At 42.8% G+C, this 72,089-nt stretch overlaps 1 protein-coding gene across 2 annotated transcripts; it reads right to left on the minus strand.

The window, feature by feature from the left end:
* Window positions 1–349: 349 nt before the first annotated feature.
* nkd1 (NKD inhibitor of WNT signaling pathway 1) lies at window positions 350–29,855 on the minus strand. 2 transcript variants are annotated; one of them, XM_070964456.1, is made up of 10 exons: window positions 29,740–29,855; window positions 29,600–29,632; window positions 29,242–29,381; window positions 10,675–10,732; window positions 6,348–6,451; window positions 6,055–6,150; window positions 3,989–4,127; window positions 3,003–3,084; window positions 2,357–2,484; window positions 350–1,733 (listed from the first exon to the last, which is right to left on the minus strand). In XM_070964456.1, the coding sequence occupies exons 1-10, from the start codon at window positions 29,762–29,764 to the stop codon at window positions 1,198–1,200; spliced, it is 1,341 nt and encodes a 446-aa protein (XP_070820557.1). In that variant the 5' UTR covers window positions 29,765–29,855; the 3' UTR covers window positions 350–1,197. The 2 variants fall into 2 exon arrangements, with proteins under 2 accessions (XP_070820557.1, XP_070820549.1); XM_070964448.1 differs by having other exon boundaries at window positions 3,980–4,127.
* Window positions 29,856–72,089: the final 42,234 nt, after the last annotated feature.

The following is a 72,089-nucleotide window of genomic DNA, read 5'->3' on the forward strand; positions in this document are numbered from 1 at the left end:
ACAGTTATCACATGGTGAGACATTTTCTAGTCAAAATGAGGCTCCTAGTGGTCTTATAAAATGCAGGTGTGAAGGAAAACAAACATAAAAGCTTCAGATAGTGAATACAAAGATATCACATTATCAATAAAGCTTAGAAAATCAATAACAATATATACCTTATGTACAGTAAATGTTAGTTCATAAAAGTAAGGAGCTTTTCGAGACTTTAGTACTGAAGATTTTGCGACGATTTCTTTCAAAAAAGTTTGGAAGTAATTTGAAAATAACCTCTGAATGCTTAGTCAAAGTCAACATTACAACAACAATTAGGATAAAATTAGAGGTAGCAGCAGATTTGGGATCTCTGTTCTTTTTTTGTCTTTTTTTAACTTATCATGCTTCAGCTTCTTCCTTCCTCTTTTTGCTTACGGGGTATTGCGTGCTTGAATCAGAATCTTCTTTTTCATCTTCAAAAACCTGCCAGACAGCTTGCTTTAAATACTCACGCACCCATGAGCGCACTTAAAGTGGTTTTCAACAGACACCAGTGTCGTGACACTCGCACACACACACACACACACACACACACACATGCTTGCTACGCCCACACATTCACATGCTGCTTTACACACACACACACACACACACACACACACACACACACACACACACACACACACACACACTATGCCCTGTTCTCCTATCACCTATATTCCTTCATATATTTTCATCTTTACATCACAGTCTGTCTTCCTCTCATCTCTCTTTTTCCTCAAAAACCTTTTGGCTTAGTGGTCTGGAAAGGTTGTGGTGCTGGTTTGGAGCCATACAGTTCATCAGGTAGAGGATCACAGGGTCAAGGGGGAGAGGTACTTCTGGGTTGTTTATTAAATTGCTCCTATATGCTCCTCTAGTCCCAGCTGTGATCCTCAGTCCTGGCCGCACTGTGGCCCTGAATCATTGTCCTGCTGCGTACCCAAGCTTTTGTATGTCTGACCAAACTCTTTATAACACTGAATATAAACCTCCCAGCACTGGGACACCCCTCCCATGATCCTCCTCTCCCACTCATGTCCTGTGTCCACTACAAAGCCACTGCAGTGCTGCACAACGTAAGGTTCCCCAGCGTTTGACTGCTCATGGCAGTCGGTGTCCGCTGGCCCAGCTGGGTTTTACAGGGCTGCAGTAGTGCTGAGCTGTCTCAGGCAAAGAAATTCACGACTGGTAAAAGTGGTGGTAGTGGTGATGGTGTTCGTGGTGGTGGTGATGTTCATGCCGCTGCACCACTTGTGCCAGGCCGCCGTCGTACAGCAGCACGCTGGGCAGGTCCCTCACATGCTCTTTCTCCATCACTGGTCCTGGAGCTGCCAGAGAGCCTAAGGCCCTGTAGCCTTGAGTCTCCTTGGACCGCTGCTTGTGCTTGCGGTAGGGGGCTGTGGACTGATGAGGGGGGGTCTGGCTGGGTAGCGCCGGGGGAGGAGGGACACCTCGGCTTCTCATCACCCTGCCGTTCATCTGTGCGGGAGGTGTGCGGCTGTGGGTCTTAGGAGAACGGAGGGCGTGTTTCCCTGAGTCTTGGCCTCGTGTACGGGGGGCGGGGTGGAGGCTGTCTGTAGCAACAGTGTCCACAGCAGTCTGCAAGCGACGGTGGTGGGAATGGGAGTGGCCATTTTCTGGTTCATGGGAGCGAGAACGAGTCTGGTTGGACGACCGGGTCTGAGGCTCGGCCTTCGTGGGCTCAGTGGCGGGGGCTGTGAGGGAGATACACACGTGTTTTTATTTTAACTGAGGAAGAAGCATCAACAACAAACTCTGAGAAGCAACAAGAATTCTGTCACACCACTGGTCAATGTCGAAATTCATTACATGGGATCTCAAAACCCTGAAAACAGCAAGAAAAATAACACATTATGTGTAAATTATTGTGCCAGCAGGTCAATAATAAAGATCCACTAATTGGCTCCATGATAAGATTCTGGCAGCTTTGCTTCAGATTCTTTCTTCATGCAAAGAGCCCCAACACAATGTGACATAGAGCAGATCTCTGTTAGCACTTTCCTAACAGGGCCCACATTAAAATAATCACATGTCATCACTGACCATCAGATCAAGGCTGCTGCTTATTAGACCTAATATTTCACTTCACAGCAGCCCGTTCTGTTGATGGGTTTTAGCCTTGAACACTTGATGTATTGTGCTTGCCTGAGCCCAGATGTTTGTACTGGCGAGGAGCTCAGTGGGCTGGTAGTTCCACCTAATGGCTCCAAGCAGGTGCCGCAGTAATGAGGGCCCCTGGATGCAGCTTCAAAGGGCCACGGTCTGTGCTTCCCCCTCCACCTCTCCCCCTCTACACCCCTGGCCCCAGTCCACTCACCGGCTCCGAAGCGGGATGTGTAGTTTTCAATGCCTGCCAGGTCCAAGTAGTGGTTCCTGCGTTCCAGGTTCTCATCCACACAGTGGCGCTGGCAGCCCGGCTGGGTGTGGTGGTCACTGTGGTGGCGCCTGTGGACACGAGCGGCACCTCTCATTAGGTAGCAGTTTGGGCCAGAGAGGTTCAGTATGGTAGTGTTTGGAGAAAGTAAAACAAGTGTTCCTTATGATCAGGCAGTAGCAGAGTAATTGTTAGAGAAGTGAGACTGTGACTGGAAAATCACAGGTTTAAACCTCAACTGGGAGTATATGAGCAGTGCAGTAAGACAGCTGACTCTCTCCTCCACAGTCAACTCCTCCTCAGGACAGCGGAGGTTCATTTGGGCAAAACTAATTAAAGAGTAGAGGCCGACTGCGGCTCCCAAGTGTGAATCCTTCCTCAAACAACCACTGGCCCTGGCCACTTTGAATGAGAAAGTTTTGGGTTCCCTCTTTCATGAAGTGGATGTTCCAGTGCAATCAGAGACACAATGAAAACGTATGATAACAACAATAAGATAAGAATAAACGTCGGTTTTCTTCTTGTCATTGTTGTAAACACCACAAGCTTCAACAATAGAGACTGAGGCATGCAGGGGAGGTGGGCTTACCTGAGGAGTGCTCGAGTCTTCTTGTCTGCACTCTTGGGGTCTTCTATGCACTTGTCACTTTTCTCTCTGGGGTGGGACATATCTGTGCATGTGTGAAAGACGGGAGGCTATTATCAAAGAGAGCTACACAGAGCAGCCACACACACACACACACACACACACACACACACACACACACACACACACACACACACACACACACACGACAACAGTCACACAAGCCTCAGAAGAAAGCAACCTTTGTTTTGGGTTTTACTTTGAAGATCTATAGAAAAGGAAAAACAACAATGCTTTATTTATTCTATTTTCTACTCCCAGCCTCTTATAAGGCACGGAATGAAATAAAAAACATGCAGACTTCAGAAATAGTTTATTAAGGACGCGAGATCTGATGCTGTTTCAAATTAGCATGAAGGCAATCGGCAATACTTTCAAAGCTTGCTCTGTTTGAATCTCTTGACGGATATTTATAGCCGAAACAATAGGACACAAACACGCAGGAATATATACTTTTTGAGCTATTTTTCCTGACTACTTGTTTACCAAGTCGTCAGTGAGAAAAGTTAAGTTGAACGTAGCTATATTTTCCCGGCAGCTCTGAGAAGGCGGAATGAGGAGAGGGGGAGAAGAGGGGAGAAAAAGGGAACTTTGGAGAAAAGAAAAATGGCTGTGGTTATCAAAAGGACTCGGCACATCTCTTAAGGTTTCTTTCAGAGTATTTGAAGGCGCTGAGGGAGGGGGGCCCTCTCTTAGCTCTGTCACTCCCCCCGTCATTAAAAATGAACCCCATTGAGTGGGAGAGATGGAGCGACGCCGAGACTGCAAGGAACAAAGCTCTGACAGGCCTGAAGCAGGCGCCTTTCTGCATGACAACAAACACATCTCTGGGTGAGCTGACAGCAGGCAACTCTAGGGGGGACCCTAAAATGCCCTCTCTTCTCCTCCGCCCCCACCCATGGTGCTAATGCAAGCTATACCTGCCGCACCCTGCGTGCAGCTCCTCCACCGCTGGCTGGAGTCAGGAGCCACCGAGAGCTTGACCCGCAGTGTCTTGCTGCTGCTGGGAGAGTGGTTGACGGAGGCGTCCACGACCTCGTAGATGGTGTGCAGCAGGCTGGTGATATCCTGCAGGACATGAGGGCTGAAGTTGATCTGGCCTGTTTGATACACAGCTGAGATGACAATCATTCGATCGGCAAGTACGAAAAGGTTCTTGCAGATTCTCGGTGATGGTGGTGCAGACACAGATTTTCAGTTTTCAAAAAATCAAGAAAAAAAGGAACAGAGGAGACTATTCTTATCACTTTCCTGTGTGAATTCAACATTCTGCAGCTTTGCGCATTAAAACTCTGTATCATAAACTTCGTGCTAGCTAGGAATTTAAAGAAGTGCAGGGAGAAACGCACTGATGTGAGTTGTTTTAGTTTCAGCTTTCCAAGTGGAGCGATCAGACGTGGTGTAAAGACAAGTTATAAATTCATGAAAAAGAAACGTCTTGGTGGCAACAGCAGAGGCTGACTGTCATGTCAGGCCCCATATGAGTCGTGTTACAGCTGTGTGAGCTCTACAATGTCTCTGTCTAATGCCTCAGTGTCTCTTAAAATTACATCTGCATAGAAAGCAACACCTGCACACACTTTCCATTCAATGCACGTATTACAAGTACAGCATGTATACATAAACTCAAACACACTTCTACATACATAGCAGCTCATGTCCACACATGTGGGAACACGCAAGCATGCAAACAGATATTCCCATGTGACTAAGGATTATTAAAAAGACAGAGAGAATTATAGGAACAAAGAAAAATAAAGCAATTATCAGCATCAATACTTTCAAATTAAAAGTGAATAAGGTAAGTGCTTCATTTGCACATAAAATAATGAAGTCTCTTAATAATGCAGCGGCTGTTTAAAAGCTATATCTTGCACTGGTGAGTGGTTCTGTGCACCCTGCTGAGCTAATGATTCCCCTTGGGCGTTAGCAACTGTGCTCAATTGTTTCATAGCAAACCAGATTCTAATTGTCCATAAAAAATCTCACCTGGTACAGATGTGAATTGAACTGACTCACATAGTGTCTCATTATCTCATTAGTGATTTACTTTAGAAGGCAACACAGCTTCACCATTAGAGCTCCTTTGACAGAACTGCTGAAGATTAAGGCACAAAGCATGATTTTCACTCACTGTAGTATTCTCTCATAACAAAAAAGGACTATTATGAATTCTTGGGGGACTGGTTCCACATACTGGTTTCAGACACACATGCACTGTTAAAAAAAAAAAGGAAATAAAGTAAAAGCTTGCTGTGTCATTTTTGGTTTCCTTCTGTTTTTTATTTGTGTGACGGGATGAAAAAAACGAGTTGGAGAAGAAAGCTTTTCTTTCCCCCTCCAAGCCGCCGCCTGACGTCTCATGAGCCATGGAGCCACAGGCAATGCCAAAAAAACTGCACAGCCAACCACACAGAGGACAGCTCCAGTCTCTTTGCGCTGTTTCAAGTTGTTTTCAAAAAACACGGGCCTTTCTGGATGTTCTCTCAGATCTGTACCAGGCAGACGCAAGCCACAAGGTACCTCGCAGGAGCAGAAACACACAGATGCCACTGGAATTGGTTCTTAGGAGTGAGATTGGGTTAGAGGCTTGTAACGTCTCTCCTCACTTTCCTTTTGGACTGCGGTGAAGCCAGAATAAGGTTTGAAGGGGAAGTTTTTGATTCGTTCCCATTCCCAAAAAAGGAGGGTGTCTCATAGCTGAGAGCTGCTGACCACAACATTTTTGTGACATTTCAAATTTGTGTATTCAAAATGTTTCTTTCATATTGTTTCATTTTTGTAACACAATAAAACTGAGAAAATGTACTTTTTTAAAGGCCTCATATCACACTACAACTCTTAACTTGCTATGGCCTGCAACAAAGCAGACTAACTAAATACCTTTTAAAGGAATTCCTGCTATTGTGTGGTGCTGACGGATGTTTACTGTTCATTCATTCAGCAAAGCTTTATTCCTCCAGATGAATCGCTGCTGGGAGCAGCAGATCATTACCTCTCTGGTGACTTTGCCGTTGTTGTCAAAGTCGTAGAGGGTGAAGGTCCACTCCTGCCTGTTATCCTCCTCCACAGAGACAGCACACTCCAACTCCTGAAACAGTGCAGCGTTGAACTATCAGCATCATTTAGTGTGTGTGTGTGTGTGTGTGTGTGTGTGTGTGTGTGTGTGTGTGTGTGTGTGTGTGTGTGTGTGTGTGTGTGTGTGTGACTGTGTATTTGTGTCCCACCACTGCCCTAGTTTCATCCTGAGGGGAAGTAATAAACGTCCTGTTCGCTGTTGACACTCACTTCAAACTGGAGCTGTTTCTGTGGCCCTGCGGGAGATTGGCTGTCCCTCTCCTGCATCTTCTCCTCCACACAGCAGCTGTCTGTCTTCTCTGGGGGTAAAGCCACTGCAGCGACACACACACACACACACACACACACACACACACACACGCAAAGATAAAAGAGAAAGCCTGAGGATGGAAACGTTGGGTGCAGTCATAACCTGAGGATATGTCGTCGCCTTCAAGTGTTCCTTGTAAGCTCCAACTTCCGAGTTTGGCATCCGCAATTAAGATGTGTCACACATTCAGGAGCTGCTGGTGGGAAATAACACAGCCAAATTCCTCACTGCTTTTGTCTCACTGCCTGTATTCTGAAATTGTACTTTTATATTAATATCAACACATTCATTAGTAATGTCGTATTTTAAAGGCAGTGCAGGCTCTCTTGTGCGAAGCATAAATAATGCATAGGCAGCATCACCAACTTCAAATGTTGCATCCTGCAAATCAGAACAATTTTGTTCTGCTGCTGAAATGCACTGAACCTCTAGGCTGTATTTATACCACATTTGTATCAGATTTGAGAGATGGTGCTCTCATTGAACTTTTGAATGAGTGCCTTATTTTGCAGTGTTTCGCATCAGGTAGCCAGTTCATTACTGCTTCATTCCAGAGAGCAGAAATAATGTTGAGTCAAAGCAGCGACATCCAGAGAGGAACTGGAATCCAAAATGTCAATCCAAGGAAAAAAGAAAAAATACTGAAACTGAGACAGACTGTCATTCTCCAGTGGCAGAAGCTGTTTCATCAGTCACACATATAGTAATAGTTTTTAAGCTCTTAGCTACAGTATATATATCCCACTGGGTTCACACTGAGAAGGGATGTCAAACATAAAACTGAATGACATTAACATGTCTAAAACATGACAGAATATTAGGTGGCATTTGGATATATAAATGGTGGTTCGGAAACAGCAAGCGAACATCAAAAGGCCTATAGGAGACCCCCGAGTCCCCGGCTCAGCGCAGCAGAGCTCATCATTTCATGGAATGACATTCACCGTAAATTACCATTCAGACACACAGCAAAGACAGGCGCTCCAGGGGGAGTACTAATTTGTCATATGCATTTAAACTGAGGACCTGTGCAGAGCCAGATACTGTAGAAGTCACTGATCATTTGACTGTACTACACTTTGAATGCATTCACGCTGGGTGGGACTCCACAAAGGGTAGAGAAAGCAAACAAACAAAAAAAAACATCTTACAAGGATACAGTCCATTCTAGTAATCCAATTAAAACATTTTAGCAGCCTTAAATCATGATTGCATATATTAAAACTGTGTCAGACAGGGGTAAATGAACATTATATGGCCACAGTTAATGCTGGTGCATTTTTGGATTACGCTATATTCTAAGGCAGTCCATCCTGGTGGACAAAAATAACACAACCGTCACTGTCTGGTTCCATGTTTTAGTTTTGGATGTCGGCCCAGATGTAATGCCACCGGATATCTTTCTCTGCTTTGAAATCTAGCATTTGTTTGACACGTGAGGCCGCAGACACACAACATGTGACTGAGAATTGGGAGGTGTACATGTCGGCTCCATTGTGAGCCTCTGTGAGTTACAGTTCACCCCCTCGTTTCATCCTCATATATGTTTATGTGTATTTTCGCAGAAGCTAGTTACAGCCTTCGCCCAGCCGCAGCCCCTGTGCGCTTCATCGCTGGTCAATTAGCTTTGAGCATCAGCCCCTCGTTCATCCAATCACAGTCCCGCAGGCCACGCACACACCCATCAACCCACACAGACCACACCCCTCTCTCTCTACCCTCCCTCTGCTCCTCTCTCCTCCCGCCACACTTTGAAGTCCCATTCTCAAACCTTTTGGAAGAAGATCAGACCGGCTGTAAAACAGAATCACTAATTAATTAAGCCAAGTCAAATCTGAAACACTGTTTGTTTGCTCGCCAACGGAGCAGACACAACAGCCCAATTTCTTTCCTCCTGATCCAAAGCAGATCAAAGCAGACCTGTCTCATCCCTGGGTAGGGGAAAATGCCAGTAATGAAAGGCATCATCCCAGGGAGCTTTTACCAACTTTTTGGAGAGGAGCAGCATTTGGGGTCCCGCTGTTTGATCATCTGAGGTGCTCAAAGGGAACATTGTGTGCGAGGGCAAATCTGTTCCGTAGCAGGCTCAATATGGTGGTGAGATGCTTATCTCGGAGCTAATGAAATGCCGGGAGGAGTAACAGTAATCTGCTATCACCCTCCTCCCCCTCTGACCCTCTCCCCACTCCTCCACCACAGACATAAGCCGGCTCTTTATGAGAGGAGCTGAGCCAGAGGATTGGCTGCACATCAGATCTGAGGGGCAAGACGAGGGCAGCCGAGGCAGGCACCCTCCAAGACAAGCCTGTTCCAGCAGCCCTGCCACAAAACACACACACACACACACACACACACACACACACACACACACACACACACACACACACACACACACACACACACACACGTGTATGCATACATTGGAACGCACACGCAGAAACAAAGGCAGGTCAGGAAAGCTGCCACACACTGTGAGCAATCACACCCAGCTTAGCTAGGCTACTATATAACACGTAACCGTGCCTGCCCACCTCCCTCATACATTGGGGCAGCTCAGTGCTGGGTACTAAGCTGATTCTGGGATGGCCAGGATGGGATGGATTTTGTGGTGATCGGAACTTTTTCTCCTCCTAAAGTACTCATGAGCAAGGCCTTTAATCATCCAGCTTTAGCCTCTTTGGGACCAAGAGGGGTAGACTGTGCTGTCTGTAATATAATCTGAAACAAGGTGCTGATGAACAAGACTCTCTTCAGCAAACTCTTTCCTTGTTAACAAAAGCTTAACAGAGCTTAAGAAAAAGCCCACGTAGGCTATTCTTCATGCATGCTTGCAGTACCAATGTAGTATCCTAAAGACGCTTTCATCATTGAGCCCTTCTTCCCTACTTTGCAGTTTTTGCCGACAAATTCTTTTTTTGCTCAAACCCAGAAGAAAGAAGGATTGCCTGTGTGTCTTATCATCGCTGCTCTCACTGAATTCTCTCTCATTTGTATTTGTTTTTGTCTGACATGTGGACAAGGGGTCTGATCACTGCGCTAAAAACAGTTCATGCAGGGGACATCATGAATCCTCCACAGCTGTCTTCATTTGGGTCTCAGTGCGCCTCAGAAGGTAGAAAATGGCTCGCTAGGTGAACATTCCAAACTGAAATGAAGAACTTTTGAGATAACAAATGTTTTTCATTGGTGGACATGAACACAGGAGCTGCAGATCAAACATTTGACAATTTCTCTGGAAGAGAAAATAATGTCCACCTCTGGCTTATAAAGTCCAAACTCTGACACCATTTTCAAAGGTGTGACATATGCTGGTATGAAACAAGGTTTAAACTCGACTCCACTCAGCTTCTCCTGCACTGCTGAGCAGAGCAGCAAAACCGTGTCCCATTCTCCCTGAGACCACAGTTCACCCAACTTACGTTTCTCCACCCACAAACGTGACACAGTTGCCTCTAGTTGTCAGTGAATGAGTTTGCTTTATAAACCTGAACTTGAAAGATAAAATGATTTGTATTATGTAAACATTCACACGTAATCTATGGGATATTTTATTGACGCAAATTATTTAGGCTTCAACTTTTAATCACTGAGAATGAACAGAGCAGCCTGTTTTAATTAGTAACATCTGTCTTGAAGGGAGGACAACCTCGATCTAGACACAGGCTCAGCCCAGTGACTAAAAATCATATCATATGCAATTTATCAGTCGCGTTTTCGTTTGTCTCTCTTCTTTGTCTGTTACCCAGGGAAGCAGAGATGAAATAAAAATGAATTCTCTGCCACGCTTCCAAATTCTGGGCTGGTTTTGTTCAACTCTTCATTTCTGTCTCCACCTCACGTCCAATTCTGTCTTTAAATGGGAGGGAGAGACTTTTTCCTCCCAGAGCTCTTAATCCAGGATCACATCACATTGGGGAAAAAACACAGAGGAATGGAGGCACTTTGCAGAGCACTGCGGGGGGAGGGGCGGATGAGGGGCGGATGAGAGTCGGAGGAGGTGGAGAGGCAGAAGGGAAGGTAAAGGGGACCTCATCAGCACATTGCTGGGGCTTAGAGAATGGGTGTGGAGCCGAGGGGGAAAGGATGAACAACTGCAAAAAAGAGCCACACAAGTACCTGGAGGGAAACTGCAAAGAGCCTTTTTGCAGGTTTTCATTCAAATCAAAATAAAGGGGAGCAAACTCAGTGAAATGAGCTGCTGATGACGATGAAGAGCAGGGGACATACCTTCCAAACGGTAGTGTTCATCACCGATCCCCTCTGCGCATGTTTCATCCATGGAGTCCTGGTGGAGAGAAAAAGACAGGACAAGACACATATATCACTGTTTCAAGTCATATGACAGAGAAGCATCATATTTTTGTCACATAAAAACAAACATCTTTAACGGTGCAAATCCACAGCATAGCGTTCCAACGCAGAGTGACATGCCCGAATCGAAATTACAGCGTTTATATATCTATATATGCACAAAGTTTGACAACTGTGTGCTGAACTTAAACAGCAGCGGAAAGTTTAAGAGGACGGTAATTGCAGGACTGAGACAAATTGAGCATAAGACTGGCAGTCAGAATTGAAAGTATGAAAGAAGTATCTAAATCGCTGCCGCTGGCCCTGCAGGGAATTTTGAGAAAGAAGGCTGGTAGTAAGGCTATTTCGGTGGCGTGCTATCGTCGCAGCGATACATTCGGCGGCTTGTTTTTTATCCCGGACTGTTTTCACCCGGGCCCCCTCTCCTGGCAGCTCTGTCTGTTAGCGCATACCAAAGAGACTGGAGGGACATGTGATCCTCTGGGCTTCACTATGGAAAAGGCTGGCTCAGGTGTCCGTGTGGCATTACTGTCATCTGGCTGAAAAACCATTACTCACAGGCTGACAAACGCATACACATGCACACGTCTATACACACATAGTCCAACACATACACACACATTCAAAGACCCACCACTGGCCTCATGTCAAAGGTTTCCATTGCACCCAAACTACCACAAAGAACATTTCTGTCAGTCATCAAAAAACAGGATGAATTGCACACAGACTCTGCTGTGACACGTCAACAGCAGTGTTATTGTGGGTGATAATTAATGTTAATAATTAATAATTCGCTTCATGGAATGCCTGCTTGAATATGAGTGTAGTGCTGGTGAGCTCATATCCGTGTGTGTGTGTGTGTGTGTGTGTGTGTGTGTGTGTGTGTGTGTGTGTGTGTGTGTGTGTGTGCGTTTCAGAGGCGAGGCTGTGACAGTGTGAGAGGGGATTTCTGTGTAATCTAGAGAGGTAGAAGGTCAGATGGTGTGATCCTACACTCCTCAGACTAGTGCCGGTCAGGCTGCACAGCTGTGGGTGGCCTCATAGAGAATACAGCAAACTGACTGGTTGCCTGGCTGTCAGACTGATACCCCAAAGCAGGGACCTGGGATACGCCTGTGTTTTTTGCTGGGATGAACGGGTCTACACACATTCCCATCTGGCTTCATGACCCTGGTCCTGAGCTGGTTTAATGTGGTCTGCTCAGCTTTGCTGTGATCAGGAGGTATCAGCTGAGAATTGCAGGATTACATAAGTGTTACTACAGAATGCAGACAAATGACAGCAGAACTATGAACTTGTACAAGCGGCTCAACAATATATAAATAAACGATACATTTCTCAGACTTAAGCTTATATATGATTTACATGAGTGCATTCATTTCTCAGAAGAACACATTTTGCACATCTGCCAGCTAAATTAACCATTCAGGTTGTCAATAAATAGTTCAGACTTGATGTATTATTTCCATTCATTTATGTTAAATGGAGGACAGCTAGTTCTACAAGTGTTTGTTGCGTTCATGGTGCTTGCTATGACCTGAGTCACTCTGTCGATGTGAGTGGGGTAATGGTCTGTGGGAACATCAACGCTGGCCTCTGTGTCCACGTAGCCCCACAAAAAATAACACCACTCCACAATAAACATTCCTTCAATTCCTCTCACACACACATATGTGGATACAGCATCTTTAATGTATTTCTTTTTTTTTTTCTTGTTTTGATGAATGACTCAACATTATTCAGGGGTTAGCCAAGAACATGAGAAAAAGGGGGAAGAGGAATGTGCTAATTGGCTGTTGTCTGTGGTGATGGATTGGAGCTGTATTATTAGTCTGCAAGGGTTACTCTGGGCTTTGCTCTGGTCAGTGTATAAAATATCCCATGGTTTCTTTTACTTTACACACACACACACACACACACACACACACACACACACACACACACACACACACACACACACACATACATTTCCTCCTCTCATGCAAAGTCTGACCACTGAACAGTAATGGATATACAAGGAACCAGAAATGAGAAACAAAAGAAACAACACTTTTCAAAAAGTTCTCACAACCTGATGAAGAAACCTTAAAGTTGCAACGATGTCGGGGATAAAGTCTGTTTCTGTTTCATAAGAACAAATGGTAATATTTGAGCAATGTGGCTTCTACGATGATACAGCTTTGAGCCAAAGCCTGCATCTATTTCCTCAGATAATCGCCTGATCTGACACACTCATCCTCACAATCTGTTTCCATACACGCTCTAAAGAGCAGACTGACTGACTCAGTCACACTACCACCTTCTCTCTCAGCCTTTCTAGTTTCTGGCTTTAGCGGTGATTGATAAAATAGTCCTGCACCAAAAAATAACATGTAGGAGTTCTAAAAATAAGGAGTGTTTGTTTCTGAGTTTCCTGTGTTCCCACCAGCCTGCTGGTCACAAGAATAACGAGGCACATTTCTTTGCCTGGCTCCAGAAAAGAGATGTTTTAATAGCAGAAGTAACAGTTCGGCCTGCACGATTCAGACCCACGGGAAGGAGATTAATCTACCAGTAATTTGAGAAATACACTTACAGGGCTGTGCAGTGCAGTATATATGTCACACATGCTATGAAAACATCCGTCCATGCAATGATGGAAATTACCATGGTATCACTGTGCACTGCAGCTTTGTGTGACCATCTGAAACAGTGCTAAAACATTCATCTGAGATTTGTGCTCCTCATTTGAAGAGTAATATCTGGATGTTTTGTATAGCAAGAGGTGTTATGTCCGTGCAATTTACCAGTACAGGCAAATAAAGAAGATGGTCTGAATGGTGGCCTGTATGCGACATTCATGTCCTTTGCCAGTCACGTCTGCGTAAGTGATGAAGTGCACTACGTGTGGTTGTTTTTAGAGATGGTAACAGAATTTTGTGGCTTCTGCTATAAGCTGTCTATCTCTGTAGCACCAATGCTATGTGCGAAAAAAAAAAAGTTAACATATTGCCCGAACTTAACGATTCTGTCACTGCGAAGCTTTGACAGAATTGGTTTTCTCTTCAGCCACACCTCAAAGTTCACAACGTTTTCTTTTAGGGTTAGGCTCTTTTCTGTAAAGTGCTGCAAATGCACAAAAATTATGCAAAGCATTACTTTACATCAAACGTTGTTTTAAAAAATAGAGATTAAATTTAGGTTTTGAAAAAGCATCAAATATTGTAATCCAATCTTTAATATGGCAAACTGGGGGCGGCACATAAATTACATTTCACAGACATCAAAAGACTGAGTATCTTTGGTAAAGGACAGAAAACAGAGGTACATTCTTACATACTAAAGAAGAAGTAAGAGAAGGGGCACTAACAATAGTAGCAACAGCTGTAGTAACTGCATGTTAAAGTTGGTGTTTGACAAGACAGTCAGTCGGCCCAGTTTGTTAAGTCACAGTGAATTAAGGCTTGAGCTTCCTCCCTTCAGTTTGATTTAAATGAAAGAGCTCAAAGTGGATTTGCCCAAAACTGCAAAGCTGGTCACCCTCCTCTAAAGTGATTTCTCAACTAATGAGTAAAGACGAGGCTCTGCTGATGCAACATTTGCAAACAGTTAGTGAATCTGAAAACTGGGTCTCGCTAACTTCCAGCCCACATGGTATGCATGCTCAATGACCATGATGAATATATGTATGTAAAACGGGAACCACAAAAGAGCCATCAATCTCTTTTGGTCCGGCAATGAGCCAATGATGGCTTCTCTTGAGACCTTTGTTAATTCAAAGGTCAGAGGCCACTGAAGGAGAGCATTTGAGGCCAAACGAGAAGCCACCCCACCCTCCCACCCACCGTAGCTCAACCACAGCTTGAACAACAAAAATGTTAGGTGGTAAGGAGTCAGTATTGGCAGTAATGATCTAGAACCAACACTACATGATTCAAATATGCTGCTTATCAACGCTGCTACATATTGTTGATTGTCTCTGTAGCTTGGGGTCCAAACAGTGTGGTCCCACTTCCCAGACGCTCTGCAGGATTCGCTCAGAGGTGCTGGCTTCGGGGCACAAACAAGCATCTTTCTATTGCAATTGGGAAAAGCTAAAACAATTTTCCAGACATGATGTTAAATGTTCTGTGGAGACCAGAACATAAAGTGCTCTGCTTTTAACAGCAGCCAGGTCCTTCAGAGGTTCTTCTGCACCTTTAGGAGATGGGATTGTATGGCCCCTGTGTGTTTTAAAGTTGTTCAAGCCCCTTCACAGAAAGTGATTTATTACTGGACTTAAACACAGAACACAGTGTGCCTGCCCCATTACGACATCCCAACTGCATCACTCGCCGGCCTGAAGGCCTGTTTGGTTTGGCCATTGGAAGTATTTGGCAAACCTCATCAATAGCACACTTTAAGAATATGAATTTGGAAATAGCAGAGAGAGATTAGCATATGAAAGAATACCATTATTTACTGAACAAACACTATATTAAGTTATTTCTTTGAGACTAGAGACCTCTCTGTTCCCGTCAGTATGATTTCCTGACATCAGCTTTACAGCGAGGAATGCTCATTCAACAGCAGCCTTTTCACTGATTAATGTCAACTATAGCAAACTAATTATCAATTGTCAACAACATATGTTTAGACAGCTGTTAAATTTAGATCAAGGGCAATGTGTGTGATTAACATAGCTTACAGAAGTGACCATGTCTTCCTTCTGGTTTAACTTGGTGTTAAACCAGAAGGAAGATGTGGTGGTCAGTGTAATATACTGTATATATAGGCCAAAGATATGGTGAGTGGGTATAACATGCTAAATAAAATAAATTTCATTCCAGTAACAAAAATTTATTGTAATTCACCAACATGCAGTTTAGATGGAAAAGTGGTAGCCTTGACCCTACATCCTTATGTGGACAGCCTGAGGCCAAATTTTTAAGGAAACTGAATTTGAAAATGCCACATTGCTATCAACACCGACCATTTTCAACTTGGCTCACAAGTTGAATATGACAGCCCTCAGAATCATCATTTTCTTCATCACAGTGAAAAGGTGCATTTCAAGGTCCATATCTTATGATGATGTTTTCGTCTCATTCCTCTGGATAGAGAGCGCGCGAGACCCAGAAAGCAAAAAAGACAGTAAGCACATACTGGCACAGAACCGGCTTGGTGAGTTAAGACAAAGTTGACTCCAGCATCATCCTGACTCTGGCTCTGCAGACACAGATCCACTGGGCCAATTTTTTTTTCTGCTGTGAGTCTGTGTTTGAGAGCAAAGGGGTACATTAAAGTGCAAATAATATGTACTTGTATGTGATTGTGGGAAAGTCCCACAAGGTCTCTTGGTCTCTACGCTGTCTGCCTCCACGACCCACCACACAGGCTGACAATTTATGCGGCCGACGACAGCTCCCCCTGATCGTGCGCCAGGGCTCAGTGGAGGCAGGCCTCTAGAGCAATGGCAGCGCTACTGGCACTCTATCAAACCTGGGAAAAATCTCATTAGGACTGCGGCTGGGTGCCTCCTGCTCTATCCCCCACCCATCACAAGAAAACACCTTCAGGACTGTGACGTTCGTTGCAGCGGTGCCGACTTGAAGTAGAGAGCGACACACATGAAAGGCCATTTAGCCAAGTGGGCGAGACAGGCAGTGACAGAGGCAAGGGAGAATGTGGGAATAGCAGCAGCGCTTCTCCAAGTACATGTCTGCTTCCCCTGAGCCTTTCAAACTGGAGACGGCTGAGGTCGTTGACACTCACATAAAAGCCACCCAGCACTGGAGAGCGTGAAACAGAGCATTACAGAAAGTGAGAGGTAATTATTCTCACTTCACCACAGCTACAGTGTGTCCAATATCTGTACTATAGGCAGATTGATGGGCATAGTAGACTACCGAGAGCATCATAAAATAAAAAGGGACAGTGAAAGACATGTGGTGTCTTGCTGTCCTTGTAGCAGGTATGTTAAGGTACACTTAACTTGTCATCACGTCTCTGTACTTTGCCCCATAAAAGTAGTGCACTTGGCAAGTAAAATGATTTGGAGTGATTCTGTCTAGCCTGGATAGCAGCCATTAGCTAAAGCTGACGAAATGCTAATGGTAAAAACAGCTGTACAGCATGGGAATTTTCAAAAGCTCTGGTGCATACACAGCCCCAATGCTGAAAACCAAGAAGTAAAACAACAAAGAAAAAAACTCTTATTAGCTTTAGAGCTGCAAATTAGCTTATAGGTGTAGTGTTACTCGCTAGAGATCTCAAGAGAGGAAATACCCATCCCCCCTCCACCATCCCAAAGAGTAAACTGAGATCCACCGGAGGCAGTTTCAAAGGACCGAGCAGCGCGACTCTTGCAATCTGGAGCAGCGCCTGTCCTGCTCTGTGTGGTAAGTGTGGCGGTGCTTCTGGGGGGGGGGGGGGGGGGGACGGGACTAAACAGACCACCAGTCTTCATCAGACAGCAGTTTAAGTCCAGTCTTTTGCAGTTGTTTCTGCTGGAGTGCTCCTCACCTTCCAGCAACATTAAACAGCCTCATTCAAAGCTCCACGTAGCAGTAAAACATGACGCCCCGAGATGGAGCCAAGATAGAGAGTGTTGATGTGAGGTAGTGAAGCGCTGCACTGCTTCTGAGTGAGGCTTCAAAGGGGATCAGTTTTCACACATGAAATAAAGATCTCAGATAATCATATAGCGTAGCAAAGCTGATGCGAGATGGAGGGAGGGGAGATGGGGCCAATTTTCATACAACACCTACAGACTGAGAGCCATGGCAAATTAATGTGTCTGCATATCTCTCTAGCCAAACAAGATAAATCTGTTTGGGTTTTCTTTTACAAAGAGACTATCAGGCTCATCATCATAGGACGCACTGAGGTAGTTACTTGAATTTGCTCCAGTAGAACAGATGCGCGAGTCTCCTAGCATGTCAGAGCTTTACCGAACAAATGCATTAAACTGATCTCATGAGCAGTCCTTAGTGCCAAGAGGAAGTCATATCTGCAGCATTTTACAATGCAATTTTATGCGTTTGAAAAGATTCTCAATGCCTTTCCAGAGGTCACAGACTGTAAATCTTTTGATGTTGGGCCCTTCACATGCACCATTACCAAAATGTAACCTAACTGGTGGATGCTTTTAATCAGAAGCAGCTTACAGTGCATTTAGTTTTATTTTTCAGAATGAATATACACAGCTGAACAATATTATTACAAAGTTAACTATGCAGCAACACATTCATAATTTAGGGCTTTTGTCAGATGGGAAAATTGTGCAAATATCATCAAGTGGTTACAACATCCAACTTTAAAACCCCATGGATGCCCCCAAATGACCACTAAAGCTTTCTCTTCTGCATCACAACCACTTTGTCTGAATGGTTTTTCATCAGCTCTGGAGCAATACTCGAGTTAGGTGGACAAGAAGTTGGATAAATATTTTTTTAAGTCCTCTGACGAAAGGGTGCTAATGTGTAATTTAATGCCTTAATGCAGTGAGCATCAAAGACAGGCACCTTCTCTCCAGACACTGCGGCCCCATGTCTGACACCCCTCAGTGTCACTCACTTCTCTTCCTGCACCCCAGGAAGGAAATTATACCCATGGAGTTGGAATCCATCACCAGGCAGGTTGGAAGAAGCTGCTCTTTTTATGTGCGCATGGTCAGCAAGACCAAGACAGGAGGGGTTTGAGCAGGCAGCACACACCAGAGGGCTTACTGTGTTCACTGCAGTTCACAAGACAGGTCATACAGAGATCTCCACACAAACACACAAACACACAAACACACACACAGACCACAGGCACTTCAGTGACGCCCTGCATATGGTGGAGGTGTGGCTCAGTTTTGCTTGTGAACTATATATTAAGTGAAATTATACTGTGTGTCTGTGTAAATGAACTCTCTGACATTGATGGATAAGAGGCTGCAAAGACGTGTCTGAGTGTGCATTTTTGTTCACACTTTGTACGTATGAATTTGTTTTTTTGTTTTATTCTTTTACAGGACCCACAAGGGCCGTGATTGGTTGGCTGTCTTTTGTATGGCGATAGCGCACAGCCACCACTCATCTCTCCACGTTAGATTTACATTGCAAACACTGCTGGTCACATTACCTCACCCACATCAAAGGCTGCCTCCTGAAAGGCTCAGTGGAATATTAGCAGAGATTTACAGCCCTCATCTCTACGCTGCAAGAAACATGCTGATCTGAAGTAATCTCCCTCCCCCTCTCCCTTTTTTGTGTTTTATGTGTGAAGTTGGCCAACACTTTAATGACCCATTTACAAAACTTTTACACCTGCAAAGATAAGCTTTTACAACTCAGCCAGCCCCTCGGGCACTAAACCCTACCTGTTACTCAAGGTAACAACCTTTATTAGCTTTTAAAAAATATATAACCACAGCAATTAACATTTATCACGCTGTTTATCAAAGCCTTATCTCACCGGAGAGGGGGAGAGGGAGAGGATACAAGGTGTCAAGATCAAGAGTCAAACTGTATGATCACCCCTCCAGCAATTTAGAGACACCAATTGCTGAGAGTGCTTTCATTTTCTAGAACCAGCCGCAGTCACGAACGCTCTCTTACTTTTCCCTTAAATTTGTTTGTACAAATTGAAAAAGATAAAAAAAAGACCAACCTCTGATGCACAAAACCTACATGAGTGCAAGAAATTATCAAAAGTTTGGACACCTAAAGATTATTCGGAATTTCCCCTCGTGGGACGAATAAAGGAATATTGAATTGAATTATTATTGTGGCCTCTCAGAAGAAATTAGACCAATACTACTACTACTAATGAGTCACTGCTGACTTGGCAATGCTCACATTCAGTCACAAACTAGGCATTAAAGCAACATGTGAGCGGACAGCATGAGCAAAGCCACTTCTGTTTTTATCCTCAAGTTTCCTTGGGAGTAAGAGACTTAACAGGGGAATCTGAGCTAGAGGTGAATCCTTAACGCACATTCTCCACCAGCCAACGAACTCCACTTTGAGACCTTGCATTCCCAAGAGGAAGCTTTGGTTTGGAAGGGAATGGAGACAGCCTGTCGCTTGGCCTTGATTTACAGGTGGTCTCCGCCTGCCAAGAGTAACAAATCACAACATTATGGCCCTCTGAATTCAGAGTAAAGCTTGGTTCCAAAGAATGAGAGAGAGAAGAGAGGAAGTCTTATGCAAAATGACACACCTCATCTCCAAAAGCTTGTGCGGTTAGAACAGCAATAGGATATCTCAACCTTCATGAAGGAAATTAGTTTGCTCTGGAACCTTTAACTTATTTGGCAAAAAGGAGCAAAGCAGTCCTCCTGAGGAGACATGGGCTCACAAAGCATGTGCACGTGTATCAATCTTTACAGAAAAAATAGGATGGATTATACATTTAAGGCAACTGGTTGGCAACGTGCCTGCTTCCATGCATGTTGTGCTCCACAGAGAGTGTGCCACACCGTCTCTAGGAGGTCTTAGTAATTAGTTAAAGCTCTCTTTGAGGACAGACAGTCCTTCAGTTGTCTGAGCAGTCTCAAGTGCTGCAAAGTGCAGGAGGAACAAGGTTTTAGTCAGGCAGTCTACCTCGAGGGCAGCAAGAAAGTGACAGCCACTTCAACCTTTAACTACAGCTGAGTGAGAAGAAACACTTGTGTAACTTGTCATGTCAGCAGCTGCAGTTTAAGGATCTCACTCTAAAATAGTCCATATTCATGCTGAGACAACTCTTCCTTGATGTTTCCACAACACTGAATTGTGTTTTAAAAATCCAAAAGATACCTAAAGAAAATTAGCTCACTTAGAAGTTACCCTCAAGAAGAGACATTAGACTTCAACAAGCCCTGAAGGTTGTAATCTTTTCTAATAAAGGATGTCATTTAGAACCAAAGTCTTCTTTTGATCTGATCCCCCCAGGACATGTCAGACTAAAAGCTGGAAAGCACAAAACAGATAATGGTTTTAGCTCATAATACTATCTGATCTACTGAACCCGTTTTGTAAGTTGTCAGATTTGCATTGTGAATGCAGTCTGGATGCAGTCCAGCCACTAAACAGTGGAACAGAAGCAAACTGTGGATGAGATGTCATAAAAACTAATGTTTAGAATCAGAATTCTACAATTCTTCCACATGACAGTCGTCAATAACACCTTTAAGTACCAGCCCATCATATTTAATTCAAAACCAGCATCTAAACCTCATCACTGCAATCAAGCTCTATGTGCTCCATGTGGTAGGTGGCAGTTATGAAAACCTCTAACGTGCGCATGTTGACCAGATGGAGCTGACCTCCACACCAAGGTGGCAATTCTTCCTCTCTGCCTATGCACACATATGTCCATACAGTCACACACACAAGTGTACACACGCACAGCATGTTTGGAGCAGACATCCTGCCAGCCACAAGCCACTACCTCTAAACATCCCTCACATCTGACCTTTTAACTGGGGACCTAAAATCTCCGTAATTACAGAGAGTGTTTCAACTTTGCAAGTAAACATAGCAGCAGAAATAGACACTTCAACTACTATACACAAGTACGCTGGTGCCATGGGGCAGGTTTCTATTCATAGCTGACTGGAATTAGTGGCTTGTGTCACTGCTCGCCATAATGAACTTGCAGTGTAGTAGGTTACTCAGTTGAACTGCTACCTACTGCCGATGCTCACATATACATTAATATACAGCGCACACAGAAATAGAAATCCTACAAAAATACACACACATCCACACAAACCACTAACCAGGAAACATTTATGGAAAAGCTAAAGCATGCATGTTCTCTATATTTACTCTCAAAGCCTGAATTCTGTCAACAGGTGCATCACTTCCACTGTATTTGTATCACAACTCCACTGTATGTGTGTCTTGAATATAAGTGAGGTAATCACATCATCAGCATAGATCCAGAAATATAAATACCACTGGAGAAACAGAGGGATCAAATTTAATATGCTGTGTGAGCCTCTGAATAAGCTTACGTAACATGAGGTTGACTATATAGGGAGGACAGAGTTTATGCTAAAACACCGGAACACTTTAAACACAAGCTTATAGGCCTGACATTGTGCACATTCTGCAGACACTCCTTTTTTGAGGTAGCTGCTAACTGCTGCTAGCTGCTTTTTTAGTGGTGGCTCACACGTAACACAGCATTAAAACATCTCACCCCTGTCCCATCCTGCCGACTCCCCATTTTGCCACAGTCATCGATTCAGCTCTGTTACTACCTCTCCTGCTGGCTTAACGGCAGAACAACAATGCCCCTCCTTCTGCGTCGGTACGTTTTATACAGAACGGTAACATAGAATAGTACTGCAACATTCCCACCTTTAACGGGTTGTGTAAAAGAGGCTTATGTTGAAACAGTTCACCAAAGACTTATAAAACCCTTTTTTTTTTTTGTTTTTTGTTTTTTACAACTTTAGCAAGAAACCTGGTGGGGGGGGGGGGGGGGGGGGGGGGGTTGACAGACAGGGCAAATGGCCCTCAAGAGAACACAGGGTTGGCCTGCTTCATTGAGAGTCTACAGGGTGAGGTCGTCTTTGGGTTGTGGCACCTGTGGAGCACAAACACACCAGGGGAGGGCAGCTTTCCTTTCAGCAGGGCCGCTCCACTGTTTAGCTTTCCTTCCACCAAAAACATCCTCTATCAGACAATCCAGACCTCCTCCAGCCCCGGCACCACAGGAAGAGCTGAAGAGCCCTGAAACCTCTGTGGGAGGCACAATGCTCTCCCAACTTGTTTACCTAAATGCACTTCCTTCATCCCTCTACCTCAGGTGGCCTTAGAGCCCTGGTCAGAAAAGCTCTCATACACAAGGGGGGTAATGCAACAGTAGGGCTCATGGAAGCTGTGGAGTCCATCACTGGTGTTTCCCTCCAATCAGTTTGTAAGAAAAACAAGTGGCGGGGAATCACGCTGGGACGCTGCACCTGATAGCACTGATGAATGGATTCACCTATTAGGGTAAACACATGGGTAATGTGTGTATGTATGTATGTATGTATGTGAGTGCCTGTGTGCTTCATGGCACATAAGCGTGTGTGCGCCTTCCTCTGCATGCATGCAGTCTCATGAGAGCTTGACAGCAGCTTTATGCAGATGTTGATCTTGTTTATTTGAGAGCCACTCTGAGTGCTCAGTCAAATTATTCAGCGCTTACTGCACGGGCCATAGCGCAACCCGCAGGGGAACCTGATAAACAAACAAGAGAGAATTATTCAGGGTTTAAACACTTAAACACCCACTTCAGCAGAGCCTTTTAAGTGGGTGGGTGATTAAAATGGGCAGTGTGCTCCTGCAGAATGCTCCGAGGAGCACAAGTCACATCGAGTTTCTCCCTGACCCACTCAGCCCTGTCAGTCCCTCACCTGAAACACATGTCTTACATTCAGAACTTTATTTTCAATATTTACAATGGTGAATCATACAATCAAGGCATCCACCATATGAAAAAAATCATCATCTATGACCACTGCTTGCTGTTCCTCTCACTCCTCTGACATAGAGGAGGAAAAGCACATGTGTAATTAATGACATTATTTGCTGCATTCCATTTCGGTGAGCTGGGTCCAGCGCCCTGGTATTTTGGGTGCTGCCTCACTGTCATGGCTTACCGGGACATGATCCATCATTACTGTTACTAGTTACACCTGTGCTACAAGTCAAACTGCCAACAGTGAAACAGGTTTATGCACTGTGATGGCAGTCTATTAGTGTGTAGTATCGTAGTAGTAGCAGTATTGTGCTATTTACCAATGCAGGTGTAATGACAGGCCTTCTCTTCAGTGTAGTTTGCTGTAATATGAACAGCATTGCAACTAACATGTGGTCTCTCATATTTAATGCGGTGATAGATAAAACTGTATTCTTGAAGTACTGCCTTTCATTAGAATCAACATTAATCTATCAAAGGAATTATATAAAATGTGCATGTCCAGTTGTAAAAGTCTTTGATCTGCCATATCGACTGCACGAAACCAGCCATTATCTATCAGCTAAAATATTTGACAATTAATTGCTCTCCTGTCTAACTTAATATTTCAAGGCAAAGTGGAAAGGAGCACTTTCCAGAAGCTTTTCAAAATGCATTAGCATTTCTAAGGCATACACACACATCAAAAGGTTGCAGATATGTAAGCATTACGGCAAAGATGATGATGTCAGTTAAATGAACTCCAGCTTTAGAAGGACTATCTGCTCAGAGTATCACACCATTCAAACTATTTACAAGTCACATGCTGGTCAATCGCAAGCCATTTCAATCTGAGGATGAGCCCAGTTTCAAAACAAAGAAAAACCAAGCAGCCGAGCATCCTTAAAATCTATCAGTTTCCTAGAATTGTGAAATAAATGCCACCCTCGAGTGTGGAACAAACCCTCCAGCCTAAATGTCACTGTGAAAGGGTGGTGAGAGACACTTTGATCAACAGCTATCCGTCACTCCAAACTGCGCATATATTTGGGGAAACAAAGCACAATCTCAGACACTAATCCCCTCAGATTTAGAGCACATTCCCCCAGAAGCCTTTGATCTCTGGTGTGCATCCATACAGCTGACTCCAGACATATTGCACACTCACATACACATGCATGAACACATGCACATACATGAGCACCATTTCTGTCATACTATTAAGATGCCAAATGGTTTTATTCCTACGGACACCTGCAAGTGACAAGTATATATACACACACAGACACACACACACAGACACACACACACACACACACACACACACACACACACTCATATACATATGCTGTATATATGCATATATATGTAGGTGGATAAGCTGGATAAGCCTGATCAAATGTCTACATGCCACTAGAGCTTCACCTTACTCTAAACCAGTATCACTCTTTCACAGAAATCTTCTCCAGAGAGCACCATTCACAGCAGAAGAGAGGTATCTGCTCTGCTTTGTCACAGGGGAGAAACTCCTCCAGCTTTCAGTAATCTATGTGACATACAATGCCGTATGTGACATTAAAGCCACCTGCACCTCCTCAAACCTCCCAGTCCGCCAGCTACGTTGACGTCAGCCCAACACTTCCATCCCATCTTCTCATGGGAAAATTAAAAAAAAAAAAAAAAATCACAGAGCCCCTCTATGGCCAGGTGCTACCCCTCCTCCCCAAAGGCTAAGGCTTTTCTTCTCTTTAGAGTGTGGCTCCAAACTTTTCTCCCAGCCTCTTCAAAGAGCAACAACAGGCCCTCGGTCCCTTGGGAGCACAGAGGGGGTAGAGCCCGGTGGGAGAGGGGCATACGTCACACAGCACGCACAACAAGCCAGCCGGTGGGAAAAGAAAACGCACAGGGAGACGACAGAAAGAAGGAGAGAAAGAGGAAGAGGAGTCTGCATTTGAAAGGTGCTTTCAGCTTCTAGACAAGGGCCCTCGCTTTGTGAGAACGACAAGGAGAGAAAAAGCACAACAGCAGAAGCGAAAGACGAAGGGGGCGCACAACCTGCCATGTCTTTTATCAGGCTCGGAGGCTGAGGGAATGCGTTTAAAAGCTTTAGGCCTACTTCCAAAAAAACCTTTCTACTTTCAAAAAAAATCAAAGGGCTGGAAACCAACTGCGAGACAAGGGGGTTGGGGGCAGAAGTTTCACTGTGATTCAGTTTTGAGTTGTAGTCTGTCGTCAGATGTACCTTTCCTTTTTGTCTACGGCTCCACACAAGTTGATGGGAACTCGGTTTGAAAACAGATCCATATAAGCGTTGGAATTGTGAGAGTGGCGGCTTGGGAAGACTGGAAGTGGCTTTTGCTACACAGAGGATAGGGCTTCAGAGCGGAGGAGGGGCCATCGGTGTCACTACAAACACCTCCCTGCACGGCCCACTTCAAATGTAGTCTCATTTCATCAGCCAGAACCAACACAGGGCCACAGGGTAAACTCAAGAAACAGATGGAGGCTAGGAGGGGAGAAAGGAGGAGAGGGGAGAACCAGGGGAGGGGGAAGGGGATTTTAAGAATAGAAAGGGGCAACTTGGTGAGGAATAACCATTAAACAAGATTATATTTTCAACGTGATGAGCTGTTCTTTCATCTGATGCCAAGAGGAGCAACCCAATAAACTAACCAACAGAAATTTGAACTTTCAAGTCATAAGCTGTGAAAACCTTCCTCCCTATCAATGTGTATGTCAGCAACATAATCCTACAGGGTACACATGGCATATCAAATTTACGGGTAGGTGTAGACATCATGCTGTACACAGGGGGGAAATTGTGCGAGGCTCACATGACCTGGACCTCGTGCTGAGATCCACAGATCCACCTGCTCGCACCACTCACTCACTGTCTGCCAAACAAATGCTGCATCTGACGGCACAACTCATGAATGGGTGTAGAGTCTGCATGGAGACGTCGTTAAGCCGTCAAGTGCGTCTTTATGTCTCAGTCTATCTGTGCGCGCTCCATTTTCAATTCTAAAACCATTAATGAAGACAAAGTGTTAGTGTGAGCGGCTCTTCCAAACAATGACTTGTGAGAAATGGGCACTGCTTCTGTGGGGAATATGGTTCAAAAAAGATCAGATCAAAAGAATTCCAAGCGTGGACTCCCTACTGTTGACACCTGACCCACATTCTCCTGGACCCTGGTTCAGCTGGGAGGGGGGCTCAAAGAACAGCGGCTATAAATAACTGTCTCCACAGGTACTCTATACAATATAGACAGCTTTTAAAACTATGAGGGTTTCATTCACATTCTCTCACCTAAGAGGCTAGCTTCTGTTTCTATCTGAAGGCACAGCGGGGTCGAGCTTTTAAACCTCCTCTCACAGAGCGCAAAGACTTCTAAGACAGTTAAAGTGTGTGTCACAGAGGGCTATAGATTCATCTTGAAGTATAATTCATAATTCAAGATTTGAGATCATTTTGAGCATCTATTATTTTTAGGGTACATCTTTTGAAGTAAAATGACTTCCACACTTGGAATTTAGTCCATAAATGCTCTGGACCATTGGGACCTCGTAACATTTGAGCAATGCTCTCATGTGAACTAAAGTAGCGAATGAAACATTTACTTGCAATGTTCTACGACACACAAATGTTGAAATAGCATTCAGCATGGGGCGAACACCACACATGACAAATGTACAGCGTGTCAGCATAAAGGCTTTAGGGAGGCTACTGACAGCGACTCAAAGCCATGACTTTTTTGGTGCAGGTCAACAGGATTGAAGCACACATCTCCTGAACTGTGTCATATCTGATTGATGAGAACATTTATTTGAAGTGTGGGGGCAGAAATGTAGGAGGTCTCCCTCTAGCAGTGCAGATGATCAGTATGCTGACAAGATAATCATGTCATCAACCTTTGAGGCAGCCTGTGTAGAGGTGCCATCGCGTTGAGATAAAAAAAAAGGCTAATGTATGTGATGTCATGTGTGGATAGACTGTAATTGTGACACTCAAAATACAGCAAGAAGCAAACGAATGGTTTAATCTTACAAATGAAATATTTTAAATTTCTAAATCACTTTATAATGACAACACAAAAAGGGGAAAGCACCCAAATAAATATTGATATTTTCTTCATTTGTTCATTTTCCCTCTGAGCTATAAAAGCCATTAGACACGGGACTTGAATTATTTATACAAACTGAGCTCCGCTAACTCCAAATTTTTCAAAAACATCCAACCCTTTGAGCGGCGGCTCCGTCCTGGGCCAAAACTTCACACGCCGCTGTTGTTCAGAAAAGAAACGCATGCCTATTTCCAGGAACAGACTAATGAGTATTCGTTTTTGTGGTGATAATGGATGGTAACTGCATGGTAATAATGTGGTTTTAAATGCTTAAATTGCCCAAACCATATGACCCAGTCAACACATAAGCAACCGTGTAAATGGCACAGTTTTTCTGCTGCAGCAGCGTCGAAACGCTCTCAAAAATAAATACAGTTCCAGGTGTTTCATGTAGCACCAATCCCCCAAAACAGCTCAGAGCCTGCAGTGAGTGGTGTCCTGTTCCTGTATGACGCTTATGGTAGCTTTGGGCACATGGCAGAATTAGCAACTTTGACACCATGTGAGTGCGACATGTGAAGCCAGTCCCAACCTCAGACAGGACATTAATTAAAGAATCATTTCTTCTCTCATCACTAACCCAACATTCAACACCATGGCCGGCCTTCAGGCAAAGGGAAGCTATCAACAACACCTTCCCGCAGAAAGCAAAACAATGGTGGACTTAAGACCTGGCTTAGGCCGGAATCAGTAGATATTTCAGTTGCCTGAGACTTCCTCAAGTCTGACGTTTGCCTTCTCCTCACCAGCACGCCGATAAATCCTCATACCAGCAGCCCTTTTTTTTCAACAGCCAAGCCAGCATGTGTAATTGTGTCGTGCTTGCTTTACAGCAGAGCTGCTGCATGCCATGAAAGCACAAGTTTCATCGTCATAAAACCAAATGAGAGAGGACGAGAAGGGAACATAAGATTGCTCACTTCACGCAGCAGCTACAGGCCAGTGATGAGAGGATTCTGTTTTTTCATAGCAGCCAGCATCTAAAAGAACTGTCAAGTATGGTATAGGAAAATCATGCCACACAACATCTCAACACATTATTACAGCTGGTGCTCTAATGTGTTAAATGCAAGAGATCCTGTTTTCTAGGATGCATTCAGCAGATAGGTGCATTTCTGCTCAAAGTGTCTGGATCGTGGGTGGAGGAACTGATTTTCCTTTTGTCTTGATGGGCTCCAGTTCCTCAAACATGCCGCCTTTGAGGAAGGCATCGCTAACCAAAGAGGCTTAAGGCTCCTCTGAAGCAATTCCAAAGGATTTCCTCACTTGACAACAACAGCACAGTGTTTACGGCAATGCCAAAATACAAAACAAGCGTGACCTCCAACATTTCTCACCAGCCTTTACAATCCGCACTTGTCACCACACTGTCACCGAGCAATGCTTTCAGCTCAGGCTTGATCTATTGTTACCTGTAAAGAAAAAAAAAAAGAAAGAAATCCCTCTCTGATCAGTGCAGAGGCTGATCCCAACATTTGAGCCCTACAGGAACAGATGAGAGGTCTACCGAAGGAGTGTTAAAAATCCGTCCTTTCATTTTGTCACCGTGGAAGAGAAAACAGGAAAACAAAGCCTGGAGCAGACACAAAACTAAGGTGCTTTGTGGTTTCACTTCAAGAGTGCCAGCGAGGTGTAAATTCAACTTCAATCACTGCAACTGTCTGAAAACAGAAACACTGAACTCCACCATGAATAGACACCCAGGTCTGTCCACAAAGAGGGCTCGGAGAAAGTTTGTGAAGACTTCGAGTGCGTCAGAAGAGGAAGACTTCGCACATGACGGACTCGAGCTGGAGTCTCCGTTAAATGTAGCCTCGTGTCAAACTACTAACGACGGGAAAAACCTTGCAACGCACAGTTAAAAAGCCTCGTCCTAATTGTGTGAAAGCACCCAGAGGAGACCATTCACAAGCATTTCTAAACGGCTACCTGTTATTTCCCCATAAGTGCGTGAAGCTCGCGGACAGCGTCGTACTCACCCGTGCAGTCAGACCGCAGTTATTCTTGTGGTGACAGTCCCGCTGCTCGAGACGAGAGCTCGTGCAGTAGTATTTCTGCTTCACGAGCCAGTCGTCGATTCCCTTTCTCGCCAAACAGGCATTGACTACAAAACTGTCGCCTGAAACAAAGAAGCGCTGTATTAGCAGCTACAAAGTCTTTTCTACGCGCTACACTCATGTTTTCCATAAGCGCTCCATCTTCAAAGAGTCGGACCTTGCGCTGCAATGCTGCTCTGAGGAGCTCAGAGCTCACTCCGAAAACTCCTCTGCTGTTCACAAACTGACAGAATGAGAGACTTTGGCATTGACTGTACAATAAGGAAACAGGGGCGCTTACCTTCTGGGCTCTCCCTCGGTTTACAAATAGCGGCTTGAAAGGAAGAAAGTGAGAAGACAATGAATACTGTTACTCGAAAGTATCGCAGCACCAGAAGAAGAGCTACAGCTGTGATTTCTCTCAGGAATAAGAAAGCTTACCATGTTTCGAGTGCAGTTTACCCATTTCTATGCATCGAGTTGGAGTTAAAAACCATCCGAAGAATATAATCCAGAGAAAAAAAGAAAGCAGGCGGCGATATCCAGACAGAGGAGCGTCCGTGGAGACCGAGTGCAGACCGTGCTCAGCACAGGACCGTATGACTGGAGAGCCAAGCTAGTCTTTGATCCAGAGCGCCGCCACTGAAAACACGCGCGGGACGACACGCGACTTCCTGTTCACGCTTTCATAATAAAACACTTCACTGCTGAGACCTTTGCTTCACAAAACGATTAGCAAAGCGAAAATACAGATGATGCATGGCCAATTACTATTATGTTTGGAAACACAAAGAACAAACATTTTAATATAATATGTGCTATAAGGCTATCCGTACGACTGAATGATTCATGAAGCAAGAAAAGTTGTTCACAGAGCCAATTCTTAATGCCTGCAACTTTGAAAAGTGCGATATGTAAGTTTCTGTAAACTTGGGCTTGTTGAAGTTAAACCATCGGCTGAAAAAAATTCAGCCAACCGGTCAGAAAAACCCCAACAGCAGTTTAACGCGTCAATATTATAGTTTGTCTCCATGTATTTATTATGAAAATTGATATAATAATTTCCGGTGTTAGTTGACTTTTTCTGGCATACTTGACGCAGCCCAGTTCTCTCTAGTCTCTGTTCGAAGCGCAGAAGAGGCGTCGAGAGAACCTTGATTTCAGCCGCTGGAAGATCAGGATGTACACCTCTCCCGAGACTGCAAGGAAGTGCATTTAAACGCACTGACAGCGCCAGTGGTTCCCGAAGATGAGTGTAGGCACTTCCCCAGGTGCTGCAGGGGTCCCATGACATTAGCAGGTTAATTGGGACCAACCACCTCAACTCAAGTGAGTCCTAGTCCCAACATGTAGTTTGTAACATCTTATTTGAAAGCTGATAAAACAACCAAAACGCCAAAGACACTCATTAGGCATTGTTAAAAGTCTTTTTCTCCGTGGAGCTGGATGGATGATTCTTCAGTGTTTAATTACATTACTTACATATAACTTTATTGACAGCCTTATATAGACAGAGCATACCAGCACACAATTAAATTAAATTCCCTTTTGACCCATAAAGTTGTTAATTTAAACCATGCCAGCAATAATCTACTCACGTGGACTTCCTGGGGACAAAATCATATTGAAGGCCTGTTGGGATCTGTGGTCAGCATGCCTCTGTCTTTTGGGGGTCTTTGACATGAGAGTAAGGTTTAGATAGTCTTATTGGACTGAGGCAGCAGATGAAAGCGGGCTATGATTCTTTTGAAGTCTTCAATAATCTCATAAAAGACAGAGGCCACTGTGCCACGTGTCATGCCAGACTCAGTGTGACAGTACTACACACACACTGCAGGCATCATCTTGTGAGAAAGCACTGATAAAGTTTCAGACATTCTTAAGCAGTACCACATCAGTGTTTGATACTTAGCAATGCATGCTCCAAACATGAATCATGTTGAAGAGGTTTTTTTTCCATTCTTCAGTCTGTGACCGCTGAATGATTCCAAATGAACAATATTGACCTTTTCCACTGAAATGCAGCAAAAATCCTCAAAGAGAAAATTCATGCTATGATTTAGGGGGAAAATGTATATATCTTAACTAGAACCAAAAGAAAACACTCATCTATGACCTGTAATGTAATATTTTTTTCTCTGCTTCACTAAAGAATAAATATCCTTGTTGTACTATAATTCAGTTTTATAATATAACTGGACTAGTTTCGTGTGCATCAAATAAGTGCATCTTCAGAAACAGTACACCTAAATACATTTAGATAATAAGCTTAGCAAAGGTTTTCTGAAGCCTGTCAGCTGGTGCAGATTGGCAGTGTTACTTAAAAGGTAGGGTGTGTGTGTGTGTGTGTGTGTGTGTGTGTGTGTGTGTGTGTGTCTGTGTGTGTGTGTGTGTGTGTGTGTGTGTGTGTGTGTGTGTGTGTGTGTGTGTGTGTGTGTGTGTGTGTGTGTGTGTGTGTGTGTTATCAATCAAGTTGCAAAAAAACGTGCAATGTTTGCTGGATGTCTAATTTTAGAGCAAAACTCTTCTCCTGTCATTTCTGTGCCATGGTGTGTTTTTTTTCTTTTAAGTCTAAAAACAGCAGATTAAAATCTTACAGGAGGCTTTGTTCAATTTCAGGACATAATCGCAAAACTAAACATGTGTAAAAGCAAGTGAACCTGTGGAAGTGATACTTAAATTGCAAAATATGTCACCATGGCCGATGGCTCCCACATGGTTGGTTGGTATGACCTCTAAATTACCGTGGGCCTCTACAGTCGAGACTGTGTTAAGTTTACAGGTCTGTTTTGTTTTTTTTTACCTGTATCCATTTGCCTCCAGCACATACATCTTGGTCTAACTATGTATCTATCATGTACACCTTAAGCAATTCCCATGTTGGCATCACATATAAAACCAGTTAAACTTCCATATATCTAACAGCAGCAATTTGCCAGCGCAGGACCTTGTAACATTCCTGCAAGTCATCCTCTGTGGTAGAAAGAAAAACCCAAATCTGGCATTACTGCTGGAGGAAAATCTGGCAGCCAGCAAATGTAAGACAGTGAGAAGTTGCCCTATTCGTGAGCTTCAGTCATTTATGGTTCCCTCTGCCACATGCTTCAAAAAAGAGCAGAGGCAGGATCAGTCAGTGTGTTGCAGTGCGTCTGTGTCATACCTCACTGACACATCTAATTCCTGTGCTCTCGGAATGGCATAACCATTGAAGCACTTCACATGGGAAGTACAGTACAGCCTCAGCGTCAGACCTCACCCACTCATAGCTCCTTACATTACCTTACATTATTTTATTATTGTTGTCAGCAATCTCTACCCTCATCGGGAACTAGATAAGTTCTAGCAGCCCTCACTTGGTGCCTCCATAGTCGCCGTAGCCCCAACATGTAGTTACACATTTGAGGAGGCACACACAGGTCAGTTCCAGCGTAGCCTACAGTATAGATAAGGAGCCTACACACACACGCCACAGGCTATGTAACCCTTTAACACACAACTTTAAAACGAGCTCGAGCCTACATAGAGTTTAACACACTATCAACAGTACCTGCAGACGAGGTCCTATAAATTCCTGCACATACAGTAGTGAAGCTCCTAATAGCCAAAGGTGACATATGCAAATGTAACTGAGTTGGGATGATTTCTGGGGAAGTCAAGATCAAAAATGTAATCTGGCACCAATTTTCTGGGAAAGATTTTCATATCTTTAGGGATGGGACTATACACTGGACACATGTCTATAATGCAGCCCTCCAGTTGTGTTTCTACTAAACAGTGGTTTCCGCATCCTGACTCTATCATCACATGTTGTACCAAGAGGAATCAGGCTCCCCTTTGAACTAGTCTGCCACAGACACACAGATGAGCTTGTTATTATAGCAACTCGCCTGAATTTGCTGGGAAAGAAGGCCGGTCCCTCTGACACACTTCCTGTCCTTTGAAGAGGCCAACGGAGAGATGGCTTTGCAGGCCCTATTTCCAAGCTTCGCCTTTGATGCCTGCGAGAGAGGAGGTGACGGGGGCTTTAAGCCAGAGTTCCATCTCATGGACACAAACCCCCAAACCTCCAATCAATCCCCATTATCGTGAGATGCAGTTATATTAGCTTGACACATCATCAAATCAGAGAATGAATGAAGTAAATATCTGGCTTTTATTGAGGCATTTGTCAACTTCGGTGGATATTTGTCTCCTAAATATCTGCTGTGTTTTTTTTGTTTGTTTTTTGTTTTTGTTTTTTTTGCAAAAAACCTTCATAGAACAAAAGCAAAATTCTTTAGGCACCTGTCTGATTGATGTAGGTATTTATTGACCTAGGGGAGCTCCTGCCTTGGTGGCCAACTCTTGCTCATTCCACCATAAAACTCAGCATTCTCCCTGGAAACCGGCATAATGGGGGGTATTCAGACGGCCCGATTCAGGAGGATCTAATGGTTTGTCTGTGTTTATATCCTTGTAACAATGTTAGCGGCCTGATGCCTGGAGAGCCCACTGGAGGGAACGCTGCCTGGTGGTGAGGAGGGGGATGTGAAGCATGTAGAGGGAGAGAAGAGCAGCTGCTGGGCGCTTAAAGCTCAAACATGTGACTGTTGCCTTTATCTTGAGGAACAAAAGAGCATAGATATTGTAAAGGGCAGAAGACAATCGTGACTGAAGTACAGTGTTGATTCCTGCAGCGGTGGTGACTCAGCCCATTGTGGTGGCCCAGCGTGTGATGTGTCAGGCGAAGGGTCCACAGGGAGGGAAAGACAGCCTGGCATGCGTTTGCCATTCTGCATACTGGAAGCTTTCACAGCAATAAGGAGAGTGGAGGGAAATTCAGTGTCAGAGCAGATGCAGCCATACACTGCTAATAGCACTTCTGATATTCATTCATACAAACTAGCTGCTCCTTCCCTTGAGAGCATCTGATGTCCAGCAAGACCATTATCAGTCATTTTACATGACAGTGTATAAAAGAGAAATAATATGTATACCCAACAGACACAAAGGATGTGGTTTAAACATTTTACATTTGAAGCTCTTATCGAAAACATTTTGTAAATGCACATATTAAAGATTAAAAATCCTACATTATGCATTGTCTGCAGTTTCAATAAAAGAGCACCTTAAAGCCTGCTTCAGTTTTAATTTGTTTTCTCAAGTTTGAACAAAAATTCAGTGAGCTGCACACAATTATCAAACATCCGAATTAAAAAAAGTTTTAGTCGTAATGAGGTATCTGATCCTGTAGTTAACATTATTGGTTCATGGTGTGAAATAGGAGTTACCTTACCAGTTCCGCAAAAAAAATCCTTTTTATCTTAAAAGCAGCACATAGAACAGTCATAAACTGACATTTCCTTCTTGCAAAATGTGTCTATAGTAAAACTGAACAGAGCAAGTGCAGTAAACAAACACACATACTTATGCAGACTTTTAGGCGCGCCGCTGAATGACTGGTAATTTTTCCAACGCCAAAAACTCCCCACATTTAGGCCTGTATAATCAATACTTTCTGCTTCTGTTCGTCTCTTTACTATCTGCACTCGGCACTGGCTGCTTTTTTGAAGCGGTGGGGGTGTAGCCCCATCCAGAACGAGGACACAATTAGTGTATTCAGCCGAAAACAGTGGGGTTCCCCCTTTGATGTGAGGATCAAATGAAGGAGCTGTGTGTTTTTGTCCAAAATGACAGGCTTGCCAGGTTTACTAATGGGTAGCTAATAGAAAGAGAGGTTTATGATGCTCATTAATTACACAGTCTGTCATGTGTTGGAAGGGTAGAATAGAGGAGATTGAGAAAAAGAAAAAGAGAGTGGGGTGCAGCAGAGGAAGCAGAGGGAAGAGAGTGAGGGTGGTGGCGAAAAGAGGAATGGGTGTACTCTGCAAGGGAGAAATAGTAAATGAGTGGAGAAAGAGCAAGGGCAAGGAGAGGATCTCCTAAGAGAACTGCTCAAAACCTGAGCTGATGGAAAGTGAGAGAGCGACGATGAAGAAGGAGGAGAAGAAGAGAAAGAAAGGAACAGGAGGAGATAAAATAATCCTTTCACAAGATAAGAGCAGCCACCAAGACAGGAGCTTCAAAGAGCAGGAGACACTCTCATGGGAGCGTGCCATAAACCTTTTCCTCATCTTCAGAGGAAAATTCAGTCCCTGATCCAAACATGCCCAAGCTCTCAGCACCCACCACTCTGCAGGTGTCTGAGGCCCGGCGACTCCTGGGGTGGCGTGCACACTTCCAAGCAACACCGCCTTTGAACTGCTCGGACCCATGTTGAGTGGCGATGGTGATCTGCACATAAGGTGCAAATGTGAATAGTTAATGAAGAGAAAAGGGGGGAAAAAAGTCAGAATCTGTCACTCCCACCACAGGGAAGAGTTATGATCTCTGCTATCAGCTTCAACCAGCACAACTCCAATGAACTCTCTGTAGACGCAGTTTGTCATTTCAAGCTGAGCTACGAACAATGCCCTTGCTAAAAGTAGCCTATCCTTTGTGACAGAGTAGAGGTGTGACTTGTGGGATGTTGCTAGTGGATGGAACCATGAGTTCAGGGTAAATGAGCCTGTCATTAACACTGAGCCCGTCCAGTGACCTGTGAGAAACCAGGCTGCTTTCGTCCCCATAGGGCTGGGCACCAGTGGGGCCACTCAGCCAGACAAGGTTTATTTAGCTAAGCTCTGAGTCTCCCACACGTAGAGGCCCGCACTGCCATGGAATTCATTATCCTGGGCCGTTAACAGGCCGCTGATGTTTTGAATAGTTTCAGCAGGCTTTGAAATTGCACTCTCTGCTTGGGTTCAATCACAGAGGCCACGATCAAATTGCACTGAGTGTTATATCATCTTCAGGGCATTCGGCTTGAGACGCAAGACTGAGGTCCACACAGGAAAACAATGGCAGGCTAATACCCAAATATTTAGCAGCGCTTTCCACAGCGAAGAGGCATGTTTCAGAATAACATGGCTAAGGCTCGGGACAGTGAGACTCTGGGCTCTTGTTGCAGAAAGGCTTCCTGTCCACAAACCTGTGACCTTTCACCTACAGATCCACACGGAAATAAGCAGGATAATTCCTCTTTCTTTTGGGAGAATGGAAAATCAAAATACGCACCTCTGCTAATGAGAAGCCAATAACACAACAATAACAATCGTATCTATTTCCCGTTTTACAGCTTGATGTCAAGGATGTCATGAGTCATCAGATTTGCTATAAAACAAATAAAAGAGGTCCCTTGTTGTGAAACACTGAACACAGTCCTTGTTGTAGCTAAATAGAGGTACTTCATAAAGGTATAGACGCACAATAGAGTCATCAAGGTCACCCGTTCCACTGCAACAACTGATGCAGTCTTGGTCTGAAATTTCCAAATGATTACTCTCAAAGCTGGAGCACAATGGTAGCAAAAATGTAACCTGCATAGAGAAAACTGTGGAGCTGTCAAATAAAAAGAGACTTTTAGGCAACAGGCCAACAATACACTAAGTGTGAGAAAGAAACCTTGGAGAGTCACACAGCTTTAAAATTTGTCAGATCGGCTTAATGTGTCTTGATAATATACTCTCCTGTTTATTTCACAAATTAAGAGGTTCATCTCATCCAATCAAGGGGAAAAAAAGAGAAGTAACATGAATGTAATGTAAGAATTTCATGTTATGTGACTCCTGCATGGATGAACAGAGCAAGGCACATTACACTTTGCCACAGAGAACACATCGTTACACTGAGAGGCGATCAGGCTCGTTTCAAGGCTCGTGCATTCACTGATGTTGCTCATGAGAAAAAGGCATCATGTGGAGCGCTTTCTGAACAGAACGATTCTGAAGAGCATTTCACAACACACCGTTCTGACATTGTTCTTTGTGTGTTTACCTTTAAAAAAATCTTGTAAAGCATATCATTTAACCAGACAAAGGCTACAGAGGGCTGTCAGCAGAAGCAGGCATGCCTCAAGCAGCATTGTGAAGCAAGTACTTAAAATAATTTTTCCACAACAATAAAACATTTCTGAGTTGGCATATAGCCAACCCCACCGACTTCTGCCTGTAGCTGCTTGGAAAGAAAGCATCGAGGACATTTCATAAGAAAAGCAATAAAAGCAACACTAATTCTTTACTGGCTGCTTCTTACCTCTATAAAATGTTTCGACGACTATATGTTACAATGAACAAATGAATGAGAAACCGTATTGATTCCTTTTATAGGACTTTTTCTGGCACAAAAGAAGATATTATATGTACCAGCCTCAACACTTGAATATGGTGGCAGGATAAGTAGGATTCTGTCTTTTAAAACAACTCGCACGGTTTCAATAATTTGGAATGGCATAGCAATTACAAGCATTAGTATTTTTCCTATTCCGTCCACTTTATGGATGCTGTGATTGCACTGGACAACTGTGAATATGTGGAACACAATACAGGGATACGCTTGCAAACAACAGGTACACTCACAAATTTGCTAACAAGCTAAAACAAAGTTTAACTAGATAAATCTAAACCAATGCTAGTAGCAGAACTTTGAGCAAATAATAGCATCAACATGGCAAGACGGTTATGATATAAATTTTACAGAGGAAATGTTTACCATGTTCACCATCCTAGTCTAGCATGTTAGCATGCTAACCCTTGCTACTCAGCCCTAAACACAAACTATAGCCACAAATGAATGTCATTACACCTGCAAAATACTTTGCAAGAATTGGACAAACCTAATTGTTTTTACTTAATGATGCTATAAAAGGTCAGGAGATCACCAAAATTATTACAATTCATCTTGTGAGAAACATGAAAGCAAATTAATTTGCTTTCTTGAAGCAAGCTGGCATACTAGACTAAATCTGGATAAAATTGGTGGGCATAATTGAAGTGTTATTCTGCCAAAACAGGTATCTTCTTGTTGGTTTTTGTGTGTGTGTGTGTGTGTGTGTGTGTGTGTGTGTGTGTGTGTGTGTGTGTGTGTGTGTGTGTGTGTGTGTGTGTGTGTGTGTGTGTGTGTGTGCACTCCATAGGAATAGCTATCAGACTGGTATTGGTTATTCACTTTAAGAATGGATTTTTTCTCTTTCTGTGAATGTAGCTTTACACCAGGCTGAAAATCTGGGCTCTGCTGCACCTGTACCCACAAGATTGTTGTTGATGGTCAGAGTGAATAACATGTTACTTTTAAGCTTCCCTTGAGTCCAATATTCACTCTCACACTCGTTAGCTGCAAAATGCTCCAGTATGTTCACCAGCTTGTTGCTGTGTCTGTCTGCTGTTTTGGTGCTGAACAGGTAGTGTACAGTGGCTTTTTGAGCTTTTTGACTGAGCAAAGCTGCATGCTGCATCCACAAATGATGCTATCAGAGTGGTGAGAGTGAATCAAAGCAGTAAAGCTGTGGGCCAGGCAACTAAAAAAAAGAAGCTGAAAATCATTGTAAAGCTGACACTGCACATTCAGATGTTAATTATCTGTGTGTTCACTCTTCACATTATCACATTGTTTGAACAATTGCTTGAATGAGGTTGCAGAAAAATATTCATTACAGGTGCTTTAACAGCATTATGCAATTGTACATTTCAATATCCTGTTGAGAGATGCATGTGTTCAGGCTCCTATAGTTTATGGGACATACATGGACTGCATCCCCCACAGGAGGAGACTGCTTCTTCCTCCAGGAGCTGATCAAACACTCTCCAACCAACCTGACTCTTCATAACTCACCCACAGATGTCTGCCTCCGAGGGTTTGCCTGTCTACTGCCTACTTTGCAAAAAAAAAAAAAAAAGACTGATTTTCCATACACATTTGTTAAAGCCGGCTGGACCTGACAGTGCACATGCCTTGTGAAGAAATTGTCCTCTTTCCTACACAATGGCAACCAAGGTCAGCTGTCAGTCTTCAAATAGACCACCATCAAAGACGATAAATTCTGCCTATGCCAGTAAATGACCATCCACAAACTCCTTTCATCATGAGAAGGTTTAGTACTTTCAGGGTCACACTGCAGAGTAACACCAACCTCAAAATCAAAGTGCAGGAATTAAACAAGAACTCAACAATATTGCTCAAGTAGGGGTAAAGCTGCAGGTGAGAGTACATGGCTAGAAAATCAAATCGATCAAATAAAACTGAAAAAATAGGAAACTTCTCTTGTTTAAAAATATTTCAGGATTTTCTCTCAGAAGAACAAACTGGTCAATTTGGTGTAAAACGTTATGCATTATATGTGGGTGGTGTCCATAAGCGCACACTCATTAAGAATTGTAAAAGATGTGCAATGATGTTCAGCACATTGATGCCTGGTGTGGCTGTGAGAGAGCCCTCAGCTGAGAAGAGGGGGCAGTCATCCAGTGATGCGTTACGTGAGATGCTTTCCAAACAGTGGGTGAAATGACCCCTGAAGCCGGGTCACCGCATGATGATCCAGTGTCCAGCGAGGCCCCACCCTCTCCTGCAAAAGGGGGCAGTTAGGTCTTCACAATAAGACAATTCATGTCTGTAATGAAGTCGTGTTCCCAGAGAGGGAAAGGCTGGCCAGATGGATTGCTGGTGCTCCAACGACTGGCTCTTAAGGTGGGTGTGGGGGTGAAGGTGAGGGGACAGGGGGTGGAGGGTCCATAGAGGCCAGTGATGTCATCCTGCTGGAGGCTGCTCTTTTCATTGCCTACTGGTACAAGCAGAAAATTTGGAGTGGAATAGGAACTGGATCCAGTGACTTTTGAACACTGCAAAATAGGACACATTTGAACATTTTCATGATATAATCATTGAAGTCCCCCCTTTTCTTTATGTTCCTACTGATTAATGTTTAAGCTTCTCTGTGTAGAAGGATACATGTGACACTTGAAGCCTGTTTTCACATTAATTACTGAAAATGTAAATTTTACTAATTGAAAATCTGATTTTTGAAGGTGGGCCTATGAGCATGAGCACAAATAGATTGGAAGTCAAACCTGGAGCCTCCAGTGCACAAACATTGGACACTACAGTGAAGTTGGAAATATCCTGTGTCCAGCAAACAAAAGACATCTCCAGTCAAATGAAAAATATTTAGATTTAATAGGGTTTAGGGGCATCTGTTGGCAGAATAGAGCAGAGCTGGAACATAATATTCATAAGTTTTCATTAATGTATCTGAAGATATGGATTGTTAGAATGAGCTTTTTACATCTACAGAGGGAGCTGGTCGTCCTCCACAGAGTCTGCCATGTCACACTGCCATGTTTCTACAGTAGCCCAGAACAGACAAACCAAACACTGGCACCTCTAGCAAGTTTTGTTGCCACTCAAGGTTCTGCGACATACTTGGTAAGGGAAGGGAAGGGTGGGGCGAGGGGTTACAGTTTGTTGTAATCTGCAACATTCACAGCTAGATGCCACTAAATCTTGCCCATTTATCCTGTGATTATTGCTATGTGTTAGGGCTGTGACTTTGTCAAAAACAAGTTCAAATGAATTCAAATATGCACGATTTGTTTGAATTATATGGTGAAGTAATACAAGCAGCAGAAAAAGGAGGTTTGCTTTTCTGCAGTGAGTGCAAGGACATAAGAGGTATTGACAGTAAAGTGTTTGACAAAGAGCAGTGTAATTTTCTGTTGTTAGCCATGCTAGCTCTGACAGTTTGAACTAACAATCTTACCTGTATACTGGTGGTAATAGTTAAGCTGTCAGTTATGACCAAAGTAAATGACTCAGCACATGTTTCTTTTACTTCAGCCCCCAGTGTTTTACTGTCCTCCAACCAACATAATGCAAGGGCCCCTGCCAGAGTAACGCTTACCTTCACGTTCCAGAGACGATTCGTTGCTGTTCCATGTGTGCAGACCGGTGTGTGTAGTGCAGCTTGCATCTCTGAAGCATGATATTAATTTTCATTTCATTTGTTACTGACTTTTCTTCTCACATACACAGCAAAACCAGTTTTTCATTTGAAAAGCACTAATCGTCCATTCTGCTCCCTCCTGCTCTTTGTGATCACCTACACTGTGTTTTAATGCAGTCCATTTCAAGATGTAGTTTGCTATTTACATATTTTTTCTGTTCTCTTTCAGAAAATTTACAGGCAAGAACTTTGCAGTTCATAAATACTACGCTGACCATTAGGCACAAGGTAGTGACAGTAACAGTTTGGCTGAAAAGCATCTGTTGCCACATGTAAATGAGACACAAATTTGTATTTATGCTTGAAAAACACAAAAATGTTGGCAAAACAACTAAACTATACTAGAAATGTGTCTGCTGAAGAACAGACTGGCCGCCTTTGAAACATTTCCAGTGGACACTGAAACTGTGACTGAGGCGAAGTGCAGCCGGATGCTGCGTGCGTTCAGCGTAATACTTCACTGCCCACAGTATTTTTCAGATCCACCTTTTTGCTCAGCGGGCAACTGAACTTTGGCAGGCGAGATCTGTGCTGACTGTGTTCTGTTCATTTGTGGTGACTGCTCTGCCTCATTCGAGACGATCTCACATCTTGAGGCAGTGGCGTTTAACAAAGTCAGCAAACAGACAGACAGTGCACTTTAGGAGCTGTGTAAATTTGGAATTCAAACAGATGATTACAGATTGAATATCTGATTCTTTCCAATGTTCAGATTTTCAAATGAAAGGTTGCAGCACTAATGTGCAGTTTGAAGCAAATCCAGAATCTGATGAAAAGAATTTACTTTAAAAACAAATTTGGAGGACTGTGAGTCTTAGACAAACGTGTGCGCTCTCTGAGTGCTCTGCAGTTTTCAGAAGTGTCGTGTTGGTGGATGGAGCAGGGTCAGGTCTGTCTCCCTTTGCATGTTGGGAAACATCTGGAGAGTGTATGGGTCATAGCACAATCTCTCACAGCGAGATTCTCAATGTCAGTGACCTTCACAATCACCTGTGAAAACACTACGTGTGCCAGCTACTTGATACACACCCATATTACCTCAGTGACTCTTATCAGCGTTGAAGCATCACACTTTCATTGGCTCAGGTTTACACATTTTAAACTCCTGGGTGGTTCCACTTGGACTGAAAACACAGAATTCCTGCAGTGTTCAGTGTACTTAGCACGTAGCTCCATGGACTGTGCTACAAAGAGAGAAAGTGATGAGGATGTGCAGTCAAAATCACACATTTTTACAATATTGATGAATATGTTTCTATGCTTGACACAAACTAATAAAACATAAAATCATTTTTCCATTGTTGTATGTTTGATCAACGAAATACATCTTGTATTGCACCAGCCATAGTGTGGGCCTATTCTAAGTGGAGATTAAGCTATGCAGCAGTGAATTTAAACAGGTTGCACCACAGAAACTAGTTCTTCACTGGAGAAAAGTTGTTACTGGTTATTTACGCCCGCAGCGGTCAGGTGTAGCCGTTGTATAGCTAATGGAAAGAACTGACAAAGCTAATTTCCAGGGTGAAAAGTAAAAGAGGTGATTGATTAAAATTGTGGTTGATATGACATAAACTGGGGAGATTTTAAATCAAATTTCACAAAAACAACACAATATAACACTATATACCATCATTTACATTGTTAATTAATGCAATTTAGGTTAGCATAATTACATATTTTACTCACTCTAAACTGTATGAATACTATGAACTCTGACCCAACTCTTCCTGCATGTATATATAAATGAAAATAAAATACAGTCACACTTAGGTTTATTAAGTGTTACTGTATTTTGTCACCTAAAACTTTAATTGGACAGTTATGTTAAATCTCTCAATGCAGTGACAATGTACAGATTTTATCTTGCACTGGATTTACAATTACTTGGGAATAACCAAGTCCTGGGAATCAGCATCTGCTTATTTTGTCTCCTGACACCGTATGAAAATGGTCACGTCTCAATCCAACTGTGATCACAGCAGACTCAAAGAGGGCCTTCCACGGTATCTGTGTTGTTTCTGCTCTACTGTATCTGACTTTGATGCATGATGACTGCGAGTGGACCTTTGACCTTAAAATGGTAGTGCAGCTTAATCCAAGATTAGGCATGTTTTCACAGTACGAAGTACAAATCTCCCTCCATCTATCAAAGCAGCACTGTTTTTGAAATTTTGAAAAATGGCTCAGGATAAATCTGTGAGGATGAAAAGATGTTGACGCTGAACCAAAAACAGCAACAAATATGAACAGGCCATTTGTGGCATTTCATTTTTAACCTCTCTGGATTTTATGGCCTCCTATGTATTTGGCACAGGACAACCCTGAAGTTCAAACAGAAGTCAGGCGGACTGTCCTGTTTATTCTCACCCAAACTCAGCGGGAATGGGAAACATCATACTTCCATTCTTTCTTATGGGGCTGCTGCGTATCCAGACCTTGCTTGCCATGTCGGAACATCATACATTTCCACATCCACAATACTGCCTCTGATAATATCCTTTAAGCCCTGCTGAAACCTTAATTTGAAGCAAAATGTCGTCGGATGATCACACACAGATCCACACCTTGCCAGACCTAGTAGTGGCAGAGCCTCGTCAGCGGTTTGTTTTCTCGAGGTCTCAGGTTGTTCCTCTCGGTTTCATAACAGTTTGAAGTCTTTTCCGTGGAGGAGTTTGCGAGGCTGTAATTGGGAGCAGATGAGGAGGCCCCTGCGTGCCTCCCTGGTGATGTCAGCCCTGGTGGAGGGAAAACCATGGCGGGATGGGGGTGGGAGGGGGAACATGCGGTGAGCCAGAATGTCTGAGAGGAGGCCGACTCTGCAGGTCTACAGGTGGGCAGACTAACAGCAATGCCACAGCAAAACATAGCCAAAGAGCTCAAACATATATCAAACCAGGAAAAAAATATTTGAAACAAGTCCCTCAAGAAACATCTTAAGAGAAAAATAATTGGATGGATAATTTTCCCACAAAACATGATGGTGAAAATGAAGATTATAGTCTCGTTATCTCGTCCTGGAAAGTGAAGAAAAGGCATTTTTGTAATACAAGATTTATTAACATACTACACAAAGTTTTCACCATCCATTATCTAATCAAAGAGACTTGTGAGGCTGTTTTTCACTTTGAGCATTAGTGTGGCTGCTTTTGGTTGTGCTCTGCTTGTTGAGATTCTGTGATCTAAAATGTAAATTCGTTAAGCACTTTGCTCTTATCCTGGTACACACAAACTGTGCCCACCTAGTGCTGCCCTGACCCATTTCACTGCATGCAGGACATTTGCATGAAAGGAATGAAACTTGATGCCAAAATAAACATCAATTAAAGCTGTCAAACACCACCAAAAACAGCTGCAGCTTTGAACAGCTCGACCAGCAGGCTTCAAAAGCGAGGCATCTTTAAAGGACTGCCTCACATGTAGGAAAGGCCAGGCTGGAATTAGCATGGCTTAGGTTAAAACAGAAATTACCTCCGCTAATGAACTGAGGCAAGATGATTTCAGTAATACAAGAGCAATTCCCTCTGTCATTTACCCTTTATTTAAAAGTCTATATTAAGAAAAAAGCCACAGAAAATCACGCTCCAACATAAATGGAATAAAAAATGCATGTGCAGTTTTTAGTGATGAGATCAGTTCTTAATAGAGATACAGTACATATCTGTTGCTTATTTAAAGTGGAGAAAATAAAAAGAAAAGGTTTTCAGTTTGCTTTTTGCAGTTATAGAGTTAAAAGAAAGCACAGCTACAGTACAACTAAAGGCACTAACAAGATATTAACAGAGCAGAGCAGACAGGTCCTCAGGAGGAGCAGCAAGCAAACAGGTCTGCAGTGATTTGTCGAAACAGGTTTTTGTCTGATTTTAATTTATGATGGCTCTTCGCCTCTTGTCTATTTGCTCATACAGAGCTCCCATTGAGTAACTGCCATGGCTCATTACTGCTTCAAACAATTTTTGCCCGGACTGGCTGGATTAGGTTGTTCCTGAGTTCTCACTTATCTTCCACAATGCTCACACTGAGAGAGGCATGGGCTGCTGTTGACCTTCACAAAAAGCAAGCTGAGATAAAGAAAATGACAAACCTTGAGACCAGTTTTGAAATATAAAAGATCAACAGCCCAAAAGCAATTAAAACGAGAAACAGGTCTTTTTTCTTTAAAAGTTAGAGTAAGCGTGGATGCTCAGGGCTCAGTGACGCTTGTTGAACATCAGCATGCTAGCAACAATGTTAGCATGCTGATGTTTAACAGTAAAATGTTTACCTTGCCACTCCACTGAGTTAACTGACATCCTGATATGAAATAGTGGTATCTCAGTCAGATAGGGCAGGGGCCCCTGGGCACAAATTCTTGGAGGGTCCCCCAAATACAAACACACACGGACCTCCATCAGCTCCATCTCTCCTCCTCAGCTCAGTCTCTCTCCTCCTCAGCTCTGTCTCTCCTCCTCAGCTCTGTCTCTCCTCCTCAGCTCTGTCTCTCTCGTTTTCTGGGAGTAAAAAAGGATGCAAATAGCACTGGTCAACTTTACTAAAAGCCTAAATCTGATAGATATAGAAAATGAAGGTAATGTAGGTTGTCCACACACCGTCATCAGCTCCATTTCTCCTCATCTCCATCTCTCTCCTCCTCATCTCTGTCTCTCCTCCTCATCTCCATCTCTCTCCTCCTCATCTCTGTCTCTCCTCCTTTTCTGTTTTACGTTTTTGGTTCCTGCAACCGCTTCTTTCATTCATTTTTTTTTCTCCAACTACATCCGGTCTGTTCAGCACTGTCATTTATGGACAGCGGTGTGGGGGCAGAGCTGGCTGTTACCATGGTTTCCAGACTTGCACTTGATCATTGTCTTCAGTTAAAAAAAAAATAATTTTTTGGCCCAGACTGCCCCACAACATTATCAGTTGACGGGGGGGTTTGGGCCGGGCCGGGCCAGCCGGGCCAGCTGGGCCAGCCGGGCCGACAATTAATGGTGGTGTGTCGGGCTGCATCGGGGCCGGCCTTAAAAACCTGCGGCCCGGGTCGGGTCGGGTTGTAATTTTCAGGCCCGGAACTCTAGTCCAGCCCATCATGGATGGTTAGTTATGTGTGAGGAAAAAACAAACAACAAAAAAAGGCCCCCACTAGACACCAGCCCACCAGGAAAGTGCCCGGTGTGACAGATGGCCAGTGTCCACCCCTTTCAGTGAGTAGAAGAGAAACACACATTGCAGGACCGCTGACTTGTACCATGAGCGAGCGTGATGGAGCGGGCATGACGGACCGGACCGGACCCCCCCCCACCCCACCCCCCCCCCCCCCCCCCAAAAAAAAAAAAATCCCTAAGCCTGGTTAGGCCCCAGGTGCACATGGGCCTCTGGGCCTGTGCCCATAAAGCCCATTGGATAATCCGGCCTTGATCTCAATTGAACAAGCAGCTGATCCAGTGAGCCCTGTGGTGGGACTAATAATTAGCCAACCAGCACCACCAGCAGGATGAGCGCCAGTGTCAAACTGTGTACCAGAACCAAGGAGGAGTAATTACAACAATGGCTACCTCTAAGATAGATGCTGCTATCAGGGTTGTCTTTCACCCAACAGCATAGTTTATCTTTATGTTGCTCCACTCCACGCATGGGAAAACAGTATGTTGGCATGGCTACGCATCAGCGTTGAGTTAAAATGACTTTAGCTTCAGGTTGATACATTGGTCTCTGGTGACTGAAATCGAATCGAAATCAAATTTTTCTTTTAGAACATTAGCATGCTAACACTTGGTGATTACCATTAAACACAAACTACAGCAGAGACTGATGGGAATTGCTTTACTTTTGCAGGTATTTGACTTGTTGGTGGTGCTAAATTTCATGACAATTCTTTAGCAATACCATTCAATAGCTGTCAAACTATTTCAGTCAAAATCACAAATGTGAAGTCCATGGTGGTGCTGGAGGAAAAGTCAGGAAATCATCAAGTCATGAGGATGCATCCTCTGGGCACCATGAATGTCAGTACAAATTTCTTGGCCATTTACTCAGTTGATGTTGAGATACTTCAATGTGGACCAAAGTGGTTGACCAAACAACTTGTGTTGCCATCTACAAAGTCAGCATGGCTAAAAAGAGAAATATAACAAAGGATAAACACTGAAATTACATTCCTTTTTTCAAAATTTGAGTGCATGGATTGTGTCTGTCTGTCTGTCTGTCTTTGGTGCAACCTTTTAAATAATGTCCCAGTACTGTTTGCAATGTCTTTCATCAGTACCCTTTCCAAATGAAAGCAGACTGTGTGTATTCGGCAGTGATTCCTCTCTGAAGTGTATAATAAAACATTTCTGCCTCTGAAAAGTTTACACCATCTCATGCAGGAGGTGATATTGAGTCCGAAATAAATGCTGGATTCTTTGTTGTATTTCATATGAAAAGCAAAGCAAAGGAGCCCCCCAGATGTTTCTCCAAATACTGAAAAGGTAAACACACTTTCGGCTTGCTACACACAGAGTAAAGCAGCAGCCAAATTACTAAATTAACACTGAGTCAGTGGAACGTCGGAGGAGAAGGAATAAAAGCTTTGCTTCGCTTTGATCTGACGTCTTTGAGAGGAATCTTCTCTGCAAAATGTTAATCTACCCTCTACATTGCAGATTACCCCCACCCCCCTCCAAAATGTGACTGTTCTCAGATGGTCAAGGTAATTTTGACCCACTTAGGCTGCTTTGATCCAAAACCCCTTTAAACAGGTCCTCCACACAAGAGTTCAAACTGATTTTGTCATTGCCGACCACAGCCTCTCTGCAAAGATTCAGAGTCGAAGCTAAAGTTCTTCCAAGCTGCCCAAGTTGCTGACAGCCAGCAGAGTTGAAAGCACTTTCTAATGCTGACGATCAGTACGAGTGACTCACTGCTTAATGGGTTGCACTCCCACTTTTTGAGTAGCGAGTGGGGGGCTCTGTCTCATACTTTGGGACAGGAATGGATCTTTATTTCCTTTCAAGAAAATCATGAAGTTTGCAAATTATCTTATTTGCTCTTGTATTCCTCTGGCGTTTGCTAAGCCTTTATGCGGCTCTCCTTTTAAATTCTCTCTTTCTCTGATTCTGGCTTCTCTGTTCTGAGGCGTTGAATCGGCTTGGATTCGCAACGGTACCCAACAGTAGCTGTGAGGTGTCAGCAGCGTCGCAAAGGAACAGAAACATGATTAAAGAGTCAGATAACGAGACAGAAACACAAGAGAGTGTTGACATGTTCGTGGATTCTTCAGAAGTAGCCTCAAAGTCTCTTTACTTGCGGACCTTTTCCCTTTTTAGGGACGTGTGAGCAGTACTCTGAGTGTACTTAACTCAGAAACCAGCTTTTGTGCCAGAGAAGCAAAAGCTTTTAATTTCAGCTTCATACTGCAGGTGCTGTATGTTGCCATCCCTCATTGATGATGGACTGGTCTCTTTTTCCCACTTCGCTGATATCACTGAGGTACCTGTGTCAGCTTATGGACCCATTATACTTGCTGTAGAAACAGGTCTGGCAGTAAAGTTCAGCTTTGGCATGAGACTCAAGAGGATGGAAGAATTATGGTCAAATTCTTCACACATCAGCGCCTAGAGTAGGGGTGGGGAAAAAAATTGAATCACTTAAGTATGTGATTCTTTTCTTAGGGAAATCCTGAATCGATTCTGGGATCCTGAATCTATTTTTTAATATGTAGAGGCATAGCGTTCAGGGATTTTGGCCTTATTTCTTTTATTTATTATTGTCTTATGGTATTAGCTTGATGAGCAGGAACAGCTAAATGTAGCAGCTTACCTCAAAAAAGTGTTTTATTTACCATTTTATATGCAGTATAGCGATGATGATGCTGCTGACATAAAACTCAGACTGACATGTGATGCAATGTTTTTGGAAGTATGTCTCATGATATACAGTCTACAGAAGTGTATTGTTCAACTTTTCCCCATGGTCTAGTGTTGTAAAATCCACAAAAAGTTGTTCTAAATGTAGCCCAGTTTAAAACACGTCATTTCAGACAAGGCAATATGTTAAATTGTCAATTCTGAGAGACAAATGTTAATACATGAATAATATAAATATGTTCATAAAAAGAGATAAAATACTATATTGGAATCAGTTCATTTTAGTGTTAAAAACAGTTCATTATGGACTAAAAACTGAGCCATAGGTGGACTAATAATTCTTTGTCAAGGTGTTAATAAAGTTCATTGAAATTCAAATAGTTTGTTTATAGTGAACAAAAGAGTAGCGTGGTCATACTCGCAACCTAAACTTAAAGCGCATTAAGTTGTCTATCTCCTCCTCCTCCTCCTCCTCCTCCTCCTCCTCCTCCTCCTCCTGTCTCACCTGGAGTTGCCTGGGAGCTCTGTTCGTGTCCTTTTCCTGGACCTCAGCAGTGCTTTCAACACGATCAGGCCAGCCATCCTGAGAAACAAGCTGGAGCTTTCAGGAGTGGACCATCACCTCACATGCTGGATAGTGGTCTACCTCTCCAACCGCCCACAGTATGTGAGGACACGGGACTGTGTGTCAAGGACTGTCCTCTGCAGTGAGGGGGCCCCCCAGGGAACGGTGCTGGCACCGTTCCTCTTCACCCTCTATACGGCTGACTTTTCCCACCTGTCACCCAGCTGCCACCTGCAGAAGTTCTCTGATGACTCTGCCATTGTTGGCCTCATCACAGATGGGGATGATAGGTCATACAGAGCAGTGATCCCCAGCCCCCAGGCCTTGGACCGGTACCAGTCCATGGGTCATTCAGTACCGGGCCGCACAGAAAGAATAAATAACTTACATTATTTCCATTTTATTTGTTATCTGAGTCTGAACGATGCCTTATTTTGAAAAATGAGGTTTCTCTCCAGTACATCTCGGTCACGTGACACGTTGCCGCTGAAATTTTACATTCAAGCTAGCAAAATGAGCAAAAAACAGACATCGTTAAAAAGTTTCTTTGCAAAGGGAACAAGGCCCAGTGAGGAGGCAGAGGATGAGCCTACGACTTCAAAGAGAAAGAAAGCTGCATTTAACAGACAGTACCAGGAGTCCTACTTAAAAATTGTTTTTACCGCGACAGGTGATTCCCACGCACCAAGCCCACTCTGTATTATATGTGGCGATCGACTCTCTAATGAAGCAATGAAGCCTTCAAAACTGCTTCGCCACTTGCAGACCAAGCACCCTGCATTCCCTCATTGCAGAGAAACAAGGTCAGGGCTCCCATTGATTGAGCGTTAAGGTGAGTTAGATTTTTCATGCACTTTTTACTCATTTTTGTGGTGTATCTGTATCATATTTTGAAGGCATGTTTAAATGTTACCATAGCGACCAGAGAGCATTAGGGGGCAGAACATCGACGTATGAAGAAAGCAGAGGGGCAGACGGTCGTATCATTTTATTTTGATGTATTTATCCGCCACACCTCAATGGCCGGTCCGTGAAAATATTGTCTGACATTAAACCGGTCCTTGGCCCAAAAAAGGTTGGGGACCACTGATACAGAGGACTCATCCAGGATTTTGTGGACTGGTGTCAGCAGAACCACCTCCTAATTAATGTGGATAAAACCAAGGAGCTGGTTGGAAGCGTGAAGCTTGAGAATTAAGTCTAATACTTGGTGGATGCAGAGTTTACCGACGAGTAACGGACTTACAGAAGCATGCGGAAGGTAAAAGCTTTTGTGTGTATGATTTGTACTGCTTCGACATGAGCATGCTAGCGGGATTAGCATTCATTTTCAATGTAGTAGCAGTTAATGTTACTGTGTATTGTTAGTAGGGGTGGGCAAAAATATCAATATGGCAATATATCGTGATACCTTGTCGTCCGATTCAATATCGATATTAAAATTTTGAATATCGATATTGAATCGTGATACTCTGTCTTCCGACTCAATATCATATATTCAAATTTTGAATATCGATATCGATATTGAATTGGAAGACAAAGTATCGCGATATATTGCCATATCGATATTTTTGCCCACCCCTAATTGTTAGTATGTGCTCATGTTACCAGCTGTGTGTGAGCTCCGACAGACTCGGTATGAGACATAAATGAGCTTGTGGATGAATTAAAGAGAGACTAAGAGACTGTACACAGTGGACCAGGAATTACTCTTTGGACCCGCTGGACGAGTAGAAGTCTCCCATTCAGCCTGCCTTTCGTCTGGACAGTTGCCGCCAGTCTGTAACCTCAGTGACTGTTCACCCTGTCAACCATTGCCCTGCTTTTCACCCTTTTCCCATACAGCAGATGAAAACTGAGGGATTCGTGAGTAAAACTAACCAGTGCACGTGCTTTTATTTTCTGTGCTTGCATTCGCAAGTGAACCAGCCATGTGTTTTTGGTCACAACGCTCCCAAGCCACTATTCAGGCCTGCAACATTTTTTTATTTTGGTTTGAAACTGATATTGGAAAAAAAAAGGTCATAACTGAAATTGGAACTTAAAGGGTACCTGTTGGTGAAAATTGACATTTTTCTGAAATTTCTGAAAGTTGTTCATAATGACAAAGGAAGCACTTTCAAGTGTATTGGTACAAGTTTTGTGAGTGTTTTATGTTTTTTTGGTTAAAAATCATTATTGATTCAACTAAATTCATCATCTGAATTTAAAGTACTGTCTTTGTGTCCAATTGACATTCTTTTAAGGTATTTACAATTCATTACAGTCTGTTTAAGGTTTAAAAAGGGAATACTTGGATACAAACAAAATTCTTAGTAGGGATTAAAAATCAGAAATTCATATTCCTGCTGAGTGGAGGCACCGCCATTTAATTAAAATTCATAAATAAGTTACAAAGTTTTAAAAGTGATTATTTTCTCTCCTGTTTACTCAGGGTAACACGGTCAGCCATAAATAACCGTGCCCAGGGCCCCACCCATAGTACTACAACCCCCTTTAACCAATAAGTTAATCATATAGCTACATGGGACGGGTGCTACACAAACGTTATAATTGAATCACCTTGCAGGATCACAACACACATTGAATCAGCACCCAAGTATCATGATAGTATCAAAGATAAGGATATTGTCCTGCCCCTATGCTAGAGACTCTGCTTAGCCATTCTAAAACATGTACTGTAGGTCACAGTGACATTGCATCATTGTTTTAGTGGAAATCCCCATGCAAACATATCCCGTCTAACCCTCAGAATGATTTTGAGGCTTGTCTTGCTGGACTTGTTTAAGGGTATCAAAAGTTCACCATCAGTCAGTTTGGCTGCAGGTAGCACAACAGGCAGTAAAGGCAAAATCTGTTGCAAGTTAAAAGGCAGTTTACTTTGTCAATATCACGCATATGATAGTCAGTGAGAGGCATGCAGGGAGGATCAGAAAAACATCTCAAAATCAACAGGTACACACTGACAACATATAGTCACAACAGGCCGGGCGTCCCTACAGGCTGAAAATTCTTCATGGTGCTTGACCTCCATGGTAGGACCACCAACAATCAACATTTTAGAGGCTACAGTCGCAGGCTCCCTTCTAATTAGAAAAGTTATCTCTAATATGCTGCACATAATTGTGTATTCTAGCTTAATTACTCAGCACTTACAATTGCATTTCTTTAAAGATTTGTGAAAAGAGGACTTTAATGTGGTAGAAGAACCTTTTTGTGGGTGGGGGAAAACCTATTTGGGTGGGTCACCTAAATAAAATTTATAAGAAACACAAAGAGGGAAAGAGGTAAAGTAAGCTTGAATGTGTGGCTACATTAACAATCTACCACCCACACAAGCAACTCTGCCATCTATAAGTGTCACAGGAAAAGGTACAAGACAAGAAAGATATTTGTATTAAAAGATATTTTGTATAATGTAAAGTATTTTACCAGTGTACGTTAAGTTTTTGAGAAAACAGAGCCAACTGAAAAGAACTTGACTGGCATTTACTTATGACTCAACTGGTTCCCACTAATTACATGGAAGCATTTCAGCAAGGGTACAGTAGCTTTTTGTCCAGTTTTATCTCTACCACAATATGCAGGTTAGATGTAAAATGAGCTGTACTTTTGAAGTGTAAGATTTTTTTTTCCATCCTCTATAAATACACTCTGGTGAAGGCTAAGATGTTTGCAGAGGAAGAGGAGTTACTGAGCAGGATGTGCAGCCCATAATCTAAGGTAGAGAAGTTAATCTCAAACGTTTTTTAATTGCATGCGTGCTTTGATAATACTTTAAATTACAGTAATGACTGGATATAACTGTGTGGTAATGACTGGATATAACTAAGTGTAGAATTAGTTTTAGCATTACCATGACTGGAAATGACTCAGTTGCATGAAGATAAAAATATGTTCTACCACTTCCATGCAATTTTGAAAAGCTGAAAACTCTATATACAATTATTGCTGCAATAATCAAAATGTTTGTTTATTTAAAAGTATGCTTTCATCCTTTTATAATCCAGAAAACATCAAATACCTGCAATATAAGGAAAGCCACAGGTGTAACTAATATCATTAATGACAGCTCTGTTCCATTTACGTTTTTCCAGTGAGCGAGCATGAATAATACCACTGGCCTGGATCTGACATACCTGAATAAAATACAGCATTTATTAATGTAATTACTTACAGCTGTGTTGAATACGTCAAAATGCAGATTGAGAGCATGTTGTATTATTTAAAAGAATATTAGAAATGGGCATGTCTAGTGTATGGTTCTATAATACACACTGACCATGTATGGTGTGCACATACAGATGTAGGTCATACTGTAGTACCTCCAGAAGAGTGGGCCTGCTTTATTGCTGCTGCTGATTGGACTACTTTACACCACTCCTGTTGTTGCTCACTTTCACTCACCTGCGCTGTGGTCATGTGCCAAATGAACCATAAATTTGCAGCTTGCAGTGAGTATTTACAGATGTATTTGAGACCTCGAGGCCTTATTGTTCCTCATCACCACCACTGCCTTCAGATTCCTGGTCCACTTTACAGTCTACTCTCTTACTTTGTGAAATCAACTAAATAAACACTTTCACTTCAAAGGATTTGTTTAATGAAGCTGTTTATCATAATTCAAATAATCCCACGACACAAAGTAATAGAATTTATACTGCAGATTTATTTGGTCCCACTGTTCTCAGCTCTGAAAAACAAGAATCAAATTCAACGACAGCTTGAGTTTTCCCACAGCGATCCCCTGAGTGGGACCTACACTTTTTCCTTGGGAGTGGAATGTGTCCCAGCTCTCCATGTGTAGAAAGAACAAGGCTTTTAACTTCCACTCAAAAATGCAAGAAATCTGCAAAGAATTTTAGTTTCTCCCGTGGGTCACATTTGCACATTTGTGGCTAATGAAAAACCATTTGCTGTGCGCTTCACTGTGCTCTGGAATGAAGCCCTAATGGTAATTAATTGATTCCTGGTACTCTATGGCAATTATCACAGTTCTTGGGAGAAATGAAAGAGACTGCCAACATGTTCTGCATTAATAGCATAACCTTCATTTGGACACAAAGCAGACTGTGTGATGTTGTACCACAGGGACTGCTAATTTGCAAAAAAAAAAAAAAAAAAGCAGGAAAAAGAAAAAAATCAAATGTGTTGAGTTGTTATTAAGGGAATTTTTGTCCTCCATATTCCCATCTGCTAATATCAGGACTACAGAGACAATAAAAAGGCCCTTTATTTTACTGAGGTTGCTCAATGTGAAATTCCAAAGATAGATGATTAGAGTGTAAATAAGCATCCATTTAACATCACTTTTTCATTCAAAAAGTAAAAAAAAAAACTTTGAAAGCTGTTTTATGCTAATGTCAAGCTTAATTGGCATTAGAAAAATTGCTCTGGCATACGGAGGGGCTCCAAGATTAGCCAGAAGAGAAAGAACAAGATAAAGCCTTCAAAAGGCCTATTTCAGAGGAATTATAGCATCCTTTGAACATCATCCAAGTTTTAAATACATTAAAAGCCTGTTGGCATACATGTAAATTAAGTGGTACCGAAGTGTTCCAAAGAATTCATGGTGAATCAGACCAAGGTTGTGAGGATAAAATGCAGGGGAAATGTGTCTCAGAGGGAGATGGGGAGGAATCCTGCCCGTCCTTTCTTCTCCATGTCCATTCTGCCGTGGGCCAAGTGGCTTAACTTAGATGAAAAGAACAACAGCTAGGAGCTCCCTTGGCAGCAGAGCCCTCACGCTGTCCAAAGTGCCAGTGATGGAGCGTTGTGTATAGCACATACAAAAGCCTGTTTAGCAGCACTAAGCACAGAGCACCAGGGACTCCTCTTATTTCTCTGACCGGCTGGCCAAACACTGGCACAGTTGGGTCAGGATAGACTTGGGTGCAGGAATGTTTATTTCTGCCGTACATCATGTGAATAACTAGAAGAGTGTGTTCTGTGTGCTCTCATGGCCCCCCTGGAGGCCCTCTTATATCAGTGCAACAGAGCACAGCTGCATAGCTTGTATCCGCCTCATTACCATGTCCCAGCAAGTATGGAGAGATCCAAGTGCCAATGACATATTGAGCAGATCGTGCTTTGTCCATGCCATGTCTGAAAATAGCAAGAAAGCTTTCCAGCCACACAACTATCCTTAAATTTGGGTGATCATATTTTCAAACCCCCAAACTGGGGCCCATAGTTGTACTACACATTCATGCACACACAAACACATGTGTACACGTGTACATATATATTATGTGTCATCTCTTTGAACCAGGCAAGGTCATTGTGTTCGTCCCGGGGTCCAAAATAAAGCAAAGGTGGACAAGATGTGTGCTGATAGGGCCCCCATAGTTTGGACCAGTCTGTATTAGGATGTCAGGCTTCTCTCTTACAGTCTTATATTCTCTTATAATGTTCATAAAATTCATATAATGTCTTAGTGTACTCATACGTCTGTGCTCATTTGGATATTAGCAAACTTAGCTTGATTTTGAGGTGGAGCTTTTTGTTTCATTAAATATTTACCATTATCAGGTTAGATAACCAGAAAAGAGCCCAGAGAAAACTTTTCTGACAATCTGTAATGACCTTCTTACTAATGCTGACACTTGGCTGTGCTCCATCCTGCTCCTCCTTGATCTATGTGCTTCATTGGATATTGATACTCACAAAAACATTTTCAGAATTTTGTGAAGACACAGCTCTAGAATGGTTTGCACCTTATCATATTTCTTCAATAGTGTCTTGATAGTGGTGTGCCCCAAGGCTCCGTCCTGGGGCCTTTATTATTTAGAATTCATATCCATGTACATCTTACAAATCAGACACTTGACAACCAATTTGGAATCATAAGATCTCTCTGCATTGTTATGTGAATGATATGCGGTTGTTTTTTTATTTATTAATGCTCTTTATTTATCAACACTGATTATATATGTATATATACACAATCACAATCTTTTGGACAGATTCAACCCAGTATCACACCAAAGCGTGTAATCTGTCAGATTAATACCAGACTTGCCTAAAGGCCATTTCGTTTGGTTGCTGATGCTGTTGCAGATGTTATGTTCATACCAGTAGTTTGTCACAGAGAGGTCCTCTCAACTCCACCTTCATGCTAACTTCAGCAAGATAGCAACAAATGGGCAAGTAGGTGTGAGGAAAGAAGGAAAACATTCCCAAAGTGACTGAGGTATGGATGTAAGCCATGGTGCCATGGCTTGTAATGTGTCTGAAAGAACAGTATTTGTACTTTGTATTTGTATTTTTGTATGTGTGCATACATCATATGTTCCAAGTGAACCAAGTAAGTGGATTTAATTTAGAGTGTATATAAATTAGAAATGTTTTGATGCTTTGCCATAAAAATTGAACATGCCAAGATTATTACTGTTTAAGATGCCTGGTTTTAATTTACATTTTAATTGAACATATTGAAAGGGAATTAGCTTCAGCTTGCACAGTATGGAGCATTAAAAATCTATTAATGGGAAAGCTTCATCGTAGTGCTTTGTGACCAATCACTGTATATAACTCAAAAGGTATTGAGTATTATGGTCAGTGTAACAGGATTAAGATGAATTCACCCAGAAAGTACAGTAACTAAAGATCAAACAAAAACATGCAACAAATGTCAGATCTGGAGATCTGATCTTCTGCCCAAATGTGACACTGAATACTCTTTTTGTTAGACAGGTTATTTTCACTGAACAGAACAATGACAGAGAGACTGAATGTCCATACTTAAGTTCAGACCGTACTTGATCAACGGGATCAAGTCATCACGTCGCCAAGAGGATTTACATCTCAAGACAAACAGTGACATGAAAGCTCTGAATCTTCAAGAGGCTGAAGCACTTCATTTAAAGTTAAGAAGATTTAGATCAAAAGGTTAGAGAGGGAAAAAAAATACACTCAAAGGACGACCCTCTGAAAAAAAATCATGGCCTTCACAGTGCTAAGCTGTACAAGTTCACAGCCATGGCAGGACACAGTCCGTTCCTTCACAGCCTCAGAGAGATGAAAGGGAAGATTGTCTGCTTGCTTTGATTCAGACTTGGCCAAACGAAGTCTAAAGAATGCCTGGCAAAGTTTGTTTTCTGAAACCTCACAAGTTCTTCAGTACCCTCACCCAACCCCACTCCTCCTTCCTCCACCTCCTATTTAAAGCAAGTGAGCAGGGAGAATTTGTATAATGTTAATTGTTAATTAGTTTGTCTTGCTGTGATGCTTAGGTGTGCCCTGGGACTGCATTGTGCTGCTGAGCTCTTTCAGGGTACAGGCTTGGTTTTCTTATAACACATGGTCAGCAAATTTTCCAAAAGCTAAACACCCATCTCTTGGAACAGACAGGGTGTGTTGCATATCCAAATGTGATGGAGAATAAGAAATCAAAACCCTAAAGCAACAGAGAGCTGCTTCATATGATCTGTTGGGAAGGTTTTGCTTGTGTTGCAAGCGACGGTTGTATCTTGTTAAAGTGTGTGTGATGCTTGTCAAAGTATGGCATCTGCAAGAACTGCAGTTTCATTATTGATTATGTGAGTTAAGGCCCTGATTTAAACCCTGTGTTAACGTGTGATCTCTATCTTTATATCTTATCTGGATAGGGAATAACGCTTTGCATTTCATGATGTAAATGCATTCAGCTAGGCCAAAATGCAGTCTGGGCAATATGCTTAAAGGAATAGCTTGAAATTTTTAGTAAACATGATTATTTGCTTTCCTGCCACATATATGTGTGTTAAACATGGTGCTAGAGCCAGTTGGCAATTAGATTAGCATAAAGACTGGAAGCTGGGTGCTTCTTGACTACTCCACCTGCTCTGCTAATTTGCATACGTTTACATTATGATCTGATTCTGAGGAAGGTGGAAACAATTTTCCTTGCAAAAGGACAAATAAATCTAATCTAACCTGAACTGAGGACCACAAGTAATGGTGAAATACAAGATCAAGATGTATTGTGGTGTTAAATGAAAAATCAGTCACAGTACAACAACAATAATCCTCAATGCACATGTCCACTCTGCAGAGGAATTCTGAGAAGCCAACATGTGTTTGACTGAACACGTGTTGTGGAAAGTTCAGTCTGGTTTGATGATGGCTCTGGAGAGAATCACACATTTCTGAAATTCCAAAGCTTTATATCAGCTTGACAAGAGTAACTGTTTGAAATAAATCTCTCAAATAACTTTGCATGACAAAGCCAAAATCCAAAACCATTTGATTTCAAGTTCACCCTCTGATGTGCAACTCAAAGTGATTCAATGTGAAAGACTTTCAGAATTAACTTCAGAGAAATCTCAAAGTAAACAATAATAGGAAACAATAATAATCACATGCATTTGCTTGTATTCATGCCTGCACATCAGAGAAGCTGCTCCCTCTGTAGTGGTGGATGATGCGAACTTCAATTGCGGATCACTTTAATTGACACAGTGCTTCATCTTCAAACCGCTGTTGACAATCCGCAATTCATGAGCGTAATAATTACATAAATAACACATATGAAAGGCCTGTGTGAGTCCACAGAGGGTCTGAAACAGCATTATCAGAGAGTACACAGCTCGCTGTGATCTTAGTCTCTCCCGACTTGGGCCGTTTGATAGAGATGCAAGCGTAAGATTACAGCGCAATGGTTTTATGCAGCCTATAGCACCAAAATGCACATTTATATATATTTTCACAGCACTAATTAACTGGTGTGTCAGCTTTGTAGCCGGGTGGCCACTCTGCCACTCCCAATGGAGTTCAGTGCCACCATCAAACCACTAAGAGAGCCTCAATGTTGTGTCTTTGGTGCTCTGAACCCACATGTTGTTGTTTTTTTGTTTTTTCTTCAAAATAAAATCAAACCTCCACAGACTAAGAGGATCCAGCAATGAAGAGCTGAAACTATAAGAAGCAGCAAATTTTTCTGCCTCTCGTTACACAGTCACATTGTGGGGACTCACCTGCCTTATGGGGACAAAATGCTGGTCCTCTTAATGTAAATCATTAAATTTTAGGGTGCAGACTGAGGATAGGGTTACGGGTTAGGTAAGGTTAGGGTAGGTTTAGGGTTAGGAATAGGCAAATAGTGGTTATGGTTATGGTAAGGGTTGGGTTAGGGTAAGGCTCCAGGAAATGAATGTAAGTCTATGTAATGTCCCCACAAGTGATAAAAACACAACGTGTGTGTGTGTGTGCGTGTGTGCGTGTGTGCGTGTGTGCGTGTGTGCGTGTGTGTGTGTGTGTGTGTGTGTGTGTGTGTGTGTGTGTGTGTGTGTGTGTGTGAACTGACTGCCCTGCTTTTCTGCCAGAAAAGGATGTGTTGAAAACGTGGGAGTATTTTTAAAAGGCACGTAAGCATTGGGTGTGTCCTGTTGTGTTTATAATAGCAGAAAACACCCCTTCACTCCAACTTTGGATTAAACACTGGCAAACTCATGCCGCTCTACATCTCCACGTCCAGCAGACGACGGAAACCAAAAAAGGCAAGCACTTCAACATACTGGCTGGATGGTGATGCTTCACATTACCAGACAACTGAAACACTTCACTCCCTCAGTTCCTTGAAATATGAACTCACAACCAGTAAGCTCCATCTTACTTACATGTTTAAGCTAAGATGTCCATGGATTCATATTCAGAGGAGTGGGCATTGCTTCATGTCCTACTAGAACTACCCTCACAAACCAGTCTAGTTTACATCCATGTCTGTCCAGACTCATAGATTTTATGTGGTGAAAACTTTGAGGGAATCTAATAAATGGTGCTAACTGTATTTACTGACAAAGTGGAAGTTTTCACTACATTAACATGTATGAGCCCAGTGAATAATTACCAGAGAGAAACATGCTGTCTTCACTTAGAGACTCTTTTTGCAAATGTGAAATATGGTCAGTCAACCCTTCTGTTCCTGAGTTATGGTGTTTTTCCAGAATATTATGATGTCACAGTGAAGTTGACCTTTGACCTTTTGGATCTAAGATGCCATCACTTTATTATTTTATCGTGTGAAATGTGAAATTTTGTCATAATCAGTGAAGGAATTCTTGATTCTCCAAAAATGTGTTTAATGAGGTCATGGTGACCGTTGACCTTTGGCCACCAAAATCTGATCAGTTCATACTTTTGAGTCCAAGGGACATTTGTGTACTGGCATTCCTGAGGTATAACTTTCATGAGAATTGGACATACAGACGCATGGATGGACAGACATACAGACAACCCGAAAACACATTGCCGCCAGCCACAGATGACACAATGGTCACATATAGGGCTCTATCTTCGATTCCACTGCCAGGGCGGCGGAGGCGCAGCGCAAAGTCAAGTCCGCTTTGCCGATGGGGCATGGTGGCACAGACTTTGGTATTTTTGTGCACTGCGCTGCCGGCGCAACTCCTCCCCCTTCTCATCTCAGTCCCACCCAGCGGCGCAACTCGGATGGAGGGAGGGGAGAAGGTGTGGAGTGGGTTTGACACAGCCAAGTCAAATCTTCACCAATCACATCAGCTCCTCACCTCACCTTTAAATACACCGCTGGCTATGCGCATGGCAAGTTTCAAGGATGACTGAGCCCACACAGGAAACTGTCTGACGCCCAAACTTCACCCAGGAGGAGACTGACGTTCTGGTCCGGGAGGTCCAGGCTCGCAGTGGCTGTATCTACGGCCTCACGAAATTTATTTCAATACTGTCTATCTGTTTAGTGTGGAAAGTTATTGATCGTCAGATGTTTTTTGAACTGATGTAACCGCAAATACTCACTCACTCACGGCGAGACACTCCTCTCCCATACACTCTGCTGCTCTCCCAGTTGACAAGGCACTTGCAGTTCGGCCTCTCTCCGTCTTAAGTCCCTTAATGTGTCCTCCATGAGTTCATAGTGACATCCACGTCGTACAGCCATGTTGTGTAAAACGCAACATGCCACGAAGAATGCACCGACACTCTGAGGGCTGTATGTTAATGAACCACCTGTCCGGTCCAGACATGTAAAACGCATTTTAAGAACCCCAAATGTACGTTCGATGACTGACCGAGCACTGCTGAAAACACTGTTAAAACCAAGCTGCCGTCTTGTTGACGGTGTGATATGTGGCGTCATCCATAGGGGTGTCCCCCTGTAAGACTGTAGGGATGCTAGAATTCGCCAGGATGAATGAATCATGTGCCGACCCGGGGAAAGTGGCCTACACGTCTGTCACAGATCACCAGACATCCCTGTTTCACCCGTGTACATTCGGTCAGTAGTACAGTCAGTCGGTCAGTGTCGTACGCGCTTGCGATGTGGTCAGATGAGATACTGATCAAAATATATAAGTGTAGGTCTGACTGTATGTGCTGACTCAGATAGTTGCATTGATCATGGCTGTTGCTAATTATTGATCACAGTGAACAACCGCAACGCCCATCCTGGCGCACCTCTGTGTGCCTCGGTTTATCAAAATGCCAAGTGCACTGTGCGCATGCCTGCGATGCACGAAAATACCACTGCATGGGGTGCGAAACCTGCGGCCCGCCAGTGGCGGGTGACGAAAATAGAGCCCACAAAGTCAAAGAGATATCCTACAAAACGTGTCATGGGTTTTATCCAACTAACATTATTTGCAGAAACTGACAAAAGTTGTTAGAACATGTTTGTTTGTTTGTTCATACTTTGTTAGGTTTTTTGTGTGTTTATACTTGTTTCTGTATTTATTTTTGGGAGTTTTTATTTTAATGTGATGTGTTTTTGTTGTGTGACCTTTGACCTTTCAGTTACGCCACATCCTGCAAATTCGCGCTACCCTCCTCAGTCGTTTTCCGGACTCTGTGAGGAGAGGTAAGCATTACGGTGTTCCTGTTTATAAAGTGTTAAAATACAGAATAATGCTAAATACATTATATGTATTTAGCATTTTCGCACATTTATTTTGAAGCTTGTATTTATTTATTTATTTTATCAGTGCAGCACTTTCATGTAGCATGCTAAGTTACCAATCTCAAGTTAAGCTAAAGGAGCATGGCAGCAGTTTTTCACGCAGGTTGTTGTATTGTTCCCTTGTTTTTTAAAGGTGTAGCTGTGGAAAGCTGGTCATGAGAAGCTGCTGTACTGGTTTCTTACGTGTTTTGCACAGGTATGTGAGCTCCCTTCATGTTGTTTTTGTGTGTGTGTGTGTGTGTGTGTGTGTGTGTGTGTGTGTGTGTGTGTGTGTGTGTGTGTGTGTGTGTGTGTGTGTGTGTGTGCGCACGCGTGCCCGTGCTGATATGATGCCCAATAAATTTACATCAGCCTGCAGGTTACACACATTTGGCCAGCAAGTAATTTCTTAAATTTGTTCTTATCGCTGTTGTTGTTGTAGTAATTGCTGTTGTTGTTCTTATTGCTACTGCTGTTTTTGCTGTAGTAAGGCAGCACTGTTTTTCCTTACCGCCAGAGTCGATCTGAATTTTCAGCTGGATTATAGGCTGCTATTTGGCTGTGAACACTGGACTTGTTTGGATTTAAATATTTTGCAGTATCCTGTCACTATGAAATCTCTCTCATGAACACGCTCTCTTGTAAAACGCTGTTAAAAGTTAATCTCTTAACCCCATAAACAAAACCAGGTTCGTTGTTTATATCCTTCAGAAAGCCGATAACACACCTGCCAGCCTTCAGCCTATCCAGTACTGTGTACTCACATGCAGTGAAAGAAACCTCCTTCATGGATGAGCATGCACAGAGCCCCCCACCCACACCCGCCAACCCTGCTCCATCATCAGACATGCTGCTGTAGGTAGGCTCATGTCTTTTGTTTTGACAGAACAAGTCTGCCCTGAGTCGGTGTTGTCTGTTCAGGGCGACTGCCCCACAGGTTTGACAGAGCTCTTGGCTCTTACCTCTCTGCTCTGCCTTCCTGTTCTGCCCTGCTGACTATGCTCTTGTCAACGGCTCTGGTCACTGTATGTGAGTAGGTTTTGTGTTCCTTTCAGAAAATGCAACTTTCAAAGAGAACCTTTAATTATTAATTGATTGAAGTCAGCATCATCGAATTTATCATCTAGTTTGTGACATTTTAATTCTGGCATGGAGGATTTTTCATCACAGAAGAAATAAGTATAATTTTAATACCATAGAGTACTTTTTAGTCATCTACAATTACTTTTACAGAAAAGTAATCAAACTCAGTGTATAAAAAAATGACTAATTTGCTTCACATTTTTACAGCTTTAGTGTAAGCACTGAAAAGATCCTCCTCTTTAGGTCGATATCAGTTCATTTAAAAATCCCTCAATTTGTCTGACACCATTCCTGCTCAGGACACACAGACTTTTGTGCATTGCATGCTGGGAAAGGCTGTCCTCGTGAGGACCACCACACTGAAACATGGTGGTGAAAGTTCCTATTGTGCTATTATGAACCACCAATTTAATAAAGGTCCTTTCATCTTTCTCTGAGCTGCCTGGGTTTAAGTCTTTTAGACTACTATGAATGTTTCATCCCCTCACCAACCACTACCCACTTCACCTGTTTGATTACCCACCACTGCACTGCTCTCCTCACACTGTTTCAAGGTACTAAAAGTTCCCACTTGAGCTTGTCTCATAACTCTCGTATCTGTCCCCCTTACAGCACCCATGTTTGTCATGCCATGTAGAATGTTAACATTCTTAATCACTACAGGATTAATTTTTACACTTTAGCATATAAACATAGGCCACATGGAGCTAAATCTCTCTACTAATGGCTCATATTGCAAGAGCTCAAAGGCTGCTGGGAAAATGAATGCTGACATGTTTATCTTCAGTGAAAACATATGTATGTGAAGTAACACCACTGTGGGCAAGAAGCAACATTTCTGTGACAGGAAGCAATAGGATTTCTGGGAAATAAGGTGTAATTTTAAGAAGCAGAACCATAAATACAATCACTGTTGACATTCTGATAATTACCTTAACCCTGGTTTTAGATATGTATGTTTACTGTGTGCTTTAACCACTTTAAGATATTATGTTTTTTTGTTTTGGAGGGGTTTTTTTTTTTTGTTTTGTTAATGTTTTTTGCTGTTTCCAAAGAAATTCAACTGCCTCCATATATATTTTAATGATGTACAGTTAAGAGAAATACATTTCTGAACATTTTAGGAAGCTAGCATTTGTTAAAAACCCATGAACATTTCCATCAAGAAGTACCATTAGGAGTTTTTTTCCATCGCTAAGTGAAACAATAAAATGCTAATTTGGTCTTTGATGGGACATTAAAAGCAAAGGTACTGCATTGTATGCATTGTATATCAAAACCTTTAATGATTTAAACATCCTTGGTGAGTGTCTCCTTCTGTCCATGTCTAGTTTAAACCACGACACAAAACCTAAAAATATATTAACGTGGAATTCACTCTATCTCCATCTGACGACGACATTCAACAAACAGACTTATATAAGACAGTCCATGTTGGATATTGTAGTGTTGTATAATGAATCAAACGTCTTCTCTCTTGTCCCAGCGGGAAGCATCCACCGCACATGGCTTTTCATTCCTGGGACACATGTATTTGCTGTGACTGCTCTCATATTGAACACATCTGTGGAGGAAAGTGTTGCCAAGGCCAGACACGGTGAAGGGTAATTAGTCTTTGCATTCACAACATTGTTTGAAGCCAGTGATAGAGGGAATAAAAAGAGAAGAGATTTAAGCTCACATGATAAATACTAATTAATGATTGAACTGTGTTTATTTTTTCCCCAAATACAATTTGTTTCCCTCTCTATAGTTGCTGGCACATTTCCCTCTTTGGCAAAGGGTTGACATCTTATGACTGTGTGTTCTGCAGCCATGCAGGTCGCTGAAAGGTTTGTAAATGTTCTTCCTCTGTGGGGCCACTTTGGTATTCCCAAGCAAAGCTGCATCTCCGCCTGTGGCTATAAACGATATTCCAGCAAATGCTATAGAACATGCCACATTTAGCAGTGAACACAATTAATGGGCTTGCCTCTTTTGCATGGGTAAAGTGATTTAAGCCATGGCAGGTGCCTCAGAGCGCAAAGAGTGGCTGCACAAAGAGCGCTGCTGTCTGGGCTTTGTAGGCAGGATATCCACAGATGTGGAGCCAGACCAGATGGCATGTACGTCTGAGACAGAGGGAGAAGCTGGAGACAGAGGGATAGAGACACACAGAGTTGGAGGGGGACAAGGACAAGGGCCAGACACAGGCCTGCATTAAGCTATGCAAGCGTGGCCATGTGCGCCTGACATTTAGCCGGCCCCCGACTCTCCATTGACTCACTCTGCGTAGCTCAAAACATGCCTGCAGGCCACAGAGGACAATGACCGCCTTCTCCTTTAACCAGCATCAAAAGGAGAGATGAAAACGGCCACACCATAAAGCGCCCGTCAGAAGTGTAAAAACGCAAATGTAATATATGAATATAGCTCTGTGGCACAGCCTCGTCCTGAAGACCAGCCTTTAAACAAATTGGCCTTGTTCAACGTCGCCCACCCCCCACCACTTCATATCTGGAGTGTAATTTGTCTTGAGAGAATGCGAGATATGTGAAGAGAAGTAATGCATAAAATCAGAAAAATTCCTCTCTTTGTACCCGTAGTGTCTTTTTACATTGAGTCCATGTGGTTGCATAACAATGGGACAAAGAGAATATGAGATGAAAGCATTAGAGCGATTTAAATAACTTTGTCTGCTTGTGAAACAGAGATACAGACAGAGATAGAGAGAGAGAGAGAGAGAGAGAGAGCGAGAGCAACAGGAATGTGTGTCACCCAATTAAAGGTTCAGCAGCCTGTGGGAGAGCCAGAGAGAAACTATTACCGAGCTGTAGTCACAAAGCCATGCACACAGGCCTCTAATCTTTAAAAGTGATTAAATGCCCCGCTATGCCCTGCAAAGGCTAATAGTGTTAGCTATTGTTTGTGTGTCTTAAAGGTCAAAGATCAGAATTACAGTTTAGATTTCATGTCACAAAGGGATCACACCTATAAAAGATGTTACACCATACCCTGTGTAGCTATCTCAGACTTGCTGCTCAGACTCAGACAGAATTGTAAAAGTTTAGTGAGCTGAGTTTAATTTTGAACTCTGAGGTTTGGTAGTTTTTGTTCTTTCATGATTAACTCATTAAAGTGGTAATCCTCAAGAAAATCAAGTCGGGTCAAGGTTCCCAAAGGTCCCTTGAACTTTGATTTACTGCTATCAGCAGATTGCATTTTTTTTTACTTGTCAGACCCTTTATAACACTGTGCAAGATTCACCAGAAAAACTATTGACCAAGCTCCATTCAATGCTAATATAACACGTAAACATGCTAGTAGTAGCCATAGAACATGCGACTGCTGCAGATGAAAGCTGAGCTTTATCATGACATGACAAATCTTTTCAACTGAAACAAATACTGTAGTTAAGCATTTCCAGAAAAGGCTCAATGTAATACCTATTCTTGGAAAGAGTTGAACAAGAAAATTGTTACCACTCTCTTGTCTATGTGCTAATATGGAGCGAGAACTTAAAAACTTCAAAAATACGTCCACCAATTGACACGATGTGAGGCATTTGTTTAGATGTAGCGCCTTGGCCCCAACAACCATAAGGCCCCAAATGTGGCTGGTGACCTCCATCTCATGTCACACCCCCTCTCTCTTTCTCTCCATTCCCTGTCTGCCTCTACCTGTCACTTTTCCATAAAGGCAAAAAACACCAGAAAATAATCTAAAAAAAAGTCATGGTTTAGGGAAAGTAACATACTGTAACTGCATACTGAAAAACACTGAGTTAAAATTGACCCAGTGTGTGGTCAGTATTGCACTGATGCAATCGTGGGTTAATTTTACCCAGTAATGACTGGAAAACCACCCAACAGTTGGGCTGTTTTGATCCAGTATCCCAGCAGTAATGTAAAACACAGTGCCAGTGGTGCAGGGTCAAGTTAACCCAGTGTTGTATTTTACTTTACTCTTTGCATGTGTACAGTGTTTATCAAACAAGATACATGTTAAAAAGTGAGATTTAGTGGGCCTGATTTTTGAACTTTGGACAGAACCATAGCAGCTGTTAATTCCTGCATCCAGGATTTATACCAGGCTAATCTCCTCCAGACTCTTAACTCCATACTTAACACATAGACATGAGAATGGTAGAGAGGAAGGAAATGAAATAATTTTTTTATATTACTCAATATTTTTACATGTGTGGCTATCAGCAGCCTCAATACTCTGACGGACAGGCAGAGGGATGGTGACTGAGAGCAGATAGGTGACCACAGCTGGCTTCAGCCGATGTGTGGATGTGATTACAAAGGACACTGGCAGTCTGTGTGCCGCACTGGAGTTTAGTTCCACTCTCATATTTACATAAACCCTGCAAGTCAGTCTAAGTGACAGTGTTGGCTAAATAAAGAAACGACAAGGATGATACCACAAAGACAGCAGCAGACAGCTCAGACAGACATCTGGGAGGCTGAGAGAAAAACAAGGCCAGGCGCCCACACTGTGTTTAACAGGGCTGTTAACGTGACTGTCCATCTCTCCCTTGACTTTGAACAGAATTCTATTGAAAGGAAGATTCGTTAAATATGGAATTTGAGTCCAATTTGTCCTCAAAGGGGGTAAAAGAGCTCATTATGTGGGCTCTGCTCTTGCTTGACTATTAGAAAGAGACGTTAGTCATGCCTGCTTATCTCACAACCTTATGAGCACAGGATTAAAAGATCAAAGGCTGACTTAGGTTTAATATTATAGAAAATGTAAGCTCCTTTTTCAGATGCACTTTGGACTTCGCCTTTTATCCGCTCTCAATGCTTAGATCAAAATGTTGAAAATTCATAATCATCTTATTCACTGTCCAAAGCGAAATTTATGTCCACACCTCTCATATCCAGTCTGAGGGTGGATGTTAGCGGGTACTGATCTATTTCAAAGTGGACCCTTTAAGACCTTCAAGCCAAGTCCCTGTTGATTACACGGGCTTCAAGACTGACAGAAATAAACACAGAGCTAAGTTTGAAGAGAACTTTGAAGTACATGAAGCTGAGAGCAGGGCTGGACAGCAACTTTGGACTTAATGAAAATATTCTGTAACCACTCAATTATACACTTGAAGGTTTAGGGGTTAGAGAGTGATGCAAACACAATGGCTCACAAAAGCCAAAGTCGGGAACTTTCTGTTCCCAGTAGTTGTGGACCAGTCTTAACGAGGATGTGCGTTTCTGGCACAAACTTCAGAGAGCGAGACCAGCTTTGCTGTCTGATCGCCTCATGCTCATTATTCCCTGAGGAGAATGTACTCCACAACAAAGGAGGACACTGACATGTAGCAGACAGTGCACTGCAAAAAGTGCCCCTTGTAAGTAGTCATTTATGGTTATTCAGCTGTAAATTGACAATACTCTTAAAAAAAAGTGGAAGATCTGACCAATCTAAACAATGTGCTGCTAGTGCACTCTGTTTTTTTAAGCAGGTCCATCCAGCCTGGTTTGCATGCCAGCATCCACGTGGTCCTTTTGAAGGTTTTTAGAGACTCCGTGTGTTCTTGTTTGTGAGAGCAAATGTTTCCTGTCCAACAATAGCCACAAAAACAGACAGCAGAACAGCACTGTAAACAACTTGGCACCAGGTTGTTTAGTCATCAATTCAGTCACTGGAATTCATGGAGTTACATGATAATCTACTCAAATAGAAAGAGGTCTGGAAACTTGTCAAGAAATGGATGAAAAATAACAGTAATATTTAAATATGTCTTTCTGGATTGTCTCCTGTTCTAACATGTACATCATGTATGTGTGAAAAGAGAAATTGCTGAAAAGGAGAAATTTGTTTATTTCCAACCTTTTCACACCTTTATGCTACAAAGCAGTTCCTCAGAGAAGTGGCTGCTTGTGACCAATATCCCATTTATTCTCGAGCAGTTTTCATATTGTTTTGGCCCTCTCTCTCCACTCTCATCAACCCTGTTTCCAGCCAGAGCAGGTATCTTTATTCAGCTGAAAAATCTGATAAATACAGTTTATGCTAGTGGAGCATTTAGCTGCTAAAAAGTCAGACAGGATTTTATTTTATTAAAACCAAAACAGAGCTGAAAACAAAATGAATATTAGGATTACATTCAGCAGGTGGACAGAAGCATGACTCCAAATGAATACTGATGTTGCTCCTTGTCTGCTGGATGTGTATGTTTTGCTAAGTATAACAATTTAACAAGGCAATAAAATGTGTTAGCAAGTATTGCATCACAGTGTTGATTACTTTTTTCAGTGGAGTTAAGGATTACAATGTGAAATGAAACTTCAGTGACGCTTCGTTACCTTGACACTTGGGGGTTGGCTTGTCCCTGTCTTACTGGGACTTAGATGGAAGTTTAATATCAGTTTGGTCTCTCTGTGTTCAGTCCATGTTAGCTTGGCCCCGGGGCAGAGGAGAAAGCACATCAGGTGAAATGCAGCTCCCAGTAGTTCCAAAGTTATTGATTCCCATGTTGCGTGTTGCCTGGCCTGCTAATGTTAGCCATTAACAAATGCAAAGTAATGGGTTATGTGCACATTATTTTTGCTGCTGCGTAATTAGCCAAGTAAAGTAATTACTTTTTCAGTGAGTAGTGAGTAATGACTACAGTTTTCCAGTATGCCGGATTTTTTTACACTACAGTACAAGCAGGGGATGTACCTTAAATATATAATGTCCAATTTATTTGTACCTGTAAAGGCACTTATGGGAGAAAGAAAACATGGAAGAAGGTAGGACATGCCCACACCACAGCCTCAATAGTTTTGCTCTCTAAGAATTTAAATTTTCTTTACCTTTTTCATGTATTTGCATTTGTTGATGACATGGTTGATAATGAAGGGGTTGATGATAAAGGAGTGACTTAGAGCCCCCTTGTGTAAAACAAACATTCAGTGTTGATGGTTTAAATAACTGAAAAGTTATGTGCCATGAAGCCCTGTTGTAGCTGCACTGAAAATATCTCAATTTAATGTCATAGGATCAAAACAAAATGAACCCAGAAATGCAACATCCCTTGCCAACAATTGCTTTTCTAAACATTGTAAAACTGTTTAATGGTGGACTTTGAATTTTTCATAGTCAATTAATGGCCAGCAGTCTAAGATCCATGCAACAACCTGCCCTTGTAGCTCCTAACTTTTGGGTCACCTGTGATATGAGATAGCAGCACTCTTGGACAGATACATTTGGATTTATTAAGATAAGAAACAGACCAAAACACATTTGCAATTATCTTTAATCCCTCCAGTGCCTCACATCTGGTCTCCCCTTGGACAGCAGACATGCCAACAAAGACCTGCAGACCAGAAGTGCAGAAAGAAAAGGGGGTCATTGAGTTTTTATGATACCAAGCATTAATTTACCCTCATCCATATCACATTTATCGATGCAAATTCTTGTGGAGTGTTCCATAAAGAAACATGCATCCTGTCCAGCAGAGGTTGTCTCATCTTGATCTTAAACTGAAAGTAGCTGGACAGGAGACGGTACAGGCAGCGCTGGTAGCAGTGGGTTCAGTAAGGCTGTCTGTCTGCTCAGAGGCCTGTTCTGCAGGTTGTGGTGTGAGTGAGTGGAGGAAGAGCAGAGAGACAAGCCTGGCTGGAGATCATTAGAGCTTGTTAGTGTCCCCACTGCCTGGGGCCTGGCGAGGGGCCTCCGTTTGGGGAACCTCTCCTCTGATCCTACTGAGAGCGGAGCAGCATGTAAAGGGGACTGGGGGCAGGGACAGAGGAAGGTTGAAGGGGAGGGCGATGGGGGTCGTTGCCACTTACAGTACAACAAACCCTGCAGACGTCCCAGCAGATCTGCAGGTCTGCCTTTCATCTGCCTCATCCCCAAGGCATTAGGCAGTTTAGCTGGGAAACGGCTGCTAAAATATACATCTGTCTTAGTGTCAGCACATACCAGCTCTCCTCTGTCTGCGTGCCGCCGCTAGTCAATTCAATATTTAAATCATCAGTCTCCATAAGCGTTTGATGTCAGCTCTTAACGAGCTCTGTCTCTAACACTGACAGGCCTGTGGATGGGCGGCTGTTTACCGTCAGGGATGGAAAACGCTGCCTTCCATTGTTTCGTCATATGTCGATAAGATCCAATGAGACTACTTTGTTTGAATAACTGCATAAAGAGCTCAGAGCAATGTACGCTACAGCAAGTCTTTTTCTTTCTTTCAGCAATTCTGATGACACTTTTGCCAATACCGGATTTCTGTCAGAATCAAAGAGTTGGTGTCACATCAGTTGATGCAAATCAGTGGGAAGCGCTCAGATTATATCACAGTGCAAATATTCAGTTTATTCAAGGCAAGAGGGCTGGTGGCAGGGAATATTTTGACTTTGCATAGTAACAACTGCATGCAGGATGTGTAGCATGTAATTATTGAACAATTTATTGTGTTATTGTGATCTAACGCATTATTTTATAAGTAGAAAATGGAGCATCATATTTATTCCATAATCTCACTCAAATGCAGTTAACCGATTGCAAGATAAGTATGAACTATTGTTCACTCTTTGTTCAACAGCTCCTCTCTCACGGTGTTGGGCTATTCTACCTCTCATGTTATGTGTCACTTTTCATTATGTTACCATC

This window comes from Chaetodon trifascialis, chromosome 1, assembly GCF_039877785.1.
Source record: "Chaetodon trifascialis isolate fChaTrf1 chromosome 1, fChaTrf1.hap1, whole genome shotgun sequence".
In the NCBI taxonomy this organism is placed as follows: Eukaryota; Metazoa; Chordata; class Actinopteri; order Chaetodontiformes; family Chaetodontidae; genus Chaetodon; species Chaetodon trifascialis.

Bases quoted from the DNA above. Each gene is read 5' to 3' on its own strand.
- nkd1 (XM_070964448.1), bottom strand. From the start codon at position 29,764: ATGGGTAAACTGCACTCGAAACATG. The intron at 29,633-29,739 runs GTAAGCTTTCTT...CTTCCTTTCAAG, and splicing joins TAAACTGCACTCGAAACATG to CCGCTATTTGTAAACCGAGG. The intron at 4,128-6,054 runs GTAATGATCTGC...CATGTCCTGCAG, and splicing joins ACGGCAAAGTCACCAGAGAG to GATATCACCAGCCTGCTGCA.